This window comes from Chiroxiphia lanceolata, chromosome 10 (genome assembly GCF_009829145.1).
Source record: "Chiroxiphia lanceolata isolate bChiLan1 chromosome 10, bChiLan1.pri, whole genome shotgun sequence".
Lineage (NCBI taxonomy): Eukaryota > Metazoa > Chordata > Aves > Passeriformes > Pipridae > Chiroxiphia > Chiroxiphia lanceolata.
Window position 1 is genome coordinate 1,656,166 of NC_045646.1, and position 71,089 is coordinate 1,727,254.

The 71,089-nt window shown below is 46.8% G+C and overlaps 2 long non-coding RNA genes across 2 annotated transcripts; one reads left to right on the forward strand and one right to left on the reverse strand.

Moving 5' to 3' along the window:
* Positions 1 to 2,643: 2,643 nt before the first annotated feature.
* LOC116791633 lies at positions 2,644 to 11,169 on the forward strand. The gene is made up of 4 exons (XR_004358801.1): positions 2,644 to 2,966; positions 3,277 to 3,387; positions 9,197 to 9,198; positions 10,842 to 11,169. It is a non-coding gene; the product is annotated as an uncharacterized LOC116791633 (long non-coding RNA).
* Positions 11,170 to 35,538: 24,369 nt separating this feature from the next.
* Positions 35,539 to 36,803, reverse strand: LOC116791843. Its single transcript, XR_004358884.1, has 3 exons — positions 36,727 to 36,803; positions 36,164 to 36,249; positions 35,539 to 35,738 (listed from the first exon to the last, which is right to left on the reverse strand). It is a non-coding gene; the product is annotated as an uncharacterized LOC116791843 (long non-coding RNA).
* Between the last annotated feature and the right edge of the window lie 34,286 nt (positions 36,804 to 71,089).

The window sequence follows — 71,089 nt, forward strand, 5'->3', positions numbered from 1 at the left end:
TTCTGCTCTCACTGGGATGGTGAAAGAACAGGATGGGCCACTCCAAGTGGAGGTGAGGGAAGGAATGGGGCAGATCCATGGGAAAATCCCAGGTGTCACTTACATCCTAGTGGGAATTTGGTTAAATTACTTAACACTGAAGACTTAAGAACTTTTAAAATGAAATCTTCTTTATTCACAGCCCAGTGAATGTCTACAGGTGATCATGAGGTCTTTTTTTAAATATTATTTTTTATATATATCTCTCTATATATATTTTATAAATATTTATATATTTATGTTTGGTATATATTATATATGAATATATAATATATATATTTATGCTTTTAGATACATAGTTTTGGCATTTGGTTTGTGTGGTTTGTTGGGGTTTTTTTCCTAGCACAGCAGTAGGAACAAACCAGCTTAGATCTGCTGGGCAAGATGAGTTCTGTGGGGAAAATTGTGTCCTAAAATGCCTTCCTGGTATTCCCTGTTGGATTCTTCTGTGCCACGTGCTCTGGGATGGCCCTGCTGGAGCAGGTGGGACCTTCCAACCTCCCCCAGCCTGGGATTCTGTGGATCACAGTCGATGTGTTTGGGTAAATCAACCTGTTAACCCAAATTTTGGGGTGCCCCTCGTTGCCCATCCTGCATTTCAGACCCACCACGAGCACGAGATTAAAAGCACAACTTGACTTTCCAGCCTGTCAGGAGCTCTATTACTCCTAAGAGCTCCCTAAAGCAAATTTCCCAGTCTTTTTATCTAAAATCCACTTAGAGCAGTTTTTAGTGAGACTAGAGGTGATATCCCAGTGTATGAAATCTGTCAGCAGTGATGGATACACATCTGAGGAGCTGAGTGAAAACTGAAGCTGTGGCATTCCCAGGCTCCACTTAAATCCCAGAGCTCTGCATTTAGATGGATTTATTTCCCTGCCAGTGGATTCTGACATAAATACAGTGATATTTAATGTATTGACTGCCATGCCAATATTATTTTAAAGCTGACTCGAGGAAAAACCTCCCACTGTTGGTGCTGGAATGCAACACCTTGTTCTGCTGGAGGGGAAATCACATCAAATTCCCCTTTTGGAATGGCTCCTAAAATGAGGGACAGCAGAGCTCACCTGGCTTGGGGCATTCCATGTCCTGGAACTGTTTTGGGATTTTCAGGGAAGAGGGAGGCTGAATAGGGGAAAGCACATCCTGGGGTTTTGGAATATCCTAAACTTGCATCCACGCTCCAAAGCAGGTTGGACAAGGGGAATGGCTTCCCACTGCCAGAAGGCAGGGATAGGTGGGATATTGGGAAGAAATCCTTCCCTTGGAGGGTGGAGAGGCCCTGGCACAGGTTGCCCAGAGAAGCTGTGGCTGCCCCTGGATCCCTGGAAGTGTCCAAGGCCAGGTTGGAGCAACCTGGGCTAGTGGAAGGATCCGTGGATGGAACTGGATGAGCTCCAAGGTCCCTCCAGCCCAACCCATTCCATGGTTATGGCATCACTTCCAGAGTGCCAAATCCACACCTTTTGTGACATTTCTATTCAGGTATGAATTGTTTAAAGGAGTCAGATGGAGACCACGAAAGAATTTCTTTTCTTTCTCCTTTTGCCCTGCATTTTTTCACTCTCCCTTCGTACAGGCTGCTGCTATAAAGGGTTTATTCATGAGCTTAACCTAATTACTGTCCTCAGAAACAAAGCCTGGTTTGCAGTGAATATCCTTTTGATATCCATCATCTGAATATTGCCTAATAAAGTTAGCAAATGGCCTCCAAATGAACCAAAAGGATTCAGTGGCTCATCCAGCAAAAAAAGAAAAAAAAAAAGGATCAGGGTTTTACCCAGACTGACAGAAATGTTTAAAATTCTCAGTGCATGGCTTGGCTGGGGGATTAATATGCATTTTTTCCTGTCTTGAGATGAAAAACACCGTCTGGATTTAATGCAACGCTTCCAAAACTGCTGATGTGAGTCTCTGGGAAAGCTGTTTTATAAACACACCGGAGAGTTTAGCAGAGACAAAGTTCACTTTGAGGAGCTGCAATACTTGTAATCAGGAATTGAAATGTATTCATGGATTTGCAGGACTTAAAAGGCAGGAATTTAAGTGCCTTCATGTATTTTCCTTGCTTGGGACAAAGGTGATCCATTTTTCATGGAAGCAAAGCTCCCCGGGGTTGAGTTTGCTCTGGGGAGATAATTAAGAGGGATCAATAAATAGTGATGGATTGAGTTTTGGCCTGCCTGGGTCCCTGGACTGGCTCAGCTGCTGCTGGAGTCACCTCCCAGGATCTCAGGGTGGGGTTGACACGGGGAGTGGTTTTATAGAGTCATGGAATCATGGAATTGTTAAGGTTGGAAAAGATCTCACCAAGTCCCACCATCAACCAGCACCACCACATTCACCACTAAACCATGTCCTCCAGTGCCACATCCACACGGTTTTGGGGCACTTCCAGGCATGGTGACACCACCACTGAACTTATCACTTGCTCAGATTTCTCTGGTGTTGGTGTAAATGTTGGTTTAAAACCCAACCAACGTAAAAGCTCATTTTTAGCCCTTCCTGACACTCGTCTCGAGGCCAATATTCCTTGTTCTGCTCTTCCACAGGCTCCCCAGGGCAGTGGTCACAGCTCCAAGGCTGCCAGAGCTCCAGCAGTGTTTGGACAATGCTCTCAGGGACAGGGTGGGATTCTTGGGGTGTCTGGGCAGGAGTTGGACTCAATCCTGGTGGGTCCCTTCCAGCTCAGGATATTCAGTGACTCATTTATCTTGTCTCTTTGGGGAAAAATAGAAGTGGTAAGTGAAGACAAAAATGACCTTTCTTTTTTTCTTCCTAGAGATCATAATTCTATTATGTGAACTCTTGGACAACAAAATTTAGGTTTAAATGTCCTTCCCTGAAGCAGAAACCCAGCTTACCCTGTTAAAACCAGCAGATTCTGATGCCCTCACTGCTGCCTACCTGCTTGGATCTTCCAGGTGTGTGTGAAGAAAGTTGGGATAGTCTTTATGTTCTTCATCTTGGGCTGGGATAATTGAATTTAATTCTAACATATCCTCAGTGGAAAATGCCCTTTTCCAGGAGCCCCTTGCAGCGTATTCTGATGGACTGGCTGCTCCTCTGAGTGCCACATCCAGCTCTGAGCTGGATTTCAGTGCTTCACAGGGAAAATCCTTATTTCAGTTCCCTCTTCAGTGGCTCTTTGGCTTGGACAGTGTCTGAATTAATGGCAGTTTGGCATCTTTGCTCATTAACAGGCTCCCTTGTTTAATTGATTTGTCCTGGCAGGTTCCCACGTGCTCCGTGTGTCATTCCCACCATGCCATTCCCTGCCTGCCGAGTGCTGGATGAGGATCTGGAGCCAACTGGAGCTTAATGGGATCTGCACCATTTTTAAAGGTGACTTATGGAATCACATGGGATATCAGGACACACTTAATAACTTCCTGATGCCACAACAGACCCGAAGGTCTGTGTTATCTCAGAGCTGCCCCTGCTCACCAGATGCTGTTACACTGCCCTTGGTGGATATTTTTATAATTAGAAACTTTTCTTTTTTTTTTTCCTGAGCTCCAGTAGCTCTTAAATAAAAAAATTGATCCCGGGGAATTATATTGTTGAATATTAAAGTCAGTATTTATTTGCAAAGAGTCACTCTGGGGGTGCCTAATTTGTCGAGGTTTTCTGCTCAGGCTGCAAAATGCTGCAATAAAACTCAGTGATTGATGTTTATGATCAGATTAAATGGTTTAGCTGTGGGGATCAAAGTTATAAATTCCAGCCCTCCCCAGGCTGGGATTGGCCACCAGAGATCCTGCCAAGTGCCAGCGTTTTTTTAATGAGCTCGTTTATTTTCAGGCTCCAACAGCATCAACTTTTTGTAGTTTATTGAAAGTGTGTTTAAAATAGCGACGTGCCAGGTGTCAAAAAGCCTGGATGTGGTTTGTGTTTGCTGGGTCAAACATCCCAGTGGGGAAAACCAGGAATTAAAAGCAGAGAATTGGATTTCCAAGGAAAGACCGGAGGAGTGTGAGGGATATGTTACCCTGGCTCTGTGCTGCTGTCATTTGTTTCTTCTGCTTTTTGGTCGTTTCACTAAAAATGTGGGGCCTCAAATGCGGGGATGGCCCTGAGGCTGCCTCCCTGCTGTGCTGCAAAGGGAACCATTGCCTGGTTATCCATGGAGATGAAATGTTTCCATCCCCAAGTGTGGTGGAGAGACCACAGGGACGCAGTCGGAGCTCTGAGCAGAGCTCTGAGGTCACTGAGTCGTTGTAGAACTGGTTGGATTCAAGTTTAGTGGTTGGTTTTTTCCCTGTTGGGAGACTGACCCTGGTGACTCCAGCGTTTTCCCCCCACTGTTCCTGAAAGGAGAGGAAACTGAGGTTTCTCTAAAGGGCAGGAGGATGGAAACACCTGATTTGATTTGCTCAGAGCTGACAGGGCAGGGCCTGGATCTCAAAGGCATAACACAGAATAGAGATTTGATGAAAGGAATACTGAGATCATTTTGTTAAGGTTGCTCTTAAGCCCTGTATCTGAAAAATACCAGAGAATGGCTCAAATTTAGTGTGCTGTTAGTGAGGACTAAATTCTATTTCCTTCCTTGCAGTGGGAGATTTATAATTGGGGTAAAACCTGAGCTCTGAATTAATCTCCAGAGCAGAATTGTAGCATCAAAGCTCGACATTGTCTTCCTGTCCCCAGGACATTCTTTGTTAGAGAATCATTTGTTTTACTCCAAAGAGGCCCTTTTTCTTTCTCTATTAAAAAGTTGGTCTTTTTTTTTTCCTCGTGGCTGCTTTTACTCTGGGGAGATTCTGATTAAACACTTCAGTCCAAAAGCGTTTGCACAGCGGAGTCATTTTGGGAGGGAAGGAATCGTTAGGGATGCTGGGGGTGTTGGGGGTTCAAAGCAGGCTCTGCTTCATTCCTCCTGCATCAGCACATTGGATGCTCTTCCCTGGCTTCAGGAGAAGTGAGGGGCTCTTTCAAAGGGCAGAAAAAATGATTGAAAGTGGTGTCATTTAAAGGAGCAGCTCGTTGATTCCCAGCCAGTCGGGCAGGGGGATGTTTCCTTGATTTTGTGGATGTGGGAAGGACGTGCCCAAAGCCCACCCTGGGTGAGTGGGATCCCCCTTTCTGCACCCTGCTGGGGGTGTGCTGGCCTTGGCATTGCTGGGAGGGCAGAACAGAGCCATGGAATCTTTGGAGTTGGAAAAGCCCTCCAAGGTAACCGAGTCCAACCATTCCCAGCACTGCCAAGGCCACCCCTGACCCATGTTCCCAAGTGCCACATCCAAGGGATTTTAAATCCCTCCACCTCTGCCCTGGGCAGCTGTGCTAGGGCTGGACAGCCCTTTCCATGAAGGAAATTTTTATTTCTATGAAGGAATTCTCCCAGTATCCAACCTGAGCCTCCCCTGGCACAGCCTGAGGCCGTTCCCTCTCCTCCTGTCCCTTGTTCCCTGGGAGCAGAACCCGACCCCCCCCAGCTCCCCCCTCCTGTCAGGGGGTTGCAGAGCCAGAAGGTCCCCCCTGAGCCTCCTTTTCTCCAGGCTGAGCCCCCCCAGCTCCCTCAGCTGCTCCTGCTGCTCCAGCCCCTTCCCATCTCCGTTCCCTTCCCCGGACACGCTCCAGCCCCTCATGAAGTTTGTAGGAGTCAGCACAGCCTTCCTTGCTGTAATTGCACATTTACCTCGGAAGCCCTGGTGGAAAATAATTAAATTCCAGAAAAGCCTGTCTGGTTTTGAGCCCCTGAGGGGATCAATTAAATGTGATGGTGGTAACTGCAGCTTTTAAGCAAATATACTGGGTTTTTTAGAGAAATTAGGTGAGGTCGTTTGGTCGGCAGGGAGCTGAAGGCTGTATTTCCATGTATTTCCTCACTTTTCCTGGAAAGTCTGAGGAGTGTCTCAGGAGGAGCCATTTACACCCAAGAAACAGAGGCAGGAAGATGCTGAGGGATGCAGGATTTCTATATCTTGGCATAGACTTTCCCCAGAGAAGAGACAGCTGCCAAATCCCTGGAAGTGCTCAGGGTGAGGCTGGATAGGGCTTGGAGCAACCTGGGCGAATGGAAGGTGGAATGAGACGAGCTTTAAGGTCCCTTCCAACCAAACCATTCCGTGATTTATGGTTTCTATCTGCTTAAAAAAAAGGATCAGTGTGGGCTCAAGCCTAATCTAGAGTTTGACCCCTTTGGAGAAGGGGGTTTTCATCCCTGGGATGCAGCTCCAGCAGCAGCACAAGCTGCTTTCTGGGAGCACTGGAGGAGCATCACCCACCTCCTGCAGCAGAGGGAAATAAAGCACCGGAATTATCCTAATAAATTACAATAATTGTGCCTGGCAGCAGGAGGTAATTTAAACCAGATTAATCTAACAAGCCTTAAAGATGAATAAATAATAAACATCTTCATGCATTGGGAATCTCATTCGGAATGAATATTAATTACTGCTCATAAACCCGGTGCCCAAATCGATCCGTGTGGAGGAGGCACAGGGTATTAAGTGCAGTAAATTGGACAGAGCCCAGATGAATATTCCCATTATCTGTTAAAGTGGGATTGTGCAGGTGGACAGAGCCCACATGAATATTCCCAGCATCCATTAAAGTTGGGTCGTGCTGTCACTCGCCCCCGTCACTGGCTGATGGGAAGCTTTGGAACAGGGGCTGGTGGTGCTTAGCTTTGATTTTGATTCCCTTGTTTCCTGGCAGGTTGGATGGCTGGATCACTGAATCACTGTGGGAATTATCCAGAGTTTCTGCGAGAGGGAAGGGAAGCCCAGGTGATGCCAGGCCGTGGGAGGGGTGGCTGGTGCTGCTGGCACTGCCCTGTGCCACAGCACATCCCCGTCCTGCTGCTGTGCTGATCCATGGAATTGGGAATCAGGAGTCTCCTCCTGACCTCTGCAGGGATAAAAAACAGAGGAAAGCTTTTTTTCCCCTGGAAAAATAACCCCCAAGACAGGGTGACATGTTGGCACATCCCTCTGTGCCCTGGGTGTGCTGGGAGGGGGGATTTCAACTGGAGCAAACTGGGGGCCCACTCCCTTTGGAGTGGGAACATCTGGAAGATGGATGAGAGAGAACATCTGCACCATCTGCTTTGGTGGAGCTCTATCCCTCATCCTCTCCCCTTGCTGCATTGCTGTTGTGTTTGGGTGATATCCATCATCCCTCCCATCATTCCAATTCTCCTTAGGCCACGACTTTCTCTGGGAAAATGCTTTACTTGGCAGAAAGCTGTACCGGGGGCTCCTAAAGGGAATTTTCCCCTGCTCCCTTTTTCTCTGCATGGCTTGGGCAAAGAGATTTTGCCTGTACATGCCACAGGCACTGGGATCTTGCTTTTGGTGGACATCTGCTGAGTGTCAGAGGGGAAAACGAGCTGGGAAGGATAACTGGGGGGGTTGGAGCTGCAGTGTCCTGCTGGGATGAGCTGGGGGGTGCTGGCTTGACATGGGAGGAGGGAAGATCCTGTGGGGGATTCCTGGGAACGCTGGGTACCGTCACCCTCCCAGGGAGGTGGTGTTTGCATCTTGGTTTAAATTGTAAAGCCTGGCAGGATTAAATGAAGTTCACTGGTTGGAAAACATGCCAGGGCTGGTTTAAGAAGGATCATAAAATAAAGTGTAGCCTGGAAAAGCTCTGGGTGGGATTCCATTTGAGGCTCCTTGATCTTTCCCATGGAAGGGATTCGCTGCCTGTGCCGTGTCTGAGATGGGCTGATACTGCACTTGAAAGGGTTTGGAGGCTGCTGGGATCCCAGGGGCTTGGAGATAAGTGGGAAAGGGGGCAGGAAAGGAGGAATTCGTCCTTGTGGCCTCCTGAGCAGGGCCAGGGGGTTGGCTCAGGTGTGTTTTGAGCAGCTGCTCCTGGAATGAAGTGTGTGAGTAAAGGTGGGTGCAGGGAGAGGGAAGGGCTGGAGAGCCCTGGGGGGATGGAGCTCATCCCCAGGGATTTGTCCATCTACAGATTTTTCCATGACCTGGGAGCCCAGAACACACCTGGTTTGGTCTGACACCTGAAATGATGTGGGTGCCCAGCCCTGCAGGGAAATGGGGGGACACCTTGTGCCAGATGGGAGGGTGACCTCGTCCAGGATAAAGTCCTCTCGGCTGGGAATTGCACAGGAATCCCAGGAATCTTTCTGCTTTTCCTCTACCTGTGTTGTGACTCTTTGTTAAATAGAAGGGTCTTCGCTGTGTCCTGTTGTAAGAAGTGTTCTGAGCTAATCAAAGCCCCCATCAGCCCCCAAATAGAAATGATTCCCATTTCCAAATTACCAGGTGTCTGTCCTGCCTTCACCTGCAGCTTCAACACCAGGGAAATGTCGTCTTTACTTGCAGCAGCATTTGAAAAATGGTAGCAAGCAGCTTTCCATGCTCCATGTTAGAGCTGGAGGGACAAATCCAGGGATATTGGATCCAATTTCTGAGCTGGAGCTGGGTGTGCAGGTTTGAATACTTCAGAATTTGCAGAGCCCCTTTAGGTGAGAAATGAATTTTGAAATAGGAAGGGGAGGCCCAGCCTGGGATCAGCAGAGCAGGAATTGGATTTAAAATAATAGAAGTGCTGTGGGTTGAGCTCCTGAGCTTTCCTGGGAGAAAGCTGGGAAGCACAGAACCTGGCATCTCCCAGGATCACAGAATCCCACACTGGTTTGGATTGGAGGGGACCTTAAAGCTCCTCTCATTCCAAACCCCTTCCACAGCCCGGGTTGTTTCCAGGGCATCATCCCAAAAGCTGCCTATAAATTGTGATGTGATGCTGGGAAGGATGTGAGCAGCATCCATATGGTCCAGCTGGGGAGATCCCTTGCCAAGGACTTCCCAGAGGTTGTTGTTTGCTGTGCTGGGAACAAAGTGTTCCAAGTTTGACCTGTCTGGAGAAGCTGTTCCCTTGCCTGGCTGCTTGGCAAGATTTAAATCCTGCTGCTGTCTCGCATCGATCCCCAATAATTGCTTTAATAGCAGGCCTGGTGTAAACAGTGAGGAGGTTTCTGTCACTCAGGTAATGAAATCACATCTGTTTTGGCTGGGAAGGAATTTATCTTTGGCTTGGTGTCGTCTTCCCAGGATGAGGAAGCTCCTTGCTCTGAGCCCAGGCACTCCAAACCTGCATCTCCCTGGAAAAAAATGGATTAGGGGCAGAGATGGGGAGGGCAGAGGTTTGGGGAAAGAAATTCTTTAAGGTAGCAGAGCAGTTACTTCTGTTAGACAAGAAAATAGCAGGTCATTGCTTGTGTTTTAGGCTGTAATTCCAACAAAATCTCGTGTTTTCACTCTTGTGTTTTCTCTTTGGGCTCCTTTAGCAATGCCAGTTGTGCTCTCTTCTCTCACCCGGGAGCTGTTTTCCAGCTCAGGGTGATGCTCTTCCATGGATCAGATGCAAGTGGTTTGGATTAAACAAAACCAGCAGCACCTTTCTCTTCCCTCCCCGTCCCAGTTTAGTTTGTGACCAAATCCAGACTTCTTGCTCCTCCCAGGACAACTGTGGAATCCTAGAACAGATTGGGTTGGAAAGGACTTTTAATGGTCATCTAATGTAGCCCCAAATCCTCTATTTTAATAATCCTCTAATCTAATCTATCCCCAAATCTCCTATTTATTCCCGCTGGTTCACACTTCTCGACGTCCAACACTGGGTGAGAAGCCAATGGAATTTGTAAGGTGGGAAAAGAGGAGTTATGGAACAGAGATCAGAAGAATAAGGCCCTTCAAGAATAAGATAAACAACTCAGCAAAGAGATGCTCTACCAGAGCTTTGGGAGCTTAGTTGCTTTTTCCTTTCTCTATATTTTTGACACACAGAAGCCCCTGCAGCAGCCCAGGCTTCCCCCACACTGCTCCTGGTGAGGAAGGATTTGTGACACCTGTAAATTTGCCCAGGAGTTTTGTAGAGATATCTACCCGTTGGTAAATATTTTTCAGAGCAGTGGCTGTATCATATACAAGTATTTTACTGACATCTGCTCAGGACAGATGTATAAATAGGGAGATAATTTTTCCACCACTCTAACAGCTTCTCCCTTCACCAGTGGTTAGAAAAGAAGTCAGGAGTATTTTGAAAGATTTTGGGCTTTGATTTATTTACGTGACAGCCAAATGACCAGAGAACACAGACTAAAATGACTTACAGGGATTTTTCTTTTCATCAAATTCCAACCTCTACTTCGCCAAATATACAACTTCCCCTTCTTCCTTGTGTGGCAGAAGCTCTCAAACTTAAAAAGATCTCCAGCAGTAACTGGCAGACTGTGCCCACTTGGCTCCTAAACTCTCAATAATGTGAAGCTCCAAACGATCAGAAAAATTCCCCCCACCTTTCTAAAGTGTGGGAAGCAGAGTCCAAGTGCAGATCTGTGTTTTACCTTTCAGAAATGATAATTTAATATGGTTCCATCTACCACACCCAGGCCACTTGCATGTGATTTAACACACTGTTCATGCCCAGCATTTCTGTTGGCCCAAGGAAATGAGGCAGTGCTGGCAAAAAGCTTTTCATTCCTGCCACACCAGAAGCGATGATTTTGGCCACCCAGGGCAGGTTTTCAGGGAGCTGATGTGCTGTGTTTGACCTTCCCGTGCAGAGGGTGAGCTCTGACAGTCTCTCTGTTGTGCTGCTGCCTTTTGATTATTATTTTGATTATTATCCCCCGACCCTGGGATTGTTTAATGGGCAGATTAGGATCTTGCTTGTGAGCTTTGGTTCATACCCACAGCTCTGCTCAGTGCAATCACCATAGTAACGTTGCAGGGGAATAATGTGCCTTATATTTTTATCCTGTGCTGAAATATCAGGGCTGGCTAATATTTCTCTTACTTTTGTCCACTGCTCATCTTTAGGGGGACCAGAGGAGGTTGTGCCTTTGGTTTCCAGGGGATTGCAGCTTCTCCCATGGATGTGGGTCCAGCAGGACCCTGTGATGCTCAGGTGGGAACACCTTGCTCTGGATCTCTTGTTCTGACCAGCACAAGCAAGAACAAAGTCCTGGCTTCAAACAACTGGTAATCGAATGATACAAAGCCTGGTTTATACAAAGAAAATCGAGAAACTGAGGAGAAAAGTTAATTCAGGGTATTGGGCTGTGTATTAGATTAGGTTTGGATTAGATTTTAAGGAATTCTTGGCAGGGAGGGTGGTGAGGCCCTGGCACAGGTTGCCCAGAGAAGCTGTGGCTGCCCCTGGATCCCTGGAAGTGTCCAAGGCCAGGTTGGAGCAACCTGGGCTAGTGGAAGGTGTCCCTGCCCATGGCAGGGGGTGGCACTGGATGAGCTTTAATGTCCCTTCCCACTCAAACCAGTCTGGGATGATGGTTCTGTGATGTGTTGGGGCTGTGCTGTGCTGCCCTGGGGGTTTGTGTCCTGCAGAAGGTCTGGCTCTTTGGGACCTGTGTCATTCTCATGAATCAACCTCATTAATTAATTAATTAATTAGTTTGTTTATGTGGGTGTTTTTAAAGGTTAACTTTCTTCCAAGAAGACCAAGGAATTCAGTTTCCCTGCAGACCTGCGCATTTTGGGGGAATATAACCCTGACAATTGCTGAGCTCTGTTACCTTCAGGTTCAAAAGCACCAGCAGCACAAATCGAGCTCTTACACCCTGTGCAGCACACGGTGAGCAGGAGCACCATTATCCCAGGGAGGGGCAGGATCTGGGATCAGCCATCCCATCCCAGTGTCGGTGCCCATGGATGCTGTGCCCTGGCTTTCCCTGCTCACTGAACCACCCTCTGCTCTGGGCTGGAAAATGAGAGAAAGCTCTTGTTCAGTAACACACTGAGAAGGGAAACTCTGCCATCCTGAAAATAATAATTGGGTTGCCAGGATGTGTTTAAACAAGGGATAAATTATCCCTGGGCTTTGGCTCCCAATTTCACCCCTCCTGCACCAGAAACTCATTACACAGGCAGGACTGATGGCCCAGCCAAGATTTCCAGCTTCCATTCTCCTTCCAATAACACTTTCTCCTATTGCATTATAATCTGGGGCTGATATCAACATGGATCATGCCTGGGCTTCCACGGGTGATGAACCATTGGAGAGTTTTCCACATCCCCATTAAATAAACCCCAGGGACAGTAAATCATCCAGAGTTGCTTCCCATTGTTTTTCAACCCGAGCCTCTCTCAGATGTGAGAGGTGATAACGTGGTTTCCCAGCCCTTCCTCACAAATACTGGGAATGGTTTTGGAAGCCTTTGGTTGCTGTTACAGCTTCTGCAGTGATTTTTCCAGGGAGGTCTTGTGTGTCCAGCCCAGCGTGTCTGAGGCTCCTCCATGAACCTTAATTCCTTCCCTACCTCCCCAAAATATAGGAATCATCCACTCCACTGGACTTCTTTGGCTTTGATATGGAGGAGAAAAGATTAAACATGTTCCTTGAGCTGTGGCAGAATAGCGGGTCAAAAATGTGATGGTATTTTTGTTTCTGATCCCCAAAAAATGACTCTTTGTGGCATAAGCTGAGAGGTGTCATCCATGTGATCCGTGCAGCTTCCCAAAGGGAGCAGAGCTGTGGCAGAGTGAGACATCCCCCTATTTGGAGCCATGATTTGTGCCTGTGGTTTTGTGTTATTGGGTTGTCAGCTCGGGAGGAAAAAAAAATACCCCCGTGCTTCCATTTGTTATCCCTGGAAAAAAGGGGCTCCTGTTGTGCTCCTTGCTCTTGTCTGGATTCCTCCAGAGCAGTGGGAAGGGCTGGCTCCGTGCTGGGAGCTCTGCTCCCTCCCACATCCTGCTGGGAATGGTGCTGTCCCTTAGGGCAAAAAAACCTGGCTGCTCCCAGCTGCTCTCCTGCCATTCCTGAGGGATTTGTGGGACAAAGCAACCCATAAATTGGGTTGGAGCAATAAGGCTGGGATATATTTCTTGTGGAAATTCAGAGGTGGGAGAAAAATGGGCTGCTCTGGGTTACCTTTAGCTGGAGTTTTTCCTGTCCTGAGGGGAAAAATGATCCACTCTGGGGTGCCTCTGGCTGGGATTTTTCCTGTCCTGTGCTGAGCTGCTGGGGGAAGCCCCGGGCTGGAAATCATTCCCAAACCCTTGTGCAGCCCCTGTCTTGGCACAGATGGAGGGGGGGGGGGGGTGTTTGCTTCAGTCCTTGATTTTTCCTCTTCTTGGGAAGAGGGATTGTCCTGTGGGGAGCAGGAAGGTTGAAATAGTTTGATATACAGGACTTTAATTGATTGATGGATGGATGGATGGATGGAATTGGGTTTGGAGCAACCTGGTCTATGGAAGGTGTCCCTGCCCATGGCAGGGAGTGGAATGAGATGGGCTTAAAGGTCCCTTCCCACCCAAACCATTCTGGGATTCCATGATATAAATAATAGAAAACTACTCAAATAATTAATGCTTTATATCAGGATATTTTTGTATCTTCAGAATTTCAAAAATAATATATATGTTACTTCTCCTTCTTGCCTTTATTTTGCTTTCTGCTCTTTTTATTGCCTTTATGGTTTTTTTCTCCTTTTTTTGGGAAGGCATTTTTAATTTTCTGGGAAATGCATTTTTAATAGACTGCTTCAGCAGACAGGTGCTAATTTACAAAATAAATAGCATAGTAAAATGTATAAGTAATAAAGTATGTGAAGCATAAAAACATACATATAATAATTATATAGATCATAATTAATAATGTCTGTAATTTATATAAATACAATATATATCATTTATATAGATATAACCTATATAAAGTACACAAATAGTAAAGTAAAAACTTTTAATTTGTTCCTTTTTTGTTTGTTTTTTTTTGGGGGGGGGGTTGGGTTGCTTTGTTCCTTTTGGGGGTTTTTTTTTGAGGTTTGGGTTGCTTTCACCACTCAGCATTAGTGAAATCTACCCAGGCAACACAGTGACAGAGCCTCCTTTAGCATAATGTATTAAAAATGGGGTTTAAACATCCTGCAGAAGGGAAAAAAAAAAAAAGCCCCTAAAGCTGTGATTTCATTCCCAGGTCACGTTAAGTGCAATTACATTTCTGTGCCTCTGAATCAGTTCCCTTAAATATCTGGGCTATATATTTAACTTCCCAATGAAATGGCTTATGCTGTAAATATTGAGGCCATCCAGGGTGATTAAATATTAAAACTGACATTTAAAGGCAGCCCCAGTCTCTGGGTGAGCTGAGCTTTGCCAGCTCTGGGCTCAGTGCAGGTTGAGCTCAGCTTTGCCAGCTCTGGGCTCAGTGCAGGCTGAGCTGAGCTTTGTACCCACCAAGGCTTGTCCTGAAGGGAAAGGCACCAAATCCCCCAGGAAATCCCACCTGAGTGTTATGGAAGGTGTCCCCAGGACAAGGGCAACAAGTCCTGAGCTTTAATCCTGGAATCATGGAATTGTTAAGCTTGGAAAAGTCCTCTGAGCTCATCAGCCCAGCCCCACCACCTGGTTCACCATTAAACCTCAAGTGCCACATCCACGTGTTTTTTGAACACTGCCGTTGATGGTGACTCCACCACTGCCCTGGGCAGTCTGTTCCAATGCTGGACAACCCTTTCCATGAAGGAATTTTTCCTGATCTCAGCCTAAACCTCCCGTGGTGCACTTTGAGGCCGTTCCTTCTCATGCTGTCCCTGGTTACCTGTCGGTGCCTTCGGAGCTGAGGGAGGCAAGAACTACCCATGAACTCACTGCTGTTTACTCAGCACAGCCAGGGTGGAAAATGCAGCTCCATTTTAATAACTGCATCTAATAACTGCAGATAATTTTTTCTTACAAGGGTCTGTGATCCTGCAGAACCTCCTGGGGTTGTTCACACCGTTTAAAAACAAAACCAGCATTTTCAAATCACCCAAACACTGCTATTTCACACGTGAAGTTGCCTCTGCCTTTGTTCCAGCCTGAATCTACCTGGCTATTAAATCTGCCATGACTGATGTGGTCGTTGTTTTTCAAGGAGGCATCCAGGGAGCTGTGATGGAAAGATGACACAGAAATTATGTGCTGCTGCTGCTGAGATATCTGTGATTACAGCTGCCTTTTACACCTTCTGTAAATTCCCACAATCGCTGAGTTATTTCCCTGCAAGGCTTTGGGAGGATTAAATTAATTTGGTGGCGTGTGGTTCTAAGGAGCAGAAGATATTCCTGTGCCAAGAACTGCAAAGAGAACCTCACCTGAAGTGCATCCCCTCCTCAGAATCCTCCTTCCTGCTGCAGGTGAGTGGCTGGAGGAGGGCACCTGACTCGGGGGGAAGTTGTGGGGTTGTTGTCTGGCTGCAGAAACGGGTTTGATTTGGTCCAAGGTAATTTTTCCTTCTGTGGTTCCCCTGAAAATGAGGGTTTCTCCCCCTCGGTGTGCAGACACACACACATGCCCCAGTTTGGAGCCACTTTGGGGTCTGTCTTCCCTCTGGTGTTGGGAGAGGGAGCAGCACCAGGAGGGTTTTAGTTTAAGATGGAAATGATGGAGGTCACCACGTGTTTCCAGACCTCTTCCTGGCTGACTCCAGGAGCTGCAGCCAGTTGTGGTTGGGTGACATCAAGGAAGAGGGGGAAGGCTGGAAGGTGTAATTGGAAAATCAGGTGAGCAGAGTGTCCGATTTGCTTCCTGCTGCAGCACTTCACCTCTGCCTAACAAACAGCTCTTCAGAGAAATTATCCTTAAAACCTGGCAGTGCCTCTGTGTGATGGGAAATCAAACCTCTCTCTGTGTGGAGCTCTTGGATCAGTTGATTGCTGGGTTTGTGGGTTTAAAAAAAAAAAAAGGGAAAAGAAAATCTATAGAAACAACATTGGATGATCCCAATTTCCGTGCAGAGCTGAAGGATAGAGGTCACTGCAGCAATTCCTCCTTTGGGGAGGGAGCAGCAGCTCCTGTTTGCTCTCACATCCCTGGGAACAGCTCGGGAATTGCAGAATTGGTGTGGTCTGGGGGTTTTTTTCCCACTGCTGGTGGTTGTAGAAATGCAGCCCTGCCCTGGAAAGGCCTTCCCAGGCTGTGCCTCTTCCCAGGGCTGGATGTCCATGGACACAGGAGCGGGCTCAGGGTGGAGCAGGACGAGCAACCCCACAATTAACAAAGGAATACAGCAAACAGGATGCTTTTAATGAGATATAGGGCAGAGAAACATTATTAACCAGTGGAAAGAACACCTTTTATTTGGCAGAAATCCTTCTAACAATTAGGAAGTTACCTGATGGATTGGCTGCGACTCCAAACTCTTCCTGGATCCAACACTGTACTTAAAACAATTCATGGAATTATTATTTCAAATGAAGAATTATTGGATGGTGAAGAACAGAAGGGATGGTTTTTTACTGATCATAATCCCAGAATTTGTGTATTTGGGATCAGTGTTTGCTTTTGAAATGTCAGAGCTTCTGTACCTACAGGAATGGGAATGTCCTGGGTGGGAAAGGTGTCCCCGGGTGATGCTTGGGGTGGTTGTGCCTCGTAGGGTTACACACCCAAATCACTTCTTGGGGTTCTTCTGTATGTTTGGAGCTAAAATTGGCCAGTGGAAATGGAAAACTGGCTGCAGGCAGAGAGGTGTCCATTATAATCCTGGCAGTGAGCTCTCCTGGGGGTCTCCTGTGTCATTGCTTTCCTCCTGTCCTTCGTGTTCAGTGATAAAATAGGGGGGAAAAAGAAGAGAAAGCACTAAATGGTTGAACAGAAAACAGTGAAACACAATTTTTCTGTAAAAACGTTCCCTAAATATTGAATGAAAACCCCCTGGGTTTAGAGACTGCAGCTTTTTTCCTGTAATTACTTTTTTTTTTTTTCAGGCATCTCAATTCAAGTGTGTTAAATACAGACCAAGGAGCTGCTGTTCCTCTGCACAACAACACTCTGAAGGAGCTGATGTGCTTGCAACTGTTTTTTTCCAGCAGAATTAAACCTGAATTTTGTAGATGCTGAAAGTTATGGACTTGATGTGAGCAATGAGGCAGAATGGTAATTTTTTTTAGTACTTACTAAGCAGTGGAAAACAAGGTCTGATGGATGAACAGTTCTGTTTTGGAATAAATATCCCATTTCCCTCACGCACTCTTGACCTCCCACAAAATTCCTTGTTACGAACATTGAGTTATCAATTATATTTTTAAAAAACTCCCTTTACACGTTGTGCCTTTAAACAAGAAACTTGTGGAAATGTAGAAGCTTGGAAATAATGTTTTTAATTTCCACCATGGCTTTAATGCTTCCCAAGAGGTTTTATTTGTCACCACAGGCAGAACATGCTCTTTGCTTTAAAAGAGTGGAGGCAACTCTGGGTTCTATTTAAATATAGGAGTTGCTGCCATTAAACAGCTGTTGTAATGTGGGTTTTTTTGCAGATGTGTTACCAAGGTCCTGTTTGTCCTGTGATTGTCCAGGCTGGACAATGTCCCACAGGCTGGAGGTTGAAATGATGCTCTAGTGAAGAGCTGTGTGTGTATTTTGGAACCAGTTTCAGGAGCTCTGTCCCAGTGCAAACCCCCCCTCTGCATTTTCCCTTCCCTGGTAAGGACTAAGTTTCCTTTTGAGGCTCCTGAGGGCTCCCAAAGCTTTGAGGTGCATTAAAAATGCACGTTTTTTAGATTCCTTCATCCTCACCTTGTCAGCTGCTATGAGGGAAGGGAAGGGGTGGTTTTTCCAGGTGGGATTTGGCAGTTAAATGGCTCAGCTCTGTTGGGTGAGGGCTCTGCCCCAGAGTTAATCACTGTGGGAGGAGAGACTGGATGTGCTTCAGCTGGGAGGGGGAATTATAAATCCAGACATCAGAGCAAACCCAGTTTTGATGGCAGAGCCTTCCAGACCCCTGAGAGGTGAGAAATGCACGTGGAGATAAGGGCACCTCATCCCTGGAATGAACTGAAGGGTAAATGAGCTGGAAGGGGAATGTCTGTGCAGCCCTTGGTGTGACACATTGCTGCTGCATTCCTGGGAAATGCTGCAGCACTGTGGGAATAGTGAGCTTCCAAAAAAGCCAGAAGGATCAGATCTGGGGACAAAAGGCAGATAAGAATGATTATGTGGCTGAGGAGGCCACTGGAGGGGTAATTGCTCACTATGATTGAGGAGGAAGATCAAAAGAACTTAACTTAAACTTGACTTAAACCAGTGGGAGAAATTAGGAAGAGACTTCATGAAAAATCATTAATAAGGGACAAAAATTCTGTTTTGTAGATGAAAGAAGTAATTTAGACATTTGGGTGGTCCCAGGACCTTCTACTCTTTTTCCCATGGAAAGGTAGCTCATCATCTCTCCAGTGAGGATTTGGTGTGGGACACACTGGCTGAGGAGGAAGCCACAGTTCATGGTGCATCAGCTTCTGGAAAACCATACAAAATACATGTAAACTACTGGATTATTATTTATGCTCTGTAAATAATGGACAAAAATTGTAGAATTGGGTAGTTTTGAAGGTTGAAAAACAATTTAAAAAAAACAAACATGAGGGAGAGAAAGTTCAGGAAGAGGCATAAATGGAATAAAACCTCTCAGGGAGATGAAACTGCCCCAGGAGAGCAGAATATGCTGATTCAGAGGCTGGAGTCACTTGTGGTGAGTGAGGACTTTGATCCTGTTGATTTTAATGATGCTAAAGGTACTTAAAATCAGTGAATAACTTGAGGATGAATCCTGCTTAACACAAGGAGAGGTGTCAGAAAACATCCAGGCTGTTTGTGGAAATTCAGGTGCTCTCAGAGTGTTTGGTTTCTGTTCTTTCCCAGTGACTTCAGCATTTCTTAGAACTCTAGAGAGAATCAATCTTTCTTTTTCACTTGGGCAAAATTCCTCATGGACCCTCTTGTATGCAAAATGGATTTTCATTCAGAAGCTTCCAAAGAGATGGTTTTGTGTTAGTTGTGACTCCAAATATAAAACCCCCAAGAGTTGAGTGTGTGACAGGCAGGAAGATTCAGGGATTTTCCTAATGACCAGTGGGACTCAGACCTGATCCAAAATATTGTGTGGGAAGGACACATGTGGCTGCCCCTGGATCCCTGGAAGTGTCCAAGGCCCGGTTGGATGGGGCTTGGAGCAACCTGGGATGGTGGAAGGTGTCTGGGCAGGACATGGGATGGTCTTTAAGGTCCTTCCAACCCAAACCATTCCGTGGTTCCATGGCACTGGAACACCCAACCTTCTGTTGTCACCTCCCAGCTCCGAATGAGGTTTCCTAAACAACCTCCTGACAGAGACTCTGTTCCCTCCTTTGCTCTGTCCCATTCTTTTCCCACAGCCTTTTTTCCCAAGTGCTTTTAGACCCTCATGTTGTACTTGGAGCTGGCTGGGAGGTGCTGAGGGATGTGCAGGACTCCTCCTGGAGGGGAAAACTGAAGGAATATGCAGCTTTTTATTTCCCTGGGATAGAATTTATGCACATCTATTCAGGAGACAGAGGCAGATCAGGAGACTGGGAATGCTGGTGGTATTTGAGATCACAGCTTGGCTTTGGGGGCTTATTTTCATCCTTATTTTGCTGATCTCACTGAAGTGCTGCTTGTCTGCACTGCTGGTTGTGGCTGCATTGCAAGCATTTAAAATTGATGAAAAAAGAATTTCCATGCACATCTGTCTTTAACAGGGCACTGATTTCACTTTTTGGGGATTGAAACGGGTTTCCTTCCCAATGTTTCAGTGCTGTTTGAATCCAGCTGGCCTGGGAGCCCCGAGTGGCATCTGCAGTTCCGGCATCCTGGGCTGGCAGCAGGAGCCCATTTGCATGTTTTTCCTTTCCTTCCTGGCACCTCCGTGGCTGGGAAGCAGATCAAGTGCTGGGAAATGGGAAGTGGGGCTGGGAACAGAATCAGGAATGAGGAGCAGGTCCTCTCTGTTCCCAGGGAAAAGTTAATAAATGATGTGACAGGAAGGAGCAGGATGAACATAAACTGCTTTTTGATCTTCCCCAGTGGCTTACAAATGATGTGAATTGAACCAAATTCTGTTGTCCCTCAGTCTGTCAGTGACACTTGCTGTCATTACAGGGCTTTTGCATTTTCTTATAAAGCCCTGTTTCAATACAACAGTCAAACTGTCACCAGGCAGGCAGAGATTTATTGTTCAAATAATTTGATGAGCCACAGTTCATCAGGGATCTTATTCCTTCCAGACACTTGTAGGTTTGCGTAGGAACCCTTATCATCAACTAATGAGAGCTGTGGGGATTTGCAGGAGTGAGATCTCAGTTCACCTTGGCATTGATGGAATGTCAGCCCCAATAAATGCAGCACCGAGGGAGAGGTGGGTTCCTTAATGAGTTAAGATATCAAGGTAATAAAGGAGCTCTCACAGTTTCCTTTGATACATGAATTAACTGGTTATTTAACATTTATTCTGCACGTTCTCCTCCAAGGTGGTTTCTGTTCAGAACCATCCACAGACATTTTAATTCAACCCCATCCCCAACTCTCTCTTTGCAGAGAACGAAGTGCCTATTTTTAAATATGGCCTTCCTTTTCAATTCTGTCAATCTCTGATTTGATGTATCATCTTCACTCTGTTGTCTATGAATTTTGAGAGCGATTAATCCCTGCCAAGGCTGGTTTGCTGTGCTTGACTTTGGAGAGACTTTGTCCCGTTGTCTGTGGCTCTCATCCAAATCCTTCCAATGGATGATTTCATCTCTAACTTGGTGAGGGATTGCTCAACAACATGGGCACAGCAGGCCAGTCTGGTGGGGAGATGATAAAGCAGGCTCAGAATGAAAATAATAATAATAATAAAAAGTAATCCAGGACTCTGTAAAGAGAGTTGTGCAGAGAAAAGGCAGGTTCTTCACTGTAAGTATTGGAGCTGGTAGAAAGTCAGGAATATAGTGGATAATATGCCAGTGGGTAATTTTAAACAGGGCTTTAAGTGCTGGGGGGTGGATGTTGGAGGAGATGCTGAGGAGCAGAGCTGGGAGCAGGTCCCTGCCAGGCCAGGGGGCCAAGCTGGGCAGCCCTGGAGCTCCCTGTGTGCTCAGGAGTTCATTCCTGGGGAGGCTGTGAAGTCCAAAATCAGCATTTTAGACCAAACATGAGGGGCTGTGGCTTTAATTGGGCTTTAGGGGGATGTTTTATTCCAGCTGCTACTGAGAATATGCTGAGTTGGAAGGGACCCCCAAGGACCATCAGTCCCTGGTCTTACCCAGGACACCCCAACAACCCCACCCTGTCCCTGAGAGCACTGTCCAAACCCTCCTGGAGCTCTGGCAGCCTTGGGGCTGTGCCCACTGCCCTGGGGAGCCTGGGCAGTGCCAACCAGCCTCTGGGGGAAGAACCTTTCCCTAAAATCCAACCTGACCCTCCCCTGACACAGCTCCAGCCATTCCCTTGGGTCGCACAGAGCAGAGAGTGGGGCTGCCCCTCTGAGGAACTGCAGACCCTGAGGAGTCTCCCCTGAGTCTTCTCCAGGATTCTCCTCACTTGGCTTCTCCTCCAGACCCTTCACCCTGTTGGACAGGGAGAACAATTAGAGAGCCTGCATTTGAGCTCACATTAATTTGTGGGTATGCATTAATTCCTATGTTTATTCCTGTGGCTCCTCCAGCTTCATTTAGAGGTGGGGACAGATTTTTTAGCAGAGCCTGCTGGGCCAGGCCAAGGAGGAGTGGTTTTAAACTAAAAAAGGGTTGATTTAGATGAGATATTTCTTTGAGAGCCCACTGCTGTGCAGGTGGGAGGTGCTGAGCAGCAGGTTCCAGCTTGGGAGCTGAGTTTAGTTCAAGAAATCAAAAGAGCCTCAGGGGGAATGTCCTAATGGGAGATTATTACATGTTGTTGAACACTGAGCAAGACTTGAATTAGAAAAGATGTTACTGCAGCTCAAAAAGTGGCTTATCAGTATTTTTCTGAATTAGAGCAGAAACCGCAGGTTTTCCCTGGGTGACATTTAATTTACATGAAAAATAATAAATTCAGGGTTTCCTCATCCACTGTCCCTTAAAACAAGGTGCAGTGAATTGCTCATGTCTGGCTTTGCTCTGTGTTAGTGGAATTGTTGCTGGTGTGACACATTCAGGTGGGGTCAGGAACATTCCTGTCCCACCTGGAGCTGCAGCCCTGGGACAAGAGACTTGGCTTGGAAGGGCAATTCCAAGAGACATTCATGGCTGAAAGGTTGAACCCCTCTGGAGAGGTGCTGTGATTTTATGGGTTTGTATTGTATTCAACTCAAACCACCCAGTTTTCACCCAGCTGAAATGATGATTATTTTTTTTAATCCATCACAGAAGTTGTAGTAACAGATTTGCCCTGGGAAGAACTCAAGGGTGTGATATGAAAGCAGCCTCTGCTGTTAATCCAGGCTGATCTACATGGATTAAAGTATGGATTTTAGCCTTGGATAACGGGAGAGCTCCTTGCAGGGGCAGGGGGATGGAGTGACAGACAGAAGTGGATGCAAAAGGCTTTGTCCAGGTTGCTAAAACTCATTAGTGTCTTTCTTGCATAACCTGGTATTATGCAACTGCATTGAGAAGTTGAGGAGATCTGAGGGTGGTTCCTATAATTACCAAATTTCTTTGAAAACTCAATTAAGAAGCCATCTGGGGATTTTATTGACCTGTCACTGGCTAATTATGTTGCAAATTTAATTCTATGTGATTATCATTAGTAACTGTCCAGTGCTTTGAGCAAACCCTTTTGTCTCCAAGTGTTGCCATCTCTAAATTTCAGAAAGTGATGAGGGGAAATGTTCTCTTAAGAGTGAAATCCAATCTATTATAAATATAATTGAAATGCCCAACAATCAGGACATTTGAAAGCTTGTTTTCAGAGCCCTAATTCAGGAAACACGTGGAAGGGCTCGAATATGTGTGGCCTTACCCAGAAAAACCTCCTGAGACCGGGGTGGATTTGGGGTTGGGGCTTTCTGTGCTCCAGCAGATGGGGATGTCCTGTGTCCTTCCATGGGCTTCCCCTCTTGGTGTCCCTCTTCACCAGGGTGTCCAAGGTCATGGAGGTGTCTGCAGGCTGGAAATGAAGCCAAACCTTCAGCCCAGAGTTTTTGGGAAGGCCCCTGTTGGACTGTGGTTGTCAATGGGGTTTTGGGTGGTGTTTGGGTGTTGTGGGTGCCCCCCTGGAGCTGCCAAGCCTGGGGGCCACTGGGAGAAGCCTTGCCTGGGAGTAATGGATCTCCAGATGAGTTATGTTTGGGAATTCATGGTATTCTGGATTTTAGGTGGTGCCTGGCACGTGCCCAGCCCTGATGTCCTGCTGGCACAGGGGGGATGTGCCAGCCCCCTCCTGCTCCCTGCTCTGGGTGATGGGCTGGGAGCTTCCCACTCCCTGGGAGTGTCCAAGAACAATTTGGATGTGACTTGGAGCAACCTGGTCTATGGAAAGTGTCCCTGCCCAAGGCAGGGGGTGGAACTGGGTGACTTTGAAGGTCCCTTCCAACCCAAACCGTGATCCCCCCTCCTCCTCCTCCTTTGGCTCTGTTGATTTTCCCTCCTGCCCTTGCATCCTGCAAAAAGTTCCTCCATCATCTCCCTGTTAATTATGGATCCTATGCCAAGGAGCATGATCCAGTTAAAACAAATCCCATCCAGGAGGGCACTGGGGAGGATCCCTTTCATTTCCCTGAGGCTTGTGGGTGACAGTTCCTTCCTCCTCCTCTGGGATTTCCTGTTTTCCATGGAGAGCTTCCCACGGCATCATTTGAAATGGGATATTCCCACTGCTGGTGATTTCTTAGCACATGTTTGCCCTCCACAAACAGCTGGATTGGGGCAAGTTCTTAAGGACTAAGAAAAAGAGTTTTCCATCCCCCTTGGCCCTTATCAGGGCAGACATTTCTTCTGGGTAAGCAATAATTTATCAAAAGAAGGTGCTGTGCTAATTTAGAGTCATTTGGTAAATCCATGTTGCCTTATATCCCATTTTCCAGGTGTTCTTGCCTTCTAAAATCTCTGTTGAAGTCTTAAATGTGTCTGAGCTCCGACTAACAGGTCCCAACCTCTTTCCCTCGTGGCTTAGATGGACATGATGCCTTTGGAATTGTTCAATACAACCTCACTTTGCCAGGTAACAGCGGGAAATGCTGAGTTCTGGCCTTGATTTAGGATATATTGGATTAAAAAAAATGTTTACCTGTTAAAGACTTACCCACAGGAGTCCTTTAATATGAATTGCTCCCAAAGAAGTGCTATTTTCTCTGGGTTTACCATTCCCCTTCCTCCATTGGCTCCTCGGTGCAGCTAATTTAGCAAAAATTGCATTTAAACGAGTCCCTGATGAGAGACCCAGAGTTCACATTTTTCTTTTAATAGCCATGTTAGTCTTCCTGCCTGTTAAAATTCCATAAATGGCTCTTTCCTCTCCACGTGCAAGACAGCTCTTATATATCAGCCAAGGCTTTATATTCCCAGTCTCACCTCGGGGAATTTCCAAGGAGTCCTGGTGCTTCCTTGGGCTGAAAGACAGGCTTTTAAAATGGGATTATTTATATTTATATAGTGCTTGTGTCTTTAGCTGAGAGGTTTTGTGAAAAAGCTTCTTTCAGCCAAGTAAATCTCAAAAAAAACCCAAACAACCGAATTCCATACAAAGAAGATGATGTTTTTCTTCAGGACTTTGAAAAGTGAAATTGTTTTAAATTGTTTTAATTGTTTTTAGTTGCTGTTGGCACTTATTCCATAGTCCTGTGAAATCCCACTGTTGATGCTTTAGCTGGGGAAAATGTTGGGATTGTTGAGGGATTGTCTCCTGTTCCACCTCCCTCTGACTCCTGGAAAACCTGCAGAGAGACTCACCTTTTATATGGGAAGTGAAAATAGTGGGGTCATTGCTGTGCTGCTCTGAGACAAGAGGGGCTTTGCCTCCTCACAGGGATTTTTGGGGTTCTCTGCCAAAAATTTCAGGCAAAAATGATCAGTTTTTTCAGGCAAAAGCAATCTCAGAGTGGCAGATTTATTAAAATTTTCTATTTTAAGTATCTTGTGTTGGATTTAGTAAAGAAAAAAATTAAATTCACGTAAATTAAATGTCATTTTCTTACTCTGGACTGCAACATCTGTGCTGTAGATCTTGCAAACCTGGAAGTTCTTGTTTAAGGCGAGACTCTATTCTGGAACATTTGCATTTTTAGGGTTTTTTTTTCCTGCCCCAAAAGCTGTTTCTGCTGCACATGAGAAGGGACACAGGGAAAGATGGGTGTGATGGGGGATAGCACTGATGGGGGCTGGGCAGGAGACAAGTTTCTGGTAGGGAAAAATAATACCCCCTAAAAAATTTGCTTTTGACATCAAAACCCCCTTGATTTATTTTATTTCTCCTCTTCCAAACAGTTTTGTTTCTGGTGTAACCACCCTAAGCATCGAGTGCTGGTGTCGCTCACAGCCATCGTGGTAAATCAGGTTTGGAAGGGGCTGATGCCTAAAAAAAAGGGAATACAGGAACATCCTGCAGCAAAAAGGGACTTTGCTGCCCTTTCCCGCCCTTTGGATTTTTGGGATAGATTTTGGTGGCACTTTATGGTTTAATTTGGTGGTACTTTATGGTTTAATTGGGTGGCACTTTATGGTTTAATTCCACATGGCCACTGGGACAATTTGTTTGGTCCGACACGGGGATCTTTGAGATCCTGCTGATGCAGATGGGAGCATCCAAAGTCATCTCCAGGTGCTTTGTCATCCCAACCCGGTGTTTTCCAGGTGTTTCTATGTGGAGTGGTTTGATTTAAAATAATTCTTGGATCATAAAGTCTCCCTGAAAGGCACGGACGTGGAGCCGACGCCGATTCCTGCGGCGCCCGAGGTCCCGTTTGCATCCCAGCTTTGCTGCTTGGACGTGCTCCAGGAATGCAGGGAAATCTGCCCTGCTCCTTATTTTTGGGAGTTTCCTGTATGTCTGGAATGCTGTGCTGGCAGCACAGCTCCTTTTCCTGGCTGTTTTTTTGGGGGGATGCTCCCTCGATGCCCCCCCCGGCTCCCGCCACAATTAGTGCTAATCCCGGGTTTTCCTTTGTTTAGGGTGGTGCAATCCTTGAAATTCTATAAATCAGAAGAGACCATTTATCTCGTTCCCCAGGCACCACTAATGACTAATTAAAACCCATAATTAACTGGAACAAGACCATGAGAAACTGCAAGGCAGCAGGAATGGAGCTCCTGAACACCTGGAGGAGCATTTTCTGCCTGGATTCAGCCCTGGAAGGGGCTGACACAGGACACAGAATTGTTCCTATTTTTATTTCAGGTGAAAGATTAAATTTATAAATAAGATGATTAATTTTTCCAGAGGAATTCTGGCTCAAGATTCCAGAAGAATGCTGGCCTGCAGTTGGTTTTGGTGAAGCTCCAGGGGAAATGGCAAACCTGCCCTCCACATTTATCCAGGGCTGGATACACTCAATTATTCAAGGATTTCATCCCTCAACAGCAGCCAAACCCCCAAATCTTTTATTAATGAACCACAAACCTTTCCCCACACGTAATCCTTCATGTTCCCTTGCAAGGCTTTGGAGTCTGAGCTCCTGTAATCCCAGTGCTCCTGAAGGAACGGGCTGGAAAAAGGGCATTTTAAAGCACTGCAGTCATGTCAGGAGGAAGCAGGAGGGTATTTGGGAATTTTCCCATTCCTTCCTACTCCAGACTGACAGATGCAGTGTCTGGATTTGATTTAAGCTCTGTGGGAGTCACTCAGGATTGAGTTTTAAAGGAGCAAGGGGCTCTCCCTGGAAAGACAAACCTATTTTCCAAGAGCTTCCACAGTGCAAGAACATTCAAAATAAAAAAATTGGAAACAAAGGAGGATCTCAAATATAGAATTCACTCGAAGGACTGTTGGTCAGTGCTCTGGGAAAACTCCTGAGTGGAAAAAAGAAGCTTTTAATAGGGGAAAAGTTCCCAATAAAATCGGAAAGGGCAGAATAGATACAAGAGGTCTGGGCAGGGCAGTTAATTATGGATAATAATAAAGGAGTAGGAATGACAGCACCCACTTGAGGGAGAAATTAATGTGGATCTGCATTATTCCTGCTGCTTTTCTCAGCCAGGCTGGGCTTTGTACCACAGCTCCATGACAGGAAAGGGGGTTTGTGCCCCAAATGTGTTGGTTTTAAACACAGAAAATACACCATTATTTAAAAAAAAAAAAAGTGGAAGCTGCAGTTGAGCCAATAAATCTTCAGCAGAGAGAACCAGGAGCAGGAACAGGGGGAAATGAGTCCTAAATGAGTTGCTGGTATTAGAAGAATAATTAAGCAATATTTACTTACAATTATAGCCAATAACTTTTTTTACACCCGGATTAATTAAATTCTCACATTTCCTCCCGGTCTCTGCACATATTAAAACATGGAAATTAATTTTCTCCAACGGCTCATTAAGGCCCCAAAATGCTGCAGATCCCACTTTAATCAGCCCTTCTTTGCTTTGCATTGTAAATCTTTCCCTGCGCGTCCATCAGGCTGAGCCCAAACTGGGGCTGCAGCCACTTCCCTCTGCTCTTACACACCAAATTCCAGGGAATTTATTTTCTTTGGAGAAAAACCAGTTGCTCCTTAAGCCATTCAAATGGGGGTTTTTTTGGACACTGGGTTTTGCTAATTAGCAGGTAGGACTGAAGGGGGGATTTCACAGGCCCTGAAGTGCTGATGGGGGTGGGAGAATCCAAAGTCATCTCCAGGTGCTTTCATGTCTAAATCCAGTATTTTCCAGGTGTTTCTATAGGGGATGGTTTTGCTTTAAAATTATTTAATAATTTGGAACTACTGAAATGGTTTTATTTTAAAATAATCTGATAATTTGAAATTATCAAATAATAATTGAACATAAAATCTTATTCGAATGCACAAAGGTTTTTGTCTCGTAGATGAAAGGGGAGTTCTTCATTTCCATCCAGACAAGGAAAATCTGAGGCTGGAAGTGAGTGGTGAGTCCTGGGGGAGCTGGGATGGGGCTCTGCTGCCTGGGCAGGATGTGTCCTACCAGGAAATGCGGGTTTGGATGTACCACCTTCCCTGGAAAAATTAGAGCTGATATCCCCATCTTATCATAGAATCATGGGATGGTCTGGGTTGGAAGGACCTTAAAGCCCATCCCGTCCCAGGGCAGGGACGCCTTCCACTGTCCCAGGTTGCTCCAACCTGGCCTTGGACACTTCCAGGGATCCAGGGGCAGCCACAGCTTCTCTGGGCAACCTGTGCCAGGGCCCCTCCCAGCCAAGAATTCCTTCCCAATATCCCACCTAAATCCCACCTGTGCACAGTTGAGGCTCACTGGGTTTTCCATTCTTCCCTTTTTAAAAGCAGGAGCGATGTTTTCCTATCTTCCTGGATGCTTGGAAACTGTTTTCCAGGCTTAAAATCGAGAGGAATTAACATTTCCTACAGACTGATAACCCCACAGCCCCATCCCGGATTCCTTTTCCGTTGGATAACAGAACTGAGCATGGGGGGCTGCTTAATCCAATATTTGAGTGAGGTAGTTTAGTGATTGTATTCTTAAATATCTTGGAATCTGTTCCTGGGAATTTGGGGAAGGCTGTCAAAGCTGCCCCGGAGCTTTTGATCCAAGAGTTGGAATCCCATCCAGGCCCAGCACTCCGAGATGGCTGAGCACTTCCAGCAAGTGTTTCCACACTAATTAGCTCCCCAGGGATGGGATGGGAGCACAGGGAGCCAGCTTTGCTCTTCCTTCCATTGGCATTCCGGGAGTGTAGAGCTTCAAATCCCAAACTGGAGCTGATCCCCAGCAATGAGGAATCTGCTGTTTCTGGGGTACAAAAACCCTCTCGGTGCACAGTGGGGGTGTTTTACCCACCCTTTCAGGCCTCACAAAATCAGATTACAGGGAAAAGACTCTTGTTAGCCCAGTGCTGCTCAAAAGCCTTAAAGAATTCAAGACAGAACCTCGATTTTGGGAGGATGTGATGACACAACGTGCACAAAACACATCCCTCTGATGGGAGACCTTAAGGTCTGACCCAAGGACAGACCTTAAAATACCTTTTCTTTGACAGGAGGCAGATTGTGCCCTGGTTGTGGCTCAGGAGGAGTTGCCTCCACTGCAGATGTGCCCTGGAGAAGAGGCAGGAGATGTGCCCAGCTCTTGTCCCTTGGTCTGGCTGGACCACCTTTCTCAACCCCTGATCAGACAACCAAGGGCCAAAGCTCAGAAAACGCAGCAAAAATATGGCTGTTTTTTATTCCTTTTATTATATATTCAGCAGATGGGAACTGCTCCTCCAGAAGGAGCTGGTTAAACCATTTAAATGGTTTTTAAACCTATTTAAATTCAATGTACAGACACGTATGGCTGGATGTGTATTTAGTGCAGCTCCCAGACCACACTGTGTGTATCTTGTCCCACTAATTAGCTGGGTGAGAAAAAGTATTCCTTTAGCTTTGTTGATTTAATTCCTGATTTAATTCCTGGCTTTAGGGCTGTTTACAAGAGGGTTCCCAGGCAGTTTTGGGGTGAGGGGTGGGAATGCAGGAGCTCCTGGGTTTTGGCTGACTGGCTGCTTTCAAATCTGCTGCTTGGGCAGAGAGTGCTCATTATTTAAGGACTCAAGTAGGAATGCAGCAGATTGGATCCAAGGAGCTTGCCCAGATCCTGGATTTCCCAGCCAGAGCTGTTTGCATCCTTCCTGCTCTCCCAGGCTCCGAGCAGGAACCAGCTCAGCTTCCTTTCCATCTGCTCTCCCAGGGCCACCCAGCAAACTCTACCCGTGGTTGTGCTGCTGGTCACGAGCTCTTGGGAGCCCAGGGAAGGGCACCCACCTCTCCTGGGATGGGCAGGGAGGGTTTTCCTGCCTGGAGAGGTGAGGAGGAGGGGCTGGAGCACAGGAGACCAAAGAGCTCCACGGAGAACTGGGGTTTGGAACTGTGAAAAAGCACCAAGGGGTGGTTTTCTCCTCTTGGCATCAGATTTGGGAATGAACAGAGGGATGTGCTGCCCGAGGCAAGAACTGTGGAACTTTCCAGCTTTACTTTGGGCTCAGAAATGAGGATTTCTGGCCGAGATCAGATAGATGTACACCTTTAGCGGGACATGGTGGGAGGCAGTTGTGCAGCCTCCTGGGGAATGTTTCGTGGTGCCTGGCAAACTCTTCTTGGAAAAGGCTTAGAAAGATATTATTTGAGATGGATTTTTCTCCTTTTAATGTGGCAACTTAACTCCTGCAATCACCTGCAGCCTCTGCAATGCCCAACTCCAGTGGTGAGCAACGTTCAGCCTTTGGAAAAATCCAGATTTCTCAGTGATTCAGTTTATTCTTCCTTTAAACAAACTGGGTGTTTAAAAAAAAAACCAGCGTTTTCACCCCGGGTGTTAAAGAGCAGTGCTCAGGCTTTGTTTGCAGGAAAAAGTGAATATTTATTTCTTAGTTGATCAGGAACTCAAAAAGACTCTTTAAAAACTTGGTTTGGTGTAAGTAGGGAGGAGGACAATCACTGTCCTGGCACCTGAGGGGCTTGGGGTGGGCAAAAGTCACCTGGAAGGGATGGAGGGAAGGGATGCAGATGGAGATGGTTCTTTCTGCATCAAATGGAGCTGATCTGTCCACAGCAAGTAGCTCCTCCTTCCCTGAGCTATAGTTAGCTGACTTTGAATTCCACTATGTGGCACTTAATTTTAATTTCTGCTAAAAACTGGATAATAAAAATGGGATCTGTTCCTAATGGGGCATTATTATCTTACAGAGAATTTCTGGTCAGTCATTAATTATCCCAGGATACCCAGGGCTCCCTTTCTTGCAGAGGAAAAGCCACATCTCTCCCATGATGTTTTTGAGGACAGGTTGGTATCAGAGGCCACCACAGGTCTTGTGTGATTGTATTTTGCTGCAGAGTCTGATTTGGGGTCCCTCTCTCAGAGGGATCAGCAGCCTGTGGGATGTGCCAGGAGGACGTGGATCCTGGGATCACAGGAGCTCATCCTGGGCACAGGGAGGACCAGGATCCCAATGCCCCCAGTCCAGGCCCTTTGTCTGGAGGAAGAAGCAACAAGAATCAGCAGCTGCTTAAAAAAATTTGGGGCTGATACCCGGGCAAAACCCCACTTCCATGAGAAGCAAAGCCAGAGGAAAGTCCTTTTGCCTCCCTGCACGTGGATTCCTGCACGAGATGGCTCAGCCCTGGTAGGCAGATGGTGCAAGAATTGCTGTTTACTTTGCTATTTCTTCTTCTAAATTGTTTTTATTTTAGTGTGTGAAAAAGGGATCGTGAACAAAACCTGGTTAAACTCAAATCTTCCTAACAGAGGGTGTAAAACCCATGGGAGGTTACAATGGGGGGATCAGGGGGATGCAGCAATGCCAAAGACCTTGTTTCGTCTCTTTTTTTTTCCATAAACAAATGACAGAAAGGAGAGTTGGGGTGTTGTTAAAGCACTTGGCTCAAAGAGCAGCTTTCTAATGGTCTTCTTATTCGAGGGAAAAATTAAACTTGTCTCTACCCAATATTCTCCAGATTGGAAACGCAGCTTTTTATGGACAGAACTTCAGTGCTGGCATAAAAACCACGTCTGGAAACCAAAATGGGAACCAAAGGCCGAGTTCAGAAATCGTGGAATCATGGAATGGTTTGGGTTGGAAGGGATCAAAGCTCCTCCAGTGCCACCCCCTGCCCTGTGCAGGGACACCTGGCACTAGCCCAGGTTGCTCCATCCCTGTCCAAGCTGGCCCTGGACACTTCCATGCTGTCCCTGGTGCTAAGGAAGGTGTGGGATGTGTGGGTGCAACATTCCCAAGCCTTCCTGGGCACAGGGATTTGATGTTTCCCCCATGGTGGGTCCTCCAAGCACAGAATGCCAGCCCACCATAACTTTTTGGCCCTGAAACTGGGTGTTGGCCCCATGGGAGGAGTGGAATTGCCTCATTTTGATTTGTTACTGTATTATAGAAATTTCTCTCAATCCTGTTTCTCTCTGCAAAGCAGCTCAAGGAGGGACAGAGTGTTTTTCAGTCAATCATCTGCTGTTATAAATGGAAGGGAACTCTGTGAAAGGTCTAGAGGCAGAAATCCAATGCTCTAAGGGGAAAAAACCAGCTCAAGTGCAGGGAAGGGATGTGTAACAGAGCCCTTAAAGCGTTTCACCTCAGGCTGAGGTGGTTTGAGTTCTGCCTCAGCTCTGAGAAACAGGTGTGAAGATAAATGAAGGGCTGGAGCTGGAATTAGGGCTGTGCTGGTTGTTGGGACACTTGGCTGAGGGCAGGGATGGACACAGCAGGATCCAAGAAAAGCAGGGAAAAAACCCAACCTCTGAGCAAAACTTGCTTTGTTCTTTTTCCAACCTTAATGGTTTTGTGATGTCTCAGAAGCTTTGTTACATCCTGGTGATGATCCCTTCTCAGTCACGGGGGGACAGAAGATAGATTAAAAGAAATAACTATCTACTGAGCATGCTATGTATTTTTTTCAGAGCAATTGTGATTTAGACAGACTCCAGCTCAGGAAAATCCCTTATTTAGCCAATCCTCACCCCCCTGGCTCGCTCCCACCCCTCCTCCCTCTGCCCAGCCCCTCGGAGCCGGGAACTCCAACACTCTCCAGCAGCTTCAGCATCTTCCCCATCAAAAAGTGCATCTCCCTTTTCAGCTGCCAAAATATTGGACAGAAATAGGTGTTCTAAAGGCATGAGTGGAGCAACAGGGAACTTGTCTGAGTACTGGATGGAGTCCTTGAGAAACTCTCTGTGCCCCAGGAGGGTGAGGAGCCTGTGGAGTCAGGAACTGGTGACATAAGATACATGATCCCACCTTTCCCGGCTCTCTCAGGCTTCACTTCTTCCATGGAATCAAAGATTTCATCCATTTTTATAGCCCTGATGTAATTCCTTAATTTTTGGTGAGTGGGTTGTTAGATGGTGAAACTCTCTGGAATTGCAGGATGGCTTGGGCTGGGATCTAAGGTTAGGCTTTAAAGAACCTTAAAGATTAAATATTGGGAAGGAATTCCTGGCTGGGAGGGTGGGGAGGCCCTGGCACAGGTTGCCCAGAGAAGCTGTGGCTGCCCCTGGATCCCTGGGAGTGTCCAAGGCCAGGTTGGACGGGGCTTGGAGCCACCTGGGCTAGTGGAAGGTGTCCCTCAGCTTTGGAGCTGAGCTCTGGAGAGGATCCAAAGGCCATGGCATCGCTGCCATTGAGGATTTCTCTGCTCCTAAACATCCCCAAATATTTTGCTCTTTGTGTCACAGAGCTCTTCCCCCTCCCTGGGCTTTGTGTCACTAATGAATTCCTGGTTGTTTGTTCCAGTTTGATTCCCTGCCCACACAGGGCTGGTTTATTCACAAACAGGGAAGGATCCCTCCAGTCATTCAGCTTTGCTCAACTCCTCACTCTCATTTGTTGGCTAAATTAAAACCCACCCAAACCTGCAGGATCCTCACTCCCAGTCTGCAGAGCTGTAATTAGGAGGAGCTATATTTATATTTATATTTACATTTACCCAGGCACTGCCTGAACTTGGGAGCCCCATTTTCCAGGAGTGTGTTATCAGGGCAGGGAATGAAAGCAGCTGAATTCAGTCCCTCAGTCACACAGTTTAACCCACACTGTGGGGAGCCTTTTTTTTTTTTTTTCCCTTCCTTTTTCCTGCCAAGAAAGTGTTTATTTACAAATTTTCCCTGAGTTGACATTCCCTTTGCATCCATGGCTGGAAAACCTCTGAACACAGCAGACTGCACATCCCTGATGTGCTGGGGTTCAGTGGGAAGCATCAAAATTAAGCATTTTCACTCCCAGCATTTCAAGCCACCAATTTTTGCATGTTCTAGAAATTCAAATTTAGACACTTTCTTAGTGACCCATAGGGAGTCCTTTGACCTATGAAAAATTTGGAGTTATTAATATTTTTGTTTATTATCTTAACTCTGGGCTTGTTTATTTTCCCCTTATTGCCTGAAAAAGCATAAATATTTGGACAAGTTTAGTCTCAGCTCACTGACACTTTCACCACGTGCCTGAAATCATCTGAATTATCTCCATAAAACGCATTTCAGCTTCTTGGCAATAATAGAAAAAACCCTAAAGAAATTTGTTTATGTGCCTAAAGAGTGTTATAAAACCCCGGAAAGCCACTTTGAGGCAGAATAGGAATTTGAGTTGCCACTGTGTGTGTGTCTGTGTGTGGGTTTAATACAATTTACAGCGAGCTGATGGAACGAGCTATTTGAAGTTTGTGCTGGCACCTTGGCTTCCTTATATATATATAAATAAAAATATATTATTTATATATATATAAATAAAAATATGTTATTTATATATATATAAATAAAAATATGTTATTTATATATATATAAATAAAAATATGTTATTTATATATATAAATAAAAACACATTATTTATATATATAAATCAAATTTACATCAAGCTGATGGAATCAGCTATTTGAAGTTTGTGCTGGCAAATATATATATAAAATGTGGATATATATATATAATATATATGAATAGAATATATGTGTGTCTATGTGTGTCCATACCTACCACACGATTTAATTTTGGCTCCAGCATTGTTCCTGACCAAACGGGCTGCACGTCTTTGCCGCCTGTAAATCCAAGTTTCCCTTCATTCCCGCGGCTGCTCGGCTCGGAATGACAGCGAATCCATCCCTGCGCTGGAGAGTTGCCAGAAGTTTCTCATCTCGCTGGCTGTGGGCTGCGAGCTCCCGCTCTGGCTCTCTCTCTCTCTTTTTTTTTTTTTTTTTAATTTTTTTTCCCCCTCTTTGAGGTTTTTCTGGTGCCTCCAGAGCGAGCTCAACTCCGAGGTTCGCAGCTTTCCCTCCCTCCCGCTATTCCAGCCCCAGCCTGGGAGCAGCCGGGAGTGTGGCCGTGGGATTCCTGCCTTCCTTCCCCGCGGGTGGAACTTCACGATGCGGCTGGTAAGGGATTTCATTCTCTAAATAAAGCCCTAAACCTCCCCCTTCGTGCAGCTTCGGGGGGTTTTGGAGAGCGCGGCTTCCTCGGAACTCCTTAAATCCGGGATGCCGGGGGGCGGCGGAGCCCAGCGGGACATGGATGCTGTTTGTTTTACTCGCCAGCCAGGGATGCACGGGCTGATTTCCTTAAGGAATCGTGGATCAGGCAGCACTTTTTCCTTGAGGTTCGAACAAACGGAGCTTAGCAAGACGCGATTCCTAAGGTGTGAGTTTATCGGGGAAGCTGAGATGTGGGGCTGGGAAAGGGGAGAAGCATCTCCGTGTGGGGACAGTTTGGAGAAGATGCCTGGGAATTGGGAGGGCTGTGCCGACCGCTGGCCACGCTGCCGTGCCGGGATTTCTCCGGGTTCAACAGCCTTTTGCCTTTGGCTCTGCAATTATTGGGGGAAAAACCGTGGCTGCGGTTCGCGGGGTGACACCACGGGGGGCTCAGCCTCGGGATTCCGCAGGAATCCGAGCCCTGGACGCAGGAATCCGAGCCCTGGAATAGCAGATCAATGCAGGGCTCCCGGAGCCAAGAGTTCAGCTGTTCGTGAGCGGGGAAAAGCTGCGGGCTGTGCCGGGAGCAGCGCGGGGAGCGGGGCTGGATCCCGATGAAGTCATCCAGGGAACGCGGCGGGACCAATCCGGGCTCCCCCGGTGGGCAGGGGACTGAAGTCATTCAGCTCGGATTGATCGAGCCTTTATTTTTGGCCTTCCTGCCCCAGGAGTTGTAACAGGCAGAGATTCACAGATTTCCAGCTGGTTTAGGGGCGAATCCTGTGTTCTCTCAGCAGAGCTTCCCTCAAGAGCAGCTCCCCCCGGGTGTTCCTGGACATCCCAAACGGGGCACCCTCTCTGTCCAGGGCACAAACAGCCCACGAGGCTTTTCCAAACACTGCTGGGATGTGTCCACAGCATTCCAAGGCTATCCAGCAGAATGGGATGGATGGAAGTGGCTGGATGGAAATACCACAGGGTGGAAACTAAACCGGGGGGGTTTTAACTCCGAGGAGACAGAGCAGAGGAACAGGAGACACCACAGGGAGTCCCAGCTGGCTGGGAGTGTTTCCTCAGGCATTCCATGGGCAGGGATCCGACCCAGGGGGTGAGGATCCCTCCTGCCCAGACAATCCCTCCTCTTAACCCAGTGGGAAAGGAGGAGGAGGAGGTTTAGCATATCGGTATTGATGGATCTGCCACTGCTCCCAGCTCTCGTGTGGGTGGGTGGAAAGAAGCAAATATTGAATTATCCTTTCGACAAAGCTGGAATTAATCTGAGCTTTTATGTTTTCCAGGACAACTTGTCAGACAATGTAAACTCATTTGCTAAATTGCACAGGAAAAAAAAAAAAAAAGGCTGCTTTAGGAATACCTGATTTACCTAGAGCTGGATGTGTTTTCATTCCTTTTGCTGCCTTGGTTCAAGTTTTTCAGCTTTCCAGTAGGTCGGAGGAGCTCCACAGGAGTCTTATAAATAAAAGAAATCCATAAAGAATTTCCCTGGGCAATGAGGTGCTGGGACTCACTTCATGTTCTCAGTGCAGCTCTGGAAAAGCCTCTGGCTTTGTGTCCAACACTTCCCCCCCCGCCTGCACTGTGCATTTCAAAGAACAGATAGAATGTGAGACCTTCCCTTGCTTTAAATCTCTGGCCTCTTAAAACTCCGATTTTATGTCGTTTGAGGCCCCTGCAGGTTCTCACTCCTGCAGTTTGTGGACTCCTGCAATCTCAACAAAACCCAGGGGACCATTTCTATGCCCAAGGGCTAAATCCTTGGTTTGTGTTCAGAAGCTTGTACAGGCCTGAAACACGGGGCTGAGATCAAATGCAAGGCAGGTGTTTGTACTTACAGCAATTTCCCTGGATGCCACAGAAAATACAGTAGTAAATGACATATTGGTTGTGCTGTGCTCTCTGAAGGTGAAATTTTACTGTTTTGGGTACCTGTGGCTCTTAAGTGTCCTGATTTCAGCTGGGAAAACACACTAAACCAAATATTCAACACTTTTGACATCTGAAAAACCTGCATTGTGACATCCTGGAGCACCAGGAGGGCCAGAATTGAGGTGGGCAGGAGATGTGGAACCCCCAGCTGTTGTCCCAGCTCACTGTGATGTCCCCTGAGCAACAGGGGCTGGCACCTGGGTCCAAACTGCTCCTCTGCACCAGCCTGGATGGGTAAATACAATGTGCACAATGACCCAGGTACCCCTGGGAATGTCCTGGGAAAAAATAGGGATGTCTGGGGTTTAACTGGAGTTTGGTCACGGGGTGAAGGCAGCTCTGCTTGGGAAGGATGTGGAGACAGTTTCATTTAGCAAGATCAGAGAGTCTAAAAAGTGGTTTTGAGATGAAAAAAAGAAAAAAAGCAGTGTTTGGGAAAATATCTGTGAGGGAAAGATCAGCTCTTCTTCAGCACCTCTGTGAGGAGGGGAGTCAGCTGAGCTGAGACAACACTTCATTTAAAGGGATGGTGAAGGAGTGGAGCCCTCAAGCTGGCCTTAGGAAAACTGGGAATGGTGATAAATGGGTGTTGGGAGAACCAGGCTGCCATGGCAGACACTGAAATGGGCCATTAAATTGGAGGAGATGGTCCAGACTGAGCTGTGAGGAGGCAAAGAGGAAAGGAGCTCCCAGCCCGTGGCACTGGGGGGGATTCCCCAGGCAGTCTGAGGATGGATTTAGTAACACCTGGAAACAAGAGACCTGTTGGAGATGGTGTTTGACCCCAAGCATTGACTGTGACAATGCTCCTCAGTCACAGCCAGTCCTCCCCTGACCAGGATGGCTCAGAGAAGCTGCTTCCTGGTGCTAAAAGCAAAATATATGTCATTTCCTAAATAGGAAAAATCAGGGATATAAACCACTCACCCACCTGAAACTCCTACTTTCAAGGAGGGGAATCACACTGAATTATTTCTTGGGGTAGAGCTGTAATGCATGAGATGATAAAGACACAATTATGCTGAATATAGGAAAATTTCCCTGTTGTAGGGTCTTTTTTTACAGCAGGCAAAAGAACCCCAACAGGGAGCCAAATGAAATTTTACTGCTTAAGCACTGAAAAAGAGCTGTGACAAAATAAATACAGCACACATTACACTGGGTAACTGGATTCAGGTTTTTCTTAAAAATCCCTATTGCCAGTCCATGGCAAAAGAAATTCGTAGTAAAACTCGGGGTTATTTTCAGAATTCAATGAGGTGTTTAAATAGGACTGTTAAATTTGGAGCGTTTAAAACACCCGTAAAATGTAGGTGTTCAACAGGGCTATTAAATGCAAAGGTGCTTTTCAACAGCAGCCACGCTGTGCTGGTGAGGAATTAGGACAATAAAAGCAGGAGAACAGGGGGAACTTTTCCAGGAATTCCAGCCCAGGACTGAGAATGTCGTGTTGGATGCTCCGTGCGAGCCGCTGGATGCGGAGATCGGCGTCATCAACCCACCGTGGCTGATTTTAGGGACATATCCGAAAACAACTAAGCTCCTTAAGAGCAAAGGGATTTGCAGGAAGTGCTCCCGAGCCCTTGTCCTCCCAGCACGGCTGGAATTTCCCAAAAGGATTTGCACAAACACTTTGTAGGGTCGTCGCAATCCTCGGTGACACAAATCCCCCGCTCCCTGTAGCTTTCCCTGCTCTTCCCACCCAGCCAACAGCCCGGGACAAGAACAAATTCCATGTGTTGGTGATCTCTAGGTTGGTTTCCCTCCCGGGGTGATCAGTTTTTCCAGGAATTTGGGGGTTTTATGGAGCACTCCCCTCTCAGTGCATGATGTGCCACCTCGGTGCATCAGCCTAAAAGCAACCAGGTGTCTGCTGGAGGGTGTCTGTGGTAATAACTCTAATTGCTGCACCTGAAATCCTGGGAATTAGCCCCAGCCACGCTGGCTGAGGGGGGAGGAGGCCAATTCCCGAGGTGTTGGTATCTCCACCCCGGTGGGGTGGGAGCTGGAGCCTTTTGGAGCAGGGAGAGCCAGCTTTGCCTTTCCCCTGCCTCCCTCTGCACCCTTGGACCTGAGTGATGGTGGTGAAAAACAGGTAAGAAAGTGTTATTCCTCTTCTTGGGAGGGTTGGGAATGTGAGTGGAGAGGGATCTCCTGGAGCTGTTTATCATCCACATTTGCACCTTGAAAGGAGGAGTGTTCAAACGTGTCGTGGGGGGAGCAAAATGTGGAATTTGCCCTGTGGAATAACCTGCAGGCTCTGGAGAGAGGTGGCTGCTCTTCCTCAGCCTCCATGGCTCCCATTGTCCCTGGAAAGCTGCCTTTCCCCCTGGGAAAGGTGACTGGGAATTGCAAAGTCTGTGGAGATGCTGCTGGGCAGAACCTGCTCCTCTGAGCAAGTCCCAACCACCCAAAGCTCTGGGACTCCCTGGGCTGGGTTTTGGGGCTGTGTCCTGAAGCTGAATTGTCCCTGGAACTCGAGTGTTGCCTTTGGTTGGGTGTCAGCAGGATGGACCTGACTCGGCCTTGGTTGTGTTGCTGCTTCCAGATTTATTGACTGTGTTTGAGCAGGTTTTTATCAGCTTTGTGCTGTTGTTCCCATGGTACATTTGTCTCCCTGAAGAACAGGGTGGGAGATTTTCTTTGGGGTTGGGTATTTGTTAAACTCAGGAGCTGAGAAGAAGCATTTTCCTCTGAGCACAAACTAGAGAAATAAAATAATAATGATAATAATAATAATAAAGCCCTTTGTTCACTGTCCCAAATACACAGGAGCTGTTCTTTGGGGTGTGTTGGAAGTGTTTCATGGCTGGTGTCAACTGCTCAGGACAGAACTGGGAGGGTGGGGAGGCCCTGGCACAGGTTGCCCAGAGAAGCTGTGGCTGCCCCATCCTTGGAAGTGTCCAAGGCCAGGTTGGATGGGGCTTGGAGCAACCTGGGCTGGTGGAAGGTGTCCCTGCCCATGGCAGGGGGTGGCACTGGATGGGCTTTAAGGTCCCTTCCAACCCAAACCTCTCCAGGATTTTGTGATTCTGTGACAGAAGCTTTTGACTGTAGGAAATATAAACTATTCCTGGTCCAGTAGGAATGTTTTGAGAAGCTCCTCAGGAAAAGGTTGATACATTTGCAAGAAACCAAATGATGCCTTGTTTGGTTGGTTTTGTTGTGTGTTTTTTAAGAAGAAAACCTACCAGACCATTTTGTAGCTTTTTCTGTACTGGCTTTCTTTAAGGCACAGAAACACCTTCATCCAATACAAGAATACATCAAAAATGCAGTTTCCTACCCTTCAAAGCTCTGTTCCTTCTAAGAATGATAAAGAAAGAGGAAAATCCTTTTAGAGTGACCTTTTGCCTTCTATTCCTACCGTTCATCCCTGATAAGGGGTCCTCACTGCAGGGTGTTAATTTAGCCCATATTGTTTATTCTTGCCATGGTCCCACCTCCTGCAGCCCTGCCCTCCTGGCACATCCATCCCTGCCCTCCTGGCACATCCATCCCTGCCTTCCTGGCACATCCATCCCTGCAGCCCTCCTGGCACATCCATCCCTGCAGCCCTCCTGGCACATCCATCCCTGCAGCCCTCCTGGCACATCCATCCCTGCAGCCCTCCTGGCACATCCATCCCTGCAGCCCTCCTGGCACATCCATCCCTGCAGCCCTCCTGGCACATCCATCCCTGCAGCCCTCCTGGCACATCCATCCCTGCAGCCCTCCTGGCACATCCATCCCTGCAGCCCTCCTGGCACATCCATCCCTGCAGCCCTCCTGGCACATCCATCCCTGCAGCCCTCCTGGCACATCCATCCCTGCAGCCCTCCTGGCACATCCATCCCTGCAGCCCTCCTGGCACATCCATCCCAGCCATCCCTGCCCTCCTGGCACATCCATCCCAGCCCTTCTGGCACATCCATCCCAGCCATTCCTGCTGCACCCCAGGTGGCCGAGCCCGAGCTTTCTCTTGCCATCCCAGGCATCATCCCAGAAACATTAGGCTTGGCAATCTTTCAGCAGCAGTGGCTGGTGATCACAGGAGCTGCTGCCAACGTTCCCTTGCCAGGGAGCAGCAGAGCAGCGGTCACACCTTGACAAAGGGCCTAATGAGCTGCATTCCCATCCCCTCAGGAACAGGGGATTCATCAGAGCAAAGCAAACCCAGCAGATCTGGCACTTCCTTCCAGGGCCTTGGAAACATTCTGTTGTCTGGGTAGAGCAGTTTGGGATAAGCAGCCAGGACTGTGTTGGTGCTGGAGCACCAGTCAGGCACTGGAGCTCGAGGGCTCATGGCTTTAATCTTTGGTTAAGGAACAGAAACACTTTTTATACAATCCTAGAATACATTAAAAAATGCAGCTCCCTACACCTTACAGCTCTGCTCTTGCTGAGAATGATCAGGAACGAGGAAAATCCTTTTGGAGTGACCCTTTTTCCCTCTGTTTCCACAAGTCCTACCATAAGCTCATCTTTGACAGTGAGTCCTGACAGGATTCCCTCAGGGATTTACCATCTCTGCTGGTAAAATGGGATGTGGCCACCTCTGCCCACAGCCCACCTCGGGTAATGTAGGACAGACTTTCATATTTCAACCAGGAAATAAATGATTCTTATTGAAAGCACAGGGAGAAAACCAATATTTGGAATGGAAACTCAAGGGGTGTGGAGGTTAACTGGGCATCACATCCAGGAAAACACTGAAGGACAACCAGGGATGTTCTTGGTGGGCCCTTCCCATCCCTGAGCTGTGGCACCTGCTGATGCAGGATTGGGTCACAGGATCCTCTGTCCCCAGCTGGAGGATTTCCCTTTCCCTTTTGTTTTCCCATCCTTGTCCAGGACAGAGCTGCAGCTGCACAGGTCAGACAGTGTCAGACACTGGAGTTGGGGTTGTTATCCTTGGGAGAAAAATGCATCACTTCAGCTGATTCTCAGCTGGCATTTCTGCCCTGAAAAATACCCTCCCTGGGCTCTCCAGGAACACGGAGAGCACAGCTCTGGGAGCAGAGTCACTCCTGAGGCTTGGTGAGAGCTGGGGTTTAGTTAAACTCTGTCCTAAAGCACAGGGAGGTGCAGCTGAGGAATGGTTGTACTGGAATGACCTTTCCTCAGAAAACCTGTCCTTGCTCTGTTCCCACAGAGCAGCTCTTTGCCAAAGCATCGTCCCTTCATTTATCAGCTCATGGACAGATGATGGAAAGACAACTGCTGTCAGCTGCCCCATCCCTGGGAGTGTCCAAGGCCAGGTTGGACGGGGCTTGGAGCAACCTGGGACAGTGGGAGGTGTCCCTGGCCATGGCAGGGGGTGGCACTGGATGGGCTTTAAGGTCCTTCCAGCCCAAACCAGTCTGCAATCTGTGAAAGCCCAGGAATTCAAATCTTTGGGATACAGTTGGAAGCTCTGGGGAAGGAGGTGTATGGGAGCACTGCCTGGTCTGCAGGTGCCTGCTGGAGATGGTGACAGGCAGAGAAGCTTCTGGATTTTGTGGGTTGTGTTGATTTTGTTCCTTTTATTTCCCCCCCTTCCTGCCGAGGGCGGGTGAATGGATCATTCCCTTTTTGTGTGTTCCAGTCAGTCCAGACCTTGCTCTGGCTAAATTCCTGCAGCAATCAGGATGTTGACAGCAGTGGTACAACCCAGCAAAGGTTGGCTCTTCTTTCTGGGGACTCTCAGGGTATTTTAAAGCCTGATGCAAAGTTCTTAATTCATCCCTTCCTTTCCTGTGACACTCCCTGTTGGAATATCCATTAGGAACAAACACAAACCCCTGATCAGTCCAAGTGAACACTTTTGGAAGTGCTGTAGTCAAAAATGTGACCTCAGCTCTTATTTCTCAAGCCAGGAGGTGTCTCTGGGGTGAATCCAAAGCAGGTTTTAGTGGAACTTCATCAAAAAAGGCCCTGAAAGAACAAAACCCAAAGAGGGAAATATGGTTAAAATTGCACTTTTTGCTTTAGTGGAGATTTTTGCATCAGGTCTGTGAGGTCAAATTAGGTGGTGTCGATGCCTCAGTATTAGGAAGAACTTTCTGTTTGTTTTGCAGCTCCATTTTCTGCAGAAAATGGTCTTGCTTCCCGTTTTTAATGAAAAAAATGTATTTCTGACCTTCTGTGTTTGCAGAGGAGAACTTGCAGATGTGAAACACAAATATTCACAGCTTTTAGAGTAACTCTTTTTTTTTTTTTTAATTGAGTTTTGTGACATTTGGTGCTTCGGTTCATGGATTTTAAATGATAATACAGCAGGTTTGAAGTATTTTGCAAATCACTGACACTGCAGCAGATTTTGTAAGTTAATCATAAATGGGATAAACCACGGGAAAAACATCATATTTTATTTTTTAGAATTGAAGAATTATATGTTATGAATCCTGTTAGGAGAGATTTCCTCCCATCTCCTAAATTACTTGGAGACTACTTAAGGAAAGAAGGACTAGGAAGTAAAATTGGAATGTTTGATGTTAGTTTTTCTCTATTTTTATCTTTCTCCTCACTTTTTATCTCCTTCCCATTCCAAGTCTTTCATGCAGTGACTGAGGACAGAGTTCCCTGTCCTCTGTATGAAATGTAATAAATTATAAACTTATTTTTAGCTATTTTTATCTTGCCTTACCATTGATTTACCAGTTTTATGTGTGTTCACTGGCAATGTGCAATCTGGAGGAGGTGAAAAAAACCCCAAAACTTATGTTCTTATTTTAATTTTTTTTTTTAATCTATTTTTTAATAAATGTGCCCTCCCTGAAGCCCCAGGTGGGTAAATGGGGCAGAGGTGCCCCTGTCACAGTGGTGGCAGCAGGTCACTGATATCCTGTCAGGGGAAACCACTCACCTTGTGGTCCAGAGCCTCAGCTGGGAATTCTGTGGTCACCTATCCATTGTTATCCTTTTATCCTGGATATCCCAACCTGCCTTTCCATTGGCAAGATCCTGCTGGGCCGTGTCTTCTGAACTCAGGGGCTGCTGTGGGAGAGCATTTCATGGGTTCTGTTGGAATTTTGTGCTCCTTTTCCAAAAAATGCCAATATTCAATCCCAGAAATCGCTGTAATCCCTGTAATTTTTTCCCAGAGGGTTTATGGGGCTGCTCCTCTCCATCCCTTCTCTGATGGGAGATGAGAAACTTTTCCCCATCCTGGCCACTCTGGTGATTTTCCATGGGCTGAGGCTTCATTCAAGTGTCCCAGAACCACCTGGATGTGGCACTGGAGGAGCTTTTTTAGTGGTGGTGGTGCTACTGGTTGATGGTTGGATTTGGTGACCTTAAAGGTCTTTTCCAGCCTTAATCATTCCATGATTCCCAATCTGGGTCTAACCTCCCAGCTGCAGGAATGTTGCCATGAGGTTTACATGTAAATCTTAATTACATTCTCCAGTGTCTCTTGCATTTCACTCGTTAATGACAAGTTTAATCTGCCCTTAATTTCATCTAAATTCAGTGTTCTTTACAGTCTTCATTAGGTTTGACTTGCTGTTAATCTCATCTGCTGCTCATCTCTTTTCCCTACATAAATAACAAAAGTGCAGCTCTGGAGCTCTGGGAAGCTCCTTTCAAGCTGGGAAAGTTTTTGCTTATTTTGTCCCTGATACTCAAGCAGGGAATTCATTGACATTCCATGGGAGCTCAGCTACCCCTCAACTGCTGCCACTTCATCCCTGCTTCAGAATATTATTTACATTTATTAAAAACAACACTTGGACAGTGTTCAACTCGGTTTATTTTAGAAGAACAATGCAAACAAGCTGCTTTCAGGAACACAGACCCTTCAGATGAGGGGGTTTTATTAACACTTAATGCTTTAAATCGCTTCAGTTAAGCTGTTTTTAAGTATTTAAAGTGTTTTACGTGCTCAAAGGTGAATAAATGAGCAGTTCTTTAAGAAACCTTTTGTTTAAACCAGTTCATGTCCTGTGGAAATTGTCAGTCAGGGCAAACACCATCTTCCAGACTGTTCCAAACACAGAGTGAGGGTTGTTTCCTTGGGCAATACCATAGCAATTCCTTCTTTAGGTTGTTTTTTAAATAATATTTTATTTTAAATCCTCCCCAAAAGATCCTCAAGGCTGTAGTTTCTCAGGAACCTGGACTGTGGAGCATTCTGTTTTTCTAGGTGCCTAAATTTTAGGGTACTATTTAGCTAGTCTTCTGTTTTTCCTTTCCCCAAAACATCCCAAATTTTAGCCTCTCTTATTTCCTTCTTTCCCTGGGAAATGCAGGAGGCCAACAGTGCCTGATGGGGCATTTTCCATTGAACAGCAAGGCTGTCGTGGTGCTCATTGATCCCAAACATCGGCGGGATCGCTTTGGAATTGGGATGGAAAATGTCCACTCACAAAGGCAGAGCTGCCAAAACTGCCTGGGAGCTGCTGCTGGGGTTTAAGCTCAGCCTAAAGGGGGGGGACACGTGTGTGTAAACCCATTTTTGGGTCAGTGTTTCAGCAACTGCTTAGATTTGTGTCAAACTCCTCATCCCAATAGTCACAAAACTGGAATCTGCTTGTATCTAAAAGTACAGACCCAAACTGTACTTTTAGAGTAACTCTTCTTTTTTTTTTTTAATCGAGTTTTGTGACATTTGGTGCTTTGGTTCATGGATTTTAAATGATAATATAATGGGTTTGAAGTATTTTGCAAATCACTGACACTGCAGCAGATTTTGTAAGTTAATCATACATGGGATAAACCACATGAAAAACATCATATTTTATTTTATTAACTAGGTAAAATTAAAGCAGAGTGTTCAAACTGAGCTGTGTGTCCTGGGCAGAAGGATTGATCTTGGATTACCCATTTACAAGCACTGCTGCTGATTGGAAATGATTCTCAGAGCTCAATGCAGCATCACAGGGAGTGTGTGTGACACAAAACACGAGTAATTTTAAAATGACTGTGACTTTGGGCAAAGTTATCTTTTGTGAAGTCTGGAAAACAAGGTAATCTCTGCCTTCCTCCAAGAAACAAAGCAGGTTAATGTCACTGGAGCAGGGAATTTAATGGCTGCTCTGCAATTTAAAAGCCGCATTCTCCGTGGGTTTATGATTGGAAGGGACATAATTAAAAGTAGAACAGAGGCCTGGGGATGATGGATGTGACCCCCCATGGCTGCTGAGGAGCCTCTGGAATTTTTCCCTGGCAGAAGGTTGACAGGAGATTCACCATGAGGACAGAAAACATATTCACCCAGGGCTGGGGGAGGGGAGTTGCAGGGAGACCTGTCACTGGGAGAAGCCCCATGAATATTCTGACACAGATTTTAATTGAAACTCTGGGTTTAATTGGTGGAGAGCTTCATGTTCACGTCCTGAGGTGATGGATGTGCCCCACCAGAGGGGGGTTCTCTGCCTGGAGATGAAGTGGCCCAAGACACTGAGTGCTCGTGGTGCCTGTCACAGCCCTAAAAATAACAGCATTAAGTAATAGAGTAATTCAGCATCTTACATTTATAAAAATGAGCCCTGCAGTGATCTCTGACAGGGTAAATTGTATTGTACTCAGGGAGCCTAATCCAGTGGACAAGATTAATGGTCATGTAATGGGGAGAGAAGGCTGGAAACACATTTTCAGTACAGAAATTAAGAGGCATTAATTTAGACATAAGAGGCATAAATGTTTGAAGACATTGGCTGGCTCGGAGTGGTAACATATAATAACAGCACTTTTCAAGTTTATTACTGTTTGCAGTATCACAGATGGCTGCAAATTGTAGGGCTCTCTTCTATTGTGTCTTTCCCCTCTGCCAAATTAACAAAAGAATGTGAAATCTTGGCCAGCCTTAATGCAGTGCATATGTTAACCATGGCAATTGCCTCCTCGTGCCACTGAATTGATGGAAGCAAGACAAGATGTGGGGAAATGTGTGTGTTTTAGCTGGTACTGGGGCTTATTTTGGGATTCAGACTTATGTTCCCTGGAACAGGAATACATTTGCATTCCGTGTTTGCCAGCACATTTCTGGTCGGAGTGCTTTTGGGTTTCACTCACTGCTGGGTGTATTTGGGGACAGAAACTTCTGTTCAGGATAAACTGGAGCTCTCTGGAAGGTGAACAGCTTCACATTTGGCAGGAGGCTCCTGTCTGGGGGGGCTGTGTCCACCTGGCCCCGCAGACACACGGTTCTGAGGGATGTGCTGCTTTGGATCCTGGAGAGGTGACAGCCCTGATCTCAGGGAGAAGATAATCGCTAATGGGGTATTTATTTCAGCTCACTTGGAGCACAACCTTGTGTTTCTCCTCGTGGGAAAGCCCAGATGTGTCCCCAGCAGCTCTCCCTGACTCTGGAGCAGCCTCCCAGCTAAACCTGTGGATGGAGCTCCCTCCAACACAACAGTGCTGCTGTTGGGAGCACATCCCGCTCTGAGTTATGGCCAGGAGGAAATAATTCCTTCATTTCAGCTCTCCCACCTGTGCCATTGCTGAGCTGGGTCCCGCAGAGCCCCCTGGGATCCATCCCCCTGCCTGGGCACTGCCCGAGCTGGAAGGAAACCCGCAGGGTGTTGGGATATAATTTATGCCAGTGAGCAGATTTAAATTATGGAAATCACTGTCTGCACTGAATCTGCCATCTGGAAAAAGTTATGCATACAAAAATCTGTCGGGGCAATGCAGGGGACAAGGTATCATTGAAAGGGAGAAGGGCTGAGGGGGCAAAACCAACCTGCTGGGGGAAGATTTATTCACCTGCTCCAGCCCAGGGGTGAAGCTGCTGTTCTGTAATAAGCAGCTTAATGTTGTAGGACTGAAACAATTTTTTAAAACTGCTTTGGAGCCTGAGGGCTTCCTTGTTCTCAGGAGCAGGTGAAATGCAGGTTGGGATGCAAAGGAGGGGCAGGAGGGAAAGGGCATATCCAGGGGTGCAGGGGCCAGTCAGCAATGCAGGGGTGGAGGCAGAGGAGATGAGGTCTGGCCTGAAAGGTTTTGGGCAGAGGAGAAGTGCTGCAGCCATCCTACATGTGATAGTTTTGTAATAAAGGGGAATTGGAGGGGTAAAAGGCTACAGCATTTATTACCCCCCTGGTGTATATTTAGGCTGGAAATGGTTCACCCCGAGGGTGGTTGGGCACTGCCCAGGCTCCCCAGGGCAGTGGGCACGGCCCCAAGGCTGCCAGAGCTCCAGGAGGGTTTGGATGATGCTCTGAGGGACAGGGTGGGATTGTTGAGGTGTCTGTGCAGGGACAGGAGTTGGACTTACGATCCCTGTGTGTCCCTTCAAGCTCAGGATATTCCATGATTCTACATTAGCTGTCCTGGTATCTTTTAGGTCAGAGTAGCCTTGTCTGATTCCTTCTTCCCAAAGCAAGAGGAATGTGCATCCTGGAGCTGCATCATCTGATGGAGTAGGTTTTGTGGGCAATAATCCCTCTGGGAACAGGAATTGCCTTCCCTTCTGCCCCCAGGAGGTCCCAAGGTGAGACCTCTGCAGAGCCCTCCAACAGAAATCAATGTTAAGAGGTTAAGGACTTGTAGAACTGCCTGTAAAGGCAGAGGTTTGTTCTTCACATGCTCCCAAAACAATAAAGGCTCTTGGTTTTTCACAAACCCATCACTCATTTCAGCTCAGCCTCTCCTGAGCTGCTACAGTTTGGGGTAGCAGCAGCTCCTGGGTGCTGTGTCATCCATCCCGTGGTGTCTCAGTGATGTTCCATAAAGCAGAGCTGTAATTACAGGATGCTTTGTGTCACATTTTATTCTCTGCTCCTGCAGAGCACGGGGAGCACCATTTCAGGGAGTTATAGCCCAGCCCAGTGCCTGCACACCCAGGAACTCTGTGGGTAATTTAAAACAATCCCAGTTGGAGCTGTCCCTGCTGCTCCTTAACAAGTGTGGCAGCTCCTGCTGCACTGCAGAAGGGAAACAAATGGTTCCCATTTCCACTGGAACCCCCCAGAGCTGCCTTACTGTGACAAACAGGAGCCATTACCACACCCTGTTTAGGAAGTGTAACGTGATCTCATGTATTCCTAATTATTTGGGAGATGAAGGGGTAAACACTTCCCAGAGCTATTTTTTTTTTTTCACTTACCATCCTCATAACTTGCAGAGCAGCTGGGAGTGCTTCCCCTCTTTGTATTGCTGTTTATTGAACTGTTCCTTAATGAAGTGGATCAGAAATATTGAATATTGGGACACTGAGCTTTTACCTGGGGCTGGAGTTTGGATTAATAGTTTCAGGGAGCGGGTTGCTGGACAGTCCAGGAGCAGCATCATTTCCTGAGACAATAATGCTGGTTAAATTAAAGATTACAGAGCTGTGGAGGGAAGAGCTCTGAGCTTGGTGTCTGTGCAGCTTGTTTTTCACAGCATCCCCTCACCTCTTGGAGGCTCAGGGTGAGTGTTGCTGAGTTAATGGACTGGCAAAGCCGGGCTTTGTTTTGAGCCAGCTCAGTGTGGAAGCTTTGAAGGGCACATCAGCAGAGCCTGCTGTGGCAGGATAATGAGTGAGGGGACACATCCCCCCGTGCTGGGAGTCTCTCCCCCCTTCCCTCAGCCTGGGCTGAGGAAAAGGACTAAAGGGATAATTCACTGCTTGTGGTGGAGTCCTAAACCTGGGCAGTAATTCCAGCTTGGATTCCCTGGTTCATCACCTTTGATCCTGATCATGGACCAGCAGCAGTGCACTGCAGGGCTAATTAGGTGCCAGCAAAAGTCACATTCTTGGAGTGCTGCTTCCCCCTGGATCTGGTCTTAGGGCTGCTGGTGTTGTGTGCAGACAGGCACGTGCTCTGATCACCAATGCCTCCACCGTTAGTGGGGTTTGTGCTCTTTTTAAAACAAACAAAAAAAATCCAACTTTCTTCATGGAGAAAAATCTGTGTCCTTGCAGACACTCCCAGAGGAAGGATGACAATGCCAGTGCTCAATGCACCGGACCCTTTAGGAATGTTCAGCTGGGAGGGGTTGCTGCAGCACATCCTTTGCAGGGAGCATGAGCCCAACTCAGCACCCTCCTCTTTGTGCTCTGCCAGCACACAGGACAGCAGGGCAGGCTCCCCTGGGCAGCCCTGGGAGCTCAGCTGCCACAAACAGATGAATGCAAGTGGAAAATGAGGCCAAAATAATGACATGTGTAAGGCTAAACTGTGAGCAGAGCAGTTTGTCTGTAGGCCTGGTGGGTCCTCTCTCCCTTGAAGTCCCCCTATAAGAATTGAGGGTCTGGTTTCTGCCAAAAGTGTCCTTGGTGAGCCAGGGGTTATGATTCAGTGCTGGAATGGACAGGGAAAATTCTGGGTGTTACCAAATAGCAAATGAGACTGAACAATCCAAACTGCTTCATCTCTCTAAAAATCCAAAATGTGGAACTGCTGCAAGTGGATGGTTTGGTGCTCTGGAGTAAGAGTGAGCAGCCTGTTCTTCCAGCTGGGTCAGTCTCCAAGTCCTATCCAGGTGATGGCCTCAGATATGCTTGGGGTATTATTTTCAAGCCCCACAATATTAAAATGGAAGGATCTGATAGGATGTGGGTGGAAAAGCTTGTTCTCCCTGTGAGAAGAATCAGTGGCAGAACAAAACTGCTCCATGTGCTCCTTGGACAGGGGGGCTCCCAAAGCCCAAACCTGAGATCCAGGTTTGGAGAACGGGCACCAACCTCCTGTGTGATGGCAAGGGAAGTAATGACTGCCATAGATACAGCAATTATTGATTAAGTGCATTGTGCTGCTCCTCTGTCTGCTGAAATTAGAAAGGGGAAACACGAGATTTAAATAGAAATCCATTCACTCCCTCAATAGCCTGTAGTGCCTCACTGCTAAATGTAGTGATAATTAAGTTCTCTGGGCTTGTAATGATGTGGTTCTTCGTCCCAGTAGCTCTTTTCCAGTGGTCAGTCCTTGGGCAGGAACACAAGTGTTTCCCAGGATCAGCAACATCATTCCTGTTATCCCATTGCACGGGGACTGCTCTGAAACAAAGACTGAGCCAATCCTTTGTTTCTTAGAGGGTGGAGGGTTCTTGATTAGGCAGGAAAACCTCCTTGAAAAATTACTTTGTTTTCCTCTAAGCATCCAACAGGAAAAACTTCTAATAAATCCAAATGTTTGTGTAGCTCCTCGTGTTCTGCTGTGGCAGCAAGAAATCCTAAGGAATTTGGACAGGAGCCTTGACTGATGGGAGCCAGGCTTCAGTTTGTGCTTGGCTTTTAAAAACGTATTTGGACACTAAGCAAATCTTGGAAAAATGCTTCATCCCACTCGTGGTTGGGGTTTTTTTTTTTTGGCAGTGCTGGTGGAGGAGCAAAGTAAATCTTATTGACCTTGTGAGAAACCACCAGTCCTCACATCACAGGAGCACTTTGGGCTTTGGATTCTGCCTGCTCAGGAGATGCTGCTGTGCTGGAGGCACCTCCCTAACCCTTTAAACTGCCAGAGGGCAGGGGGAGATGGGATATTGGGAAGGAATCCCTGGCTCTGAGGGTTACCCAGAGAAGCTGTGGCTGCCCCTGGATCCCTGGAAGTGTCCAAGGCCAGGTTGGAACAACCTGGGCTAGTGGAAGGTGTCCCTTCCCATGGCAGGAGTGGCACTGGATGAGCTTTAAGATCCCTCCAGCCCAACCCAGCCTGGGATTCTCCAGTAGAAGAAGGTGCTGCTGAGGCTTGGGCTCAGAAGTTGCTTGGGTTGGGATGGCAGAGCTTTGGGGTCACGGTGCTTTTGTGTTTTGTGTTGGCTTACTGCGCCTGTAAAAATGATTTCCCAGCAAGGAAATGCTCAGTAAACCACAGAACCACTTGATACTTTCCAGGCTTAATTCCTAAGCTTAGGACTTATGTTTTGTGGTGGCTTGTGATGCTTTCCAAAGGAGGCTGAGGGAGAATTATGTGCTCACAATGACCCCAGCCCATGCCTCTGTTTCACACCAGAGAGCCCAGCACGGGATGGAAGGGGGTGGTTTCCCTTGGCATGGCTGGTACCTGCTGGTCCCTGCCCAAACACCCCTAACTGCCCCAGCAACAAAAGGATCTTTGCACTGTTTCAAACGCTGAGCAGGGGCTGGCTCAGGGAGATCACAGAGCCTTATCAACCTGACCTTTCCTTCCCACAGTCAAAGTTTATCTCCTTGTAAAGAGTTTGCTGGAGAAGCAGCGATTTGACCTTTCCCAGCTCCAGCAATCCATGATAAACGGGGCAGATGAACACCCAGTGCCAACATTTGCTTTTCTCTTTAAACCTGAAGCTCCAGATTGTGACAGATATATCCTGTTAATGCTGCAGTTGCCAGAGATACGACCACAGCATTAAGGCAGCAGCTTCAGCTTAACATTTATATAACATTTCACTGCAGCTCCCACCCTCACCTCACACACACAAACTGAATCCTCAGGGATGAGACTCCTCGTGACTGTTTGACCTTTTCTGCAGCTTTTCAGCCAATAAAGTTCACTCCTGTGACCTTGTTGTAGCTTGGCAGTGGTTCTGTGTTGCTTTAGTGGTGTTCCTTCTGTTCTTGGAGCGTTATTGGTGAAAATGGGATGTTTCACTCACAGGCTCAGCTGGGAAAGATCTTTGGAGGTAACGGGGGAACTTTCAGAATTGGAGGTGCTGTAGAAGCACCTTGAAAAGAAGAGCTGTCATCAGGCAGGTTCTTCCAGGTGGGAGCCCAAGGGCTCTGTCTTGCTTTGTAATGACAGAAAAATTCAAATGTCTGGGGAGTTGAGTTACAGTCCTTTCTGCCACTGAGATGGAGGAAGGGTGCAGGTGTTTCAAAGGAAGGGTTCCTGCTGTTGCTCTTCTTGGGCAGGTTCAGGATGGACAGTAGGAGGAATTTCTCCATGGAAAGGGTGGTCAGGCACTGGCAGGGGCTGCCCAGGGTGGTTTGGAGTTCCCAGCCCTGGAGGTGTCCCAGGAAGGCCTGGACATGGCACTCAGTGCTCTGGGCTGGGGGACAAGGTGGGCGTCGGGCACAGGGGGGATCCATGGGCTGGGAGGGCTTTTCCAACCTCAGGGATTCTTGGATTCTGTGGAAGAGTGGATCTGCAGCTCCAGAACAATATTTTCTGACACAGCAGTGCTGATGCTGCCCTGGGGTTTCCAGGGAGTGAAGAGCTGTGTGGGCTTGGGTTTAGGATTTTAATTATTTCTATTTTTCTGAAGCCATGCAAAAACTCCAGTTACCATTATCCCAATATTTCACCTTGCACAGCAGCGAAATGCCAGTCCCAGCTGCACAGGCTCCCTCAAAGCCCACAGAAATGTCCCCTGGACTCTCTGGCTTTGCCACTGGATCAAAGCCTTCACTCTCTGCCCATTGCCCAGTCAGGCTTCTCTTGGAGCCCCAATTAACAGGCTCATTAGTGGCAACAGAGACTGAGTTACTGATGATCCTCAGGTACCTCTCTGCTGATCCCCTCATGCAGGGAATGAGGTGGGAAGTACTTACAAGGATATATTAAAAAATTAAATTTAAAAAATGAAACGTTTTCTGTCTCTGTGCTGGCTGTTGCTCAGACATCCCCAGGGGCTGCTGTTGGTGCCAGGGGCAACATCCCCTGGGGTGGTGGCAAAGGAGGGGGGGAATCCTTGGTGTCCAGCAGGTGCATCAAGGGCAGTTTTATTCCCAGACCAGCTCCCATCCGTTGCTCTTGTTCCTGATGGGATTTAAGGGTGAAGTCCAAACCCACACCCCTGAAATGGTGCCAGACCTCGGTGTTTCAATGGTTTTACCTCCCCTGACTGACACCATCTGGGGGTGGGCAGTGCATGAAGTTCTTTTCATGGAATCCCAGAATGGTTTGGCTTGGAAGGGACCTTAAAAATCTTCTCGTTCCACCCCCCCCTGCTGTGACAGGGACACCTTTCATTACACCAGGTTTTGTTTGTGAACGCTGTGATTTGGTATTTTCTCCTTTTTTTTTATCTGATCTTGTGATGTCTGCGAGTTGGGGCCTTAATTTCCTGTCCTGTCTTTTAAATCTTCCTAAGAATGGATGTTTTCAGGAAACTGGGACTATGAAAAGGCCCCTTCTGCACATTTTATCTGAATCAAACTAGCCTGGAAAGGCTCAGCTGGGCTTATTTGTTACTGAGTTCTCAGCTGAGCAGCAGCAAGAGCAGTTTTATCTCTTAGGCAAAGCTTAACTTGTTAAAACCTTCAAGTTTTAGTCTAATCAGACTGGGCAGTTCCACAAAGTCAGGTGGGGTTTTATCTCATTACTTTCTACTGGCACCTCAAATATTTATACATAAATATATATATTTATATATTCATCTATACATATTTATATATAAATACATATAAAATATATAAATGTATATTTACATTTATGAATATATATGCATAAATATATAAAATGTATGTTTATATTTATTAATATATATGCATAAATATATATGCATATAGATATGCATAAATATATGTATGTATAAAATATCTATACATATATGAGTGGCTCCATGGCAGGTTTCACTTCTAGCATAGTCTATAAAAATAAATGTTGAGTCTGGGAGTTTTGTGTCTGCTTGGGCAGAAAAGCTTTGAGGAGCAAGAGCTTTTCCAGCTTTTCAGGACGGAGCAGCCACGGAAATAACAAGGAACACTAATTTTATGAGGTGTTGAACAAACCTCAAAGATAAAAGTGTTGCAAGGTGAGGAGCAGAATTAGGGGGACCTGGAGGCTTGGGAAGGAAAGATCAGTCTTAGTCTGTGATTAACTGATCCTGACTCTTGTTCTTTGGAGCAGCAAGGCTGCAAAATCAACCCTAAATTGCTCTGGAGACAATTCCATTTCCACTGGCCATTAAACAGCAGCACACAGATATTTTCTTATTAGCTGAACACACATTCTCAGCTGCAGGTTGGTGTGAATGTTTCCTGCACGTGGCTCAGGGAGCTGAATTCCTGACAGGAACCTGCTTTGTACCCTCTGAGGGGAGAAAACCAGCTCAGCAGGACTGTGGGGTTTTGTTGTGCCAGTGGATCAACCAGACTGACCCAGATCCTCCAGCTGCATTTTCCCATCATGTTTAAACTGGCCTGAAATCTTGATTTATGGCTCTGGGATCCAGTGTCTTGTTTTCCTTTCCATTTCCTTTCCATCTCCTGACTGTACAGAATTCCAGAAGCAAAATTCAATTCATTTTTAAACAGGGAAGGTTGGGGGAGGTGTTTTGTTTTGGTTTTTTTTTATTTTTGCTTTTGTTTAATTTTACCAGGCTCGAAATGGAATATAAAGAGCTGGAGTATTTTGACTATTTAAGGTTTGAATGATCAAGACATCCTTTTTGCCAGGTGTTTGAAGTCTCCATTTCTGTTAACACTCAAACATTTCTTTTAAATGCTGAGTGGAACAGAAACCTCTGCACAGATCAATGAATAATGAAGCAAGAGACCCTTTCTCCCTTTGGATTCCGAATTAGGATAGGTTTGATTAGCTGTAAACTTGCCATTAGAAAGTGCCAAGGTGTGAAATGGCACAAGGTGACAAACCAGATATTCTTCTTTCCTTTGAACCACGCTCATAAAAATGGAGATGTCTCACTAGAATCTGGTTCCTGCACAAGCCTGTCCTGAGAAATGGACTTTTCTTTTCAGATGAGGTCAATAAGTACAGCTAATTACCCACTTTGAAGTTTCTCCTCTGGCTGATGCAGTGGCAGACAGCTTTGAAAATCAGGCTGGTGTTATCTGAAGGTTTATTTACTGCCAGATCACCAGTCAATGAGCTGCCTGTTTTATCTGAATTTTTTTTATCCTTCATGACTTTTTCTCAGAAATGGGTGATTAGGACATGGAGATGTTTCCTGGGGATGAGAAGTTGTTGGGTTAGTGAGGGTGGTTGGGTGTGAGAGTGGCCAAAGGAGCCTGTGAGCAGGCATTGAGTGAAGGTCATCGTGGGGAGTGGGAATGGATGAGGATGTGGGGAAAATCTGCACTTCATGGGGGAAGGGATGGGCTCTGAGCTGGTCATTGGCATGAGAGATGAGCCCTGGGAGAGAGACCTTGATGAAAATGTAAACCCAGTGCTTGGGAGGAGGGAGAAAAGGCAATACAATCCCAGTGATTATTGGGAAAACGCCAGAGGAGAATGTCCTGGTGTTGTGCTGGTGTTCCTGGGGATGGTGGTGCTCCTGCTGCCCAGCAGGGAGAGCTGGAAACCCCCTCAGGGAAGGCAGCAGAGGAGCTCAGGTGTGGAGGAGCTGCTCTATGTGGATGAACAAATAGGAAGGTTTCAGTCCCCAAAGGAAGGGTTTGGGCACTGGAGATGATTTCTGGCCATGACTGAAGAGGGAAGGATGAGCAGCATCAACCTTTCACTGCCTCTGCCAGCACAGAACCCAGGGCACAGCCAGTGGCACTGGCAGGTGCCCACTGCCAAGGGAGAACTGGGCACTGCCTCTTCCTTTGGTGTGTCCTGATCCAAGGGATTGTGGGGATGAGCTGCCCATCTCCCCCCCAAAACTGCTTCTGCTGCTGTTCCACCCCCAGGGGAACACTCCAGCTTCACAAACCCCTTTAACTGTACATTTTCTGTTCCCAAACCTGTTTGTTACTCAGGAATCTCATTTAGGGAAAAGAAACCAGTAAGGGTCAGACAAAAAAGTTATTAAGCCACAATGTTTAGAACTGTGTTTAAAACGTGAAAGGAAAGTTCATTAATCTTCCTCCAAATTAATGAAGAAGTTTTCAACCAAAGGGTATCATAGCATGACAATCACTTCTTTTTTTTTTTAAGGACAATTTAAAAGGAATTTAAAAATTGAGGCAGCTGATTCCATAACCAGAACACGGCTCTCTCTGGGCAGGGAGTTCAGATTTTTAGAGGTGAGACACTTTGGTCCATGGGAAAGTGCTAATTTAAGTAAGTGAAATCCTTTAGAGCATTCTAAGAACGAGATCAAACCTTTCCAGCTGAAAATTCTAACTGTAAATATAAAGAATGGACTTGTTTAGATGACTTGTTCACTGTCAGTTTGCTCAGCATTAAGACTTATTAAGAGGCAAGCACAGAAAAGGCAGCTCTGGTAATCCAGGTGATAAATTATTGAAATTCCCATTAAAACCATGGAGCTAATATTTGGGATAATACAAGTGTGCTGGGGGAACTGTGACAGTAAAACCTTCACGACAGGGATGCTGTGGCAGGTGTAGTTTGAGGAAAGTCAACCCAACTCTTGAAGCCAAGATCCTACAAGTTCCCAAGCCTTGGTGCCACAAGTGTCACCTCTGAGGGTGCAGTCAGTGAATTTAAATTTTGGGAGATAAGCAGCTGCTTGGGAATATTTTTATTTAATCCCCCCTGAAGTGCTGATGCTCCTGCAGCAAAAGCTGAAGGCAGAAGCTGGACAAGCAGCTGGGTTGGCTTCTGGGAAAAGCAGCAACACTCAGGAAAGAGGAGCTGGAAGTGGTGACCAGTTGCTGTAGCCATGGGGAAGGTGTGGAGCAGGGCAGGATCTCCCCAGCCTGAGGAAACCTCTCCTGTCACCCAACCAGTTTGTGTGAAACCCCAGAAAATTCCCACCGCACATCGTTTGTGCCTGAGCAAAACCACTCCCCACAAGGTTGTTTTATCAACCTCATAAATATTCACCATGACAACCCAGTTTCTAGAGTTACAAGAAACTGTGAATTGATTTTGGGAATTAGTGTTGGTTATAATAATTGGAATGTGGAGCCCCAAATGTGTGAATAATTCCTGGAGGATTTGGATGCTCTGGTTATTTGTGGCTTGTTCTGAGCAAGGACCAGTTTTGCCACCCAACAAATGGGAAGGGTTTCTGCTGCCCTTGCCCAGGTGCCCCTTCCAGAGGGTTAATTGCCATTGGAATGAAGAGGAATTTGCCTTGCCAAGATCTGAGCCAAGAACCACGAAGCAATTACGTTGGAGAATCTCCCTTTTCCATAGTGTTGACGAGAACAGAGCTTGATAATAATTTCTAGAAAGGTGATGCTCTATTAAAAAGTTCCCTGCTTTTGGGACTCTTGGCCAGGAAAACAGCCTTTCTCCATTAATTTTCATTAATGGAAGCGAGGCATGTGCAGCCAGAATGATACTTGGAACTCTTTAATTCCCTGGTTTTTTCACTGTGCAGTGACAGTGCTGGAGTTCAAAAATTACATTTATCTTGGAATCTATCTGTGTCCTGGTGGGGAAATTTAAATTAGCACAAACCTTCATCTGTGTGAAGATATTTCTAGTTAGATGAAGGTTCACCTTCCTCATTATGGTGGGGGAGGAGAAATGATTTTCCAACGTGCTTTGGAGCCCTTGGCAGTGTCCTGGTTAGAAATGATCTGGAGTTTTAGTTGTGTGTGAGAAACCTTTGGTTCCATTAACAGAAATTCCTGGCTGTGAGGGTGGGGAGGCCCTGGCACAGGTTGCCCAGAGAAGTTGTGGCTGCCCCTGGATCCCTGGAAGCATCCCAGTGGTCTTGGAGCAACCTGGGATTAGTGGAAGGTGTCCTTGCCCATGGCAGGGGGTAGAACTGGATGATCTTCATGGTCAGGGAAGGTTTAGATTGGATATTAGGGAATATTTCCTCATGGAAAGGGCTGTCCAGGGTGGATCCCCATCCCTGGGGGGATTTAAAAGCTCTCTAAATGTGGCCCTTGAGGACATGGGTTAGGGTGGCCTTGGCAGTGCTGGGTTAATGATTGGACTCAGTGACCTCAGAGGGCTTTTCCAAACTTAACAATTCCATGATTCCAAGCTGCAAGTGTTTCTGCTAAAATGAGTGATTATTGCACAGTCTCATTCATAATTCTAAAAACGTGGTATTTCTCCACAAATAAGCATTGACTAAAAAACTGGGCTTTATTTTTCCTTTCCTCTCTCTTTTCACTTTATTGAGTGTTCAGAGGAAAATTCACAATTTGTAATAAAAAGCAGAACACGAAATTCAGGATTCCCTTTTGGCAGAGCCCTCCCACCCTCCTGGGTGAGCTTTGTGAGCAGCTCCAGTTTTTAACCCAGGGAGGGCCCTGGAATCCTGTGGATGGGCACAACTTTATCACCGTGACCGTCTGTGTAAAGTGAAGCTTAAATCATTGGTTTAAATCATTGGTTTAAACTCGCTCTTGGGTCTTGTTTCTGCTGCTAATTCCAATCTGCTGGTTCTTTGTGAGGTCTAGGTCAGGGGAGGAAGCTTGTTTTTAATGAATCACTTAATAGGAAGGAGCTTCTGCTTTTCAGCAGGCAGGAAATTTGGCTTCAGCATCGCAGAGTGTTTTGCAGGGCTATTTATATTAATATTTGCTCTGCAGCAAAACTAACTGGGATAAATGGACAGAATTAGAATGGTGGGGTTTTGTCTCATAAATATACTTAATGTGAGGGTCAGTTCTGCCCCCCCTGGGGAGGGATGGAACCTCAGTTCCAATAAAGCTCCTCTGATGCAGCACTGAGCTGTCTCCCCTGGGGTACCTGTGCCTGCCAGGACCTAGATATTCCTCACTCCAGCTCTGGATTTTCCAGCACAGGGAGGACATGGACTTGTTGGGGGAGTCCAGAGGAGGCACCAAGTTGCTCAGAGGGGTGGAGCAGCTCTGCTTCCAGGACCTGAAGGAACTACAAGAAAAATGGAGAGAGACTGTTTATGGGGGATGGAATGACAGGATAAGAGGGAATGGCTTCCCACTGCCAGAGGGCAGGGCTAGATGGGATATTGGGAAGGAATTCTTGGCCCAGGTTGCCCAGAGAGGCAGAACAGCCCCAGCTCCCTCAACTTATCCTTGTGAGGGAGATGCTCCAGTCCCTTCACCCTTTCCATGGTTCTCATTGGACCCACTCCAGGAGCTCCGTGTCCCTCCTGTCCTGAGGAGCCCAGAGCTGAACACAGTAAATAAATAACCCATCAACACCATTGAAATGGGGATGACTCTCTCTTTGAAATCTCTCGTTGAAGAGGAACGACTGTGTCTGACCTTGGAGGTAAAACTCCAGCTGGCTGGAGTGTCCTGGGGTGGAGAAGGAGGTTCAGTGTCCTGGGGTGAAGCCTCAGCTGAATTCAGGGAAGGGTCCTGGAACCAATCATTGATTTTTTTTTTTTTTTTTTTTAATCTGTAAATAAAGACCCAGTAGCCTATTTTTTGAAAAATCTCCCCAGGCAGATCTGCAGTTTTGGAAACCCAGCATATTCCACAAGGTCTCAGCAGCAGATCTGGGCAGTGGAGTCATTTCTCTAGATGGTGCACAAAAGTAGCCATAGCAATGCTAATTGTGTGTTGTCTGGGGAGCAAACACAGCCTCAGAACAAGACTAATCTCCCTCTGTGTCCTTCCTAATAGAAGGGAAGGATGCTAAATAATTAACATAAACAAATGAAAACTAATTTGCCAATCTTTAATTTTCCCCCCATTGCGTGATCCCTGTTAATGAATAATTTACAGGGCAGAAATGAATGTAAAATCCAAATATTTCTCTGGGGTCTGCTGGATGTGCTATCTGAACATCCTATCTGACTGTTTATTTGTGTGTATGTATGTATATATATATATATATTTTAAAAAAGAGTAAAAAATAACCCCAGGGAAAACCCCACTGAGCATGAACCAGGCTGTAATAGAAAGAGCTGCAGACTCCAGAGATTTTAGCATTTCCTTCCAGACCTGAGATCATTTGTCTGAGGCTGTTTTTGAATTATTCATACCAACTGTAGCTCTTTGCTTTCCCAGATTGAGTGTGCCCAGCTTCTATCTTAGGGTTTCACGTGCTGCTTTTTTGTTTGCATTTAAGTTTTTTTTTCTGGGCTGCCCTTTATTCAAAGGCTCTGCTGGATGCTGAGGGATCCCATCAGCCACACATTAAACATTAAGAACCTGGATTGTGGTTAATATTGAGGGCTGCACACAGCAAATAAGGCAGCTGGTGGGAGGGGGAGCCAAAGAAACAGGGAATGGGATAACTGAGGAGCTGATAAACCTTGGAAATAATGCCCTGGTTCTGCTTTGGCTTTGGAGTGTTACCACCAAGGAAAGGGTTTTAAGAACCTTTTGGATCATGATGCCAGACCTGGGTAAGATTAACAGGAGCAACCTGGTCTATGGGAGGTGTCCCTACCCATGGCAGGGGGTGGGATGAGATGGATTTCAGGTCCCTTCCGACCCAAACCAGTCTGTGATGACTTTGGATTGACCCCAGTGTTTATGGATGTGGAGATGACACATCCAAGGCTGTTTTCTTATGTCAGGGGTGAAGTTTGGTTCAAGGAACACCAAGAAAGACTTGGCTGAGCACTGGAAGAGACTCCCCATGGAAGTGGTCACAGCACCAACCCTGGGTAATTCCAGGGGTGTCCTGTGCAGGCTCCATGATCATGGTGGGTCCCTTCCCACTGAACATACTCTGTGCTGAAGTTCATCCCAGTCCTGGACAAACTGATGTGTTTTCCCAAGTCCTGTTTCACACAGTTCCTAAGCAGGTGCTGGAGTGGCAGCTGTAGTGAAGGGTTTGCTCTGAACTGGGACCTCGGTGGGTTTTAGGTGTTCACATCCAAGCTGTGTCAGTTAAACTTGCCCAGGGCACAGTTCTGTGTCTTTGCAGGAACTGTTGACCTTCCTGGGACCTCTTTTTGCTGTTGAATTGGTATTGGACATGACAAGGCTGTGGAAAAATTCCTCCTGCTCCTCAGTGCATCCTCCTGGATCACAATCCTGCTTTCCCTCCAGTCCCCCTTGCCCCTGGCACCAAGCCAGGCTGTTCCTCCACCCTGAAAGCTGGAGATGTGCTGGAAAACAGTCCTCTGAAGGTACCTGGAGACCTGAGGAGTGAGTCCCACACGTGTCTGAGCATCCAAACTGACGGTTCTCTGGGGACTTTGTAGCCTGTTGTTCTGCATTTGGCAGCAGGGATTTTTGGAACATAACAAAGGCAGCAGGGATGGTTTTTATTTGGGAAATCACGTTCTGGCCGTGGCTGGGATGTGCAGGGTGGGAAAATGCAGATGGAACTCTCCTGAATCCCGATGTTTAATTGGTTGCCACGTATCAGACCTTGATGCAGCAGATCACTAATGACAGAAGTGAGGGATAAATGTTAACATTTATATTAGTATTGTAATGTAAAGATCATGTTGAACATGAGCTATTAAAGCACTTCATAGTCTCAGTTAGAAAAGCAGTAACAGCACCAATAACCAGCTCTTAAACAGCTTGTAAAGCTGGTGAACAGGGCCTTTAAACAATAATGTCCAGTTATAAAAGTCAGGAGGAAATCTTTTCCTCTGTGAGCTGGAAATGTGCATTTTCTGAGGCTTTTCAAAGACTAATAGGCCTGTCAGAAAAACATCTGTGTGTGGCTGCAAGAGCTGTAGGATTTTATCCTGAGGAGTTACACCCCAGGGAAGGCTTTGAGTAAGAGAAATCCCATCAGTGCTCTCTCCCTCTTGATAAACTCTGGATGTGAGAACAACACTGGGCAAGAGGAGGAGGAGAGAGCTCCTCAGATGAGTTTCCCTGGGTTTTCCTTGCTGGTGGGTGTCAGGTTAGAGGCAGAACTTGTGGAGGAGCCACTTGCAGCTCCTTGTAGCTGCGATTTCCTCGCCACTAATCAGATTTGTAAAGTGCCATCCTGATGTTTATCTGCTCCAGGTGCTGCAGCACACGGGATGCAGTTGCTTAGCAACTGCCTTCAATTAAAACATCTTCCTAGATATCTGCAGCACAGGAGAAATTAGATTTAACTCCTCAGGAGCTCAAGGAAGAGCAACCTCTTGAACTTGGGTAGTGCCCCAGATCCCTCCTCCTTTACACCGGTGGTTGTTTCACCTGGAAAGCTTTGGAGTTGTTTTTTTTTTTTCTCCTGAAGGTTGTATTGGCAGCTTGGAATTATTGGAAGAAATTAATAGCATCAGAAGCTTCTCCATGTTGGATTTGAGAAGTTGATACTAAGAAGCAGCAAAAATCTGTTTCATTATATTTTCCAAGGCCCGGTGCCTTCATCCTGTGCTCAGCATCCTCCAGCACCTTCAATGACATCATAGAAACAACTGGAATTCTGAATAGCAGCAGATATTTAGCATAAACTGTGAAGTAATTAAATCCTGGCTTCTTTCATTGAACAGATTCATATACTTTTCATGATCTTTTAGTACTTGGGGTTGTTTTCTTGCTATTCACAGAAGACAAAGGTCCACGTGGTTGCTCAGCTGCTGCACTGAGTATCCCACAACTTGCAATTACACTTAATTTTTATGCAGGAAATGAGATAGGTGGGTTTTGATGGGTAGATCTGCTCTGAAACCTGTTATGTTCTGTGATTATGATTTTTTTTTCTCCAGGATTCATAAAGCTAATGTGCTAAAACCACAACTGAATAGTTTGGTAATTTGCCTCTGAGACTAATCTGTGGCCATCTTTTTAATGGGATTGTAAATTATCTGCACTTTCCAAAGCAACTACAGTAGATTGAACAATTGTGTTAATGACTCTTATCAGGAGATTAACTGGGAAGGCAGGATGGAGAGATGAGCTGATTTCACCTGTGAGATTGCCAGGGGAGCATCTTTAGGACTTGTCTAATTAGCTCAGCACCGTTTTCCAGTGGTCCCCTGCAGGGCTGTGAAAGGGAGAGGAATTTCTGCTGTGATCCCTCTCAAGCTGCTCTGGGGCTGTTTTCAACAGGGGTGAAATGTCAGGGCATAAACAACCTCTTTTTTAAGAGTTGAAAAAACCACTTAACAACGTGCTCTGTGCAGATGAAGCCCCATCGTACACGTGGTCATTGTTCTGCCTTGAACAGTCTGTGCTTGGGGCCCTGCCTTGATTCATCTGCTCTCCAGAAAACTGGAAACCAAGGAAAAAAGGGGGGAAAAAAAATCCCTGCTAAATGAAACTGAGTTTTGTGAGAGGGGGTGGAAGTTTGGTGAGTTGGAGCTGTTGGCTCGTGCAAGCCCAGCTTGGGTCCCATGTTCCAGCTCAGCTCTGGCCAGGTGACAATGGGGTATGGGGTGCTCTGATCTCCATCCTAAAATGACATGGATACAGGTGGCAGTGACCTGGGCATGGGGTGCTCTAATCTCCATCCTAAAATGTTCTCAGTGTTGGGATCCAAGCCAGGACCATGAGGTTTCCTTTAGGAATCCCTTTTTCCAACTCCCTGCTGGTTTAATTAGCCCATGAGTGGCTCTTAATATATTTATGCCCATCCTTAAAATGATAAAATTCAGATTTACTCCTTGAGGGTGCGGAGGGAGCTCTGTGGAATTTAATTCTGTACAGAAAAATTCAAGATTTCTATTCCTGCCAGACTTTTGGGGTGTAACCTGTGGGGTGGATGAGCAGGGACTGGGCTGGGCTGGGCTGGGCTGGCTGAGGGAGGGATCTGCCCTTGAAGGGCTGTTTCTCTGTTTCTGCAGCTGTAATGCTTTTTAGGGCTGAACAGTTGTTCCTAAATACAAATTATTTTCCACTTGTATTAGAAAATATGGAGATGGTGGGGATGGAAAGGGAGGTGGCCCAGGGTGGAGCACCTAACCTGTGCTCAGCTGGCACGTTCCTTGGGGGATTGCTGGGTCCTTGGGGTGCTCAGCATCAGGATGAGGGAGCAGTTCCATTCCCATCACCAAGGAAAACCCATTCCCCTTGGTGAAGAAAAACCCCAGAGTGTTTGGTGGGAATGATGATGTCCATAAAATTTGGGACCTTAATCCAGACTGCCTGGGGTGCAGTTCATCATCCAGAGGGAACAGTGTTTCTGGGAATGCCCAGTTCTTCCTTGAACCTGGAATCTATACACGTGGCTGCTCTTCTCTGGGGGGTCCTCACCCAGAGATTTCACGTGGCTGCCACTCCTGTGCCTTGCAAGAGAAGTGACAATGTTGGTGACACATCTCAAACCATGAAAAATGGGAGCAGAGCATTCACTTGGGCTGTCTGGGAACTGGTGGAACCTTCTGGGAGCTCCTTGATCATAGAACAACAGAATGGTTTGGGTTGGAAGGGACCTCAAAGCTCATCCTGTCCCACCCTGGCATTGGCAGGGACACCTTCCACCAGCCCAGGTTGCTCCAAGCCCCTGTCCTTGGTGGGAAAGGTGGTGTGGAAAGGCTCCATCACCCCATATTGGGTCCATCTTCATCCTCCACACAGTCCTGTCCTCACTCATCGTGCCTTGGAGCTGATTAAAGCTTCTGCCTCCCCTCTGTCCTCACCATCTATCCCACCCAGGGCTGGGAATTCCCATGGGAGCAGTTGGAGGGCAAAACATCCTGGCATTAAACCCTGCAGGGGCCTTGTCCAGGCAGAGGCAGTGGCTGAGAATTTGCTGGCTCGGGCACTGCTTTGTCAGCACAGCTCCAGTGCAGGGTAACAGATGTTTGTTGTGTCTCCCAAAAGCAACTCCTTTGTTTATATTCCTAAAACATTCCACTTGGCCTAAATGGGACTTTCAGAATGACAAGAGGTATAGAAAAAGCTTTTCTGTAGTAGATGTGATTATTAGCTTTTCACAGTAACCTTCTGATTCCTAAATTGGTTCATCACTCTTTTGTGAAAATTAGTAGACAGTACCACATGCTGAAAAGCTGAAAATTGGATTAATATCTTTCTTTTTAGGTTTAAAACTCATCTGTTGTTGTTGTTGGAAATAATAGGCTCAGGAGCTATAAAAAGAGCTGCTCACTTTTTCGGGGGGGGGGGGGGGAAACAAAACCCTCCACTGGGAGTTCAGAGGTGGATCTGTCATGTCAGATTTTCCCCCTGCCTTCCCTTTCCTGCCGTGCTGGAATTCACACTGGCTGGGTTGCAGTCCCATCATACTGCCCTTAAAAGTAAGCTGGGTTCAACTCTAATCTAGAACAAAAGCCTGGGAGGGGGGTGGAAGGTGGGGGGCTCTGCCAGTGGAGTGGGTTGGGTGCAGATTTGGGTTCTTTGGAAAGCAACTGTTTGAACCAAATATTGTTAACTTTTATCAGGCACAACTCTGCAGCCCTTCAGGGGGTGGTAAATAATGGTAAATGTGAAGAAATTGGGTCTGTGGGTGACACTTAAGGATGGGAACTTCTCCACCGAAACATTCCCGGTTTAATTTGGCCAATGCTTTTCTCTCTGAGGTGCAGCTTTTTTGCCCTGAGGCAAAACACAACACTAAGGTTGCAATTCCCTATAATTTCTTGAAGATTAAAGACCATCCCACATAAATACTGGGTTGGAAAACTGAATTTCTTCCGAAACATCTTGGTTTTAGGCTTTGCCCTGTTCCCTCCGTGGCTCTTCCAGCACTGGAAGTGCCCTGTTGGGATTTTGGGGCTGCCTTTTGCTAGGTAGGGTTTTCAGGGAAGGCCTGGTTGCTCTGACAGGGTGGGGTGGCATTTGGCAAGCCGAATTTTGGAGTTTAATTGCAAAAAAATCAGCGTTTCCTACCCCGTGCTGGTTGCTGTCCTGGGGAAGGCTCTCACTGCAGCAAAGGCACCACAGATGGACAAATGTACCACACATTCTGTGCTTTGGTGGTGCTGATTCACCCCAGGTTTTGCTCCCATACAAATGACATTAATTTGAGTGCCCAGATTTAATTTGAATGCCCAGATTTAACGTTAATGCCAAGATTTTTAATCTAGATAGGGTTTAACATCTCCTCCTCCTGTAAGCAACCCATTCAGACCTTGCTGCCACTTGGAAAGCAGCTGACACCTGACTGCAAAAATGTCTGCATTTCAGTGAGAAATTGGATTTTAGCCATAGATTGAATCCCTGAGTGTTTCTATATGTGTGTGTGCATATATATATTATTTTTTCCCTTGAACTCTGACTGTGAAACACTCTTGGCTGAGTCTCCTCCAGCACTTGTGTTGTTCCAGACCTTTTCCTCAGTGTTCATCCTGGCTGTAGTTTTGGAAGCACTTTGGTGGCAGAGAAGCCAAGATGTCAAGAGGCTTCATTCTCTCTCTGGTTTATTCCCCTGGCAGAAGTTAAAAGCCTGTGTATGGTGAGTGCTGCTGAAAGCCCTGACCACAGTGACAGCAGCAGAAAGAAAAGGCTTTTTAAAAGGAATCTCACTTGGATTTTAATGGTATTCATCCTTCTGCGAGGTTTCCAGAGCTGCTGCAACTATGAAATAGTGTTTTGTAGCCAGAGTGCAATAGATTGCTCTTTTCTTCCTGCGGGCTGAGCTGAAGGAAGGAAAAGAAAACAATTTGCTGATATCAGGGAAAGTGGAGAAGAGCTCAACAGGTCGTGCTGTGAGTGCTCCTGTCCCCTGGGAGAGATCAGCAGCAGTGCTGCTTTCCCATTCCAGCCTTCTGTACCCACTTGGGAAGGAATCAACACATCAACTGGCCAGGGAATCCTTGTGGAGCCAGGGCTGGAGCAGAGGGATCAGGCACCAGCTCTGTTCTTAGGTAGGAAGGCCAAGACTTTCTGCTTTTATTCTTTATTTTGGGCTTACAGTGAGTTAAGTTTTATATTGAGTCCTCTTTGATTAAATGATGAGTGAGAGGAGAGCAGTGTCGTGGTTTACAGGAGTGGGAAGAGAAACAATTAGATCTTGTGTCCTTGGGGTATAAAAAGGCAGGAAGGGCTTTATGTGAAGGAAATGCAAATATCACCAACTCATCTCCAGAGTGATGACAGTGGCCTGTGAAACAGGAGGCAAATGCATCCCCTGGGATTTTGGCACAGTAACGAGAGGAGAACTCTGAGAAATGATGCAGCAAGAGTTTATCTTTGACCCAACAGCAAACTCACTGCTCAGAGAAAGCTTCTCCTTCTCTGCCTCCTCACTTCCCAGTTCTGTAAAGATATAAGCTGGGAAATGTGAAGGAAACTTGGTGCTGAAAAAATTCCCTGAGTGTTGGTCTGTGCTGGAGAGCAGCAAACCCAACATGGTCCTTCTTACTGGAGAACAACCTGAACAGCAGCAATTGGGCTCTGCAAGTGTGACTTTGATTTTCAATAAACTAAGAAAATGCATATTGAGTGAAGGACCCCTTAAGTAGCCAGAGTAATGGAAACACAAGCAATAAACTGTGGGAGTTAATTGCCTGATGGCTCCTCTTCCCATCTGTGCTCCATTTATCAATTGGATCCTTGGAGACCTCTGGCCATCAGCTCAGCTCCTTTGTGCTGAACAGCTGGAATGCTCATCCCAGTGCTGCTGGAATCAGTGGAACCTCTTCCCAGCCTGGAACATCTCAGTGCTCCCTGCCCTTTGTTTGCTTCTCTTGGCCTTGTTTTCTCTTTGGTGTGACCCAGTGTTTCCCTGTGCAGTCCTCAGGTTTTGGTGGCATCTTCCTCAGGTTGTTTGGGAGGACGAGTGCAGGGACAGAGCTTGGACACTCCCCCTGTGCTGGCCAGGAGGGTTTGTAGCAGAGGGACATGAGTCATGGAATGGTTTGGGTTGGAAGAGACCTCAAAGCTCATCCAGCGCCACCCCTGCCATGGGCAGGGACACCTTCCACTAGCCCAGGTTGCTCCAAGCCCCGTCCAACCTGGCCTTGGACACTACCAGGGATCCAGGGGCAGCCACAGCTTCTCTGGGCAGCCTGTGCAAGAGCCTCAGCACCTTCCCAATATCAAATTTCTTCCCAATATCCCATCTAAACCAAGTCTCTGGCAGTTTGAAGCCATTCCCTTGTCCTGTCACTCCATGCCCTTGTGAAGGTGAGCCACAGAAGGGAAGGCACAGGCAGTATTTGATGGAAGAGTCTCATGTTGTTTGCTGTTAATTAGCTGTTAATAACCGCATTCTATTTTATCTAATTAAGCTCAGAGCCCCAGTGCAGAAGAAAAAATAAGAACTTTACTTTTCCTTGAAGAGATCCCGACCCAAAAGGACAGGATGCCCACAAGAGAGAAGGTGGAAGGAGTTCAGGTGCCCTGGGAGGGCAGGTTTGGGTACACAGAACCCAGCCAGTCCATGCTGTGTCTCCTTGCAGTGACTGACCCAGTTCAGCGAGGCTAATTCCCAATTTTGTTTCTAAATCTGAATGCTGAATTTGTTTAAGGAGGTTTCGGTGACTCTGTTGATGCAGAATTTTTCCGAAGCCATCCGGGAAATGGCTCTGACAGCCGTGGGCTCCGAGCCCCTGAGCTCTGTTAATCTGTGCTTTTCTGTGTTAATGTGCTTTTCTGGAGCTCTCAAAGCTCGAGTGTTGGAGGTCTCTGTTGGGTTGCCAGAGAAAATAAAGCAGGACCTTCCCCCTCCCACCCCCAACGTGCAAAAGCCACTCTTGTCTGACGTGGCCTTTTCTAAGATACGAATCATTTGTCACCATCAGGCATTTAATTGCCAATAGGATAAAGGGGAATGGCTTTTAGCTGACGGAGGGCAGCTTTAGGTGGGATATTGGGAAGGAATTCTTCCCTGGTAGGGTGGGGAGGCCCTGGTACAGGTTGCCCAGAGAAGCTGTGGCTGCCCCATCCCTGGGAGTGTCCAAGGCCAGGTTGGAGCAACCTGGGCTAGTGGAAGATGTCCCTGCCCATGGCAGGGGGTGGAACTGGATGAGCTTTAAGGTCCCTCCCAGCCTAAACCATTCTCTGATTTTCCCAAATCCATCCCAGGCAATCAGCCAGAGGAAGGAACACCCCGTATTTTTTTTTTTAATTATAATAATATATATAAAACAGTGGAGGGTGTCCCTGCCCATGACAAGGGGCAGAATGAGCTGAGCTTTAAGGTCCCTTCCAACCCAAAGCAGTCTGTGGTTCTATGAACTTCAGGGAATGCTCAGTGTATTTGGGGTGTAGCATTAGATTTTATGGCCCAAAATGAGATGCAGGACACTCTGCACATCCCTGAAATGGGAATTACTGCAGGTGATCTCCTGACTGCCCAGACTGGGGCTCCCTGTGCCTCCAGGTGCCCCCTCACTGCTCCCTCAGGTGCCACCAGAGGTGCTGTTTGAGGACAAGCTGCTCAGCAATCCCGCGGCTTTCCCAGGGAGCGGCACCTCCGGGCCTGCCTGAATGGGAGCCCGAAATAGCAGCGTGTAAAAACCTCCCCTTCAAAGGCTCCCGATCCCTCGATCCTCTTTACGCTCATTGTATCCCGCTAAGAGGCTTAATTAACGCGCTGCCTGACAGGTCCTGTCAGGCTGAGACAGGACTCCACAGCATTTCATCCAAGGGCCACGGTGTTCCCTGGGAAAACAGGGCAGGATATCAATGAGTAACAGGAAAAAATGAGAAAAATGGAAAATTGATAAACCCCAGGATGCAAAAATAGGAGGAAGGGGTGGAATTATTTGTGAAAGGGGAAACAAAGTCTTAAAACCAGGGGTCAGAGCAGCATTGGCATTGGGCTGTTCCCAGTATCCCAGGGCAGCTGAGGGGTTGGGAAAGCAGCTGAGGATCCTTCTGTGCTGGAATATGAATGGCACGTGGATCTGAGCTGGTGCTGAGGGTGGTTTAGCTGGGAGAGGTGAGCAGCAGCAGAGAGCACTTCATTGTCTTCTGTCCACCTTCCAGTGCCTGACCACCCTTTCCAGGGAGAAATTCCTCCTGATGTCCAACCTGACCCTCCCCTGGCACAGCTGGAGGTCGTTCCCTCTCCTCCTGTCCCTTGTTCCCTGGGAGCAGAGCCCGATCCCCCCCCGGCTCCCCCCTCCTGTCAGGGAGTTGCAGAGCCAGAAGGTCCCCCCTGAGCCTCCTTTTCTCCAGGCTGAGCCCCCCCAGCTCCCTCAGCTGCTCCTCCAGGGTTTCATCACAATATCCCACTTCCCTAAAAATTCACATCTTCAGGCTGAAAAATAATTAAGGCATAAACAGAACAGGCATGTTAAGGACTAGAAAAAGACCCTTGAGTTTTCTCTGACCACGATTTGTTCTCTTCAGGCTTTCCTGGCTTTCTCTCCCTCGGTCCCTCCGTGTCTGGAGCTGCCCAGTCCCTCCTGATGTCTGTGTTGAGCTGCAGCAGGAGAAAGGAAAGTGCAGGGAATTTGACAATGTGTGTGTGTTACTGGGTTTGCAGAGGCACCACAATTCATCCAGGAGGCTGGATCCCTTCCACTTTAATTTCCTGCAGCTGGAGTTTGCAGCTGGGTCTCTCTGGGAGGAATGTGGAGCTGCATCTCCCCAAGGTTGGCAGAGCAGCCTCCTGGTGTCACTGTCACCCCCCAGTGACCGTGCCAGGGGCTGAGGGAGCACCATCCCAACCCTCTTCCCCGGGCACAGCAGCTCCATAAATTTGGTTGCAAGGAGAGCTGATCAATATTTCACGGTTAATGACGCAAAACTGAAATTAGTATAGATTTTATGTCTCCTCCTCTTCCCAATTATGCAAACATTGCTGGGCCCCTTCCGGAGCTGCCTTTCATCCCAGCTTTTATAAAGCCTGGCTGCTGATGTTTAATTGAAAGACTGAACAGTCCAAAATGTCACAACCAATTTGGGGTTTGACTTCTTTGTGTGTGTGTTCGGTTTTCACCCCGGGGTTAATAGAAAATGATGTCAGACACAAGGGATGATTTATGTCAGCCCTGCAGGTTTTGTCACCCAGAGCTGTGTGTAAAA